This window comes from Monodon monoceros, unplaced genomic scaffold (assembly GCF_005190385.1).
Source record: "Monodon monoceros isolate NGI ecotype Baffin Bay Population unplaced genomic scaffold, NGI_Narwhal_1 Super_Scaffold_9, whole genome shotgun sequence".
NCBI lineage: Eukaryota > Metazoa > Chordata > Mammalia > Artiodactyla > Monodontidae > Monodon > Monodon monoceros.
In genome coordinates, this window is record NW_021703786.1 from 31,092,423 (window position 1) to 31,153,370 (window position 60,948).

General features: G+C 57.8%; 3 protein-coding genes across 4 annotated transcripts; 1 reads left to right on the forward strand and 2 right to left on the reverse strand.

The window, feature by feature from the left end:
* Positions 1 to 15,130: 15,130 nt before the first annotated feature.
* GPR142 (G protein-coupled receptor 142) lies at positions 15,131 to 20,901 on the reverse strand. The gene is given in 4 exon segments (XM_029212165.1): positions 15,131 to 19,171; positions 19,804 to 19,962; positions 20,807 to 20,858; positions 20,860 to 20,901. Coding segments are annotated over 4 exon segments (1,125 nt in total). The 3' UTR covers positions 15,131 to 18,299.
* Positions 20,902 to 24,117: 3,216 nt separating this feature from the next.
* Positions 24,118 to 30,488, forward strand: BTBD17 (BTB domain containing 17). Of its 2 annotated transcripts, XM_029212164.1 has the most exons (4): positions 24,118 to 24,454; positions 25,165 to 25,740; positions 27,351 to 27,627; positions 28,901 to 30,488. In XM_029212164.1, the coding sequence occupies exons 2-4, from the start codon at positions 25,656 to 25,658 to the stop codon at positions 29,973 to 29,975; spliced, it is 1,437 nt and encodes a 478-aa protein (XP_029067997.1). In that variant the 5' UTR covers positions 24,118 to 24,454; positions 25,165 to 25,655; the 3' UTR covers positions 29,976 to 30,488. The 2 variants fall into 2 exon arrangements, with proteins under 2 accessions (XP_029067997.1, XP_029067996.1); XM_029212163.1 differs by having other exon boundaries at positions 25,165 to 27,627.
* A 67-nt stretch (positions 30,489 to 30,555) lies between these two features.
* Positions 30,556 to 56,143, reverse strand: KIF19 (kinesin family member 19). The gene is made up of 20 exons (XM_029212162.1): positions 56,035 to 56,143; positions 54,224 to 54,304; positions 43,744 to 43,854; positions 43,023 to 43,110; positions 42,586 to 42,722; positions 41,393 to 41,518; positions 40,854 to 41,048; positions 39,325 to 39,471; positions 37,873 to 37,995; positions 36,468 to 36,633; positions 35,620 to 35,794; positions 35,316 to 35,514; positions 34,454 to 34,724; positions 34,235 to 34,356; positions 33,632 to 33,765; positions 33,272 to 33,377; positions 33,011 to 33,107; positions 31,969 to 32,366; positions 31,597 to 31,756; positions 30,556 to 31,364 (listed from the first exon to the last, which is right to left on the reverse strand). The coding sequence occupies exons 1-20, from the start codon at positions 56,071 to 56,073 to the stop codon at positions 31,234 to 31,236; spliced, it is 3,006 nt and encodes a 1,001-aa protein (XP_029067995.1). The 5' UTR covers positions 56,074 to 56,143; the 3' UTR covers positions 30,556 to 31,233.
* Positions 56,144 to 60,948: the final 4,805 nt, after the last annotated feature.

A 60,948-nucleotide genomic window follows, 5' to 3' on the forward strand; every position in this document is an offset into this window, starting at 1 on the left:
AGCCCCAGTCCTATTGGACCTGTTCTAGGCTGCGTGGCTGTTCACAGTCAAGCCTGTCCTCTCTACTGGGGCTGGGGATCCAGAACTGTACTCAAGGTATGGACAGTGGGTGGCGCCCTCTTGCATCTCGGTCCCCACTGCAGTCCCTCCCAGGGCTCCTCGCGCTGCTGCTGCTTCAGGCAGAGGATGGGCTCTTTATACCCGAGACCACGGCTGGTGCGGGAGCGGGCATCCCCAGGCAGAGGGCAGGGTGGGGCTGCCTTTCTGCGGAGAGCTTCTCGGAGTCTTCTCAATGCCACATCACGAAGCAGAGTTTTCAAGAGCTGCGGCTACAGAGGCTCTCCTCCCCCACGCCTCTGCCTCCCCGGGGGGAAAAGTAAAAAAAGTTGAGGCTGTCCCTGAGGCTACCAAGAAATGCTCAATTGCTTTCTGAGAGAGTAGTCACCTCATGGAGGGAGGGCCTCCATCACCCTGGTCCACCTCTTCTCCAAGCGCTGGCACCTTTTCCTTAGAGAGCTGGGTCTGAACATGTCTGCTCCCCTGGCTGCGTCCCAAAGTACCAGGGGCCCGGGTGCTGAATAGTAGCTCGCTTCTCCAAATATATTGCTACACCACCTTTGCTGGAAAAGGAACCCTATGTTTTGGGGGAATAAATGTGCATTTTTCTGTGAGCCAGGCACTCGCTGACAGCAGATGGATGGTGGCCCAGGCCAGGTGAGTCAGCCAGACTTTGGAGCAGACAGTGTGAACCAGGACAGGCATGGGAGCCAGCCAAAGGCAGTGAAATACAGGGATATTTGGAGGTTTTCATCCTAGGAGTTTAGTCAGCACCTTGTGCACTTTGTTTCAGATCGCGGGCCTAGTAGAGGGGTGTGTATCGTAAAAGGTAGGCTAAAAAGCAGTAATAAATAGACCCCTAAATGTATAATGGTCTAAATATCTTAGAATTTTATTTCTTACTCATATATCTCATATAACATACTGAGGCAGGCATTCTTTTTTTTTAAAAAAATTATTTATTTATTTTGGCTGTGTTGGGTCTTTGTTGCTGCACGCGGGCTTTCTCTAGTTGTGGAGAGTGGGGCCTACTCTTTGTTGCGGCACGCAGGCTTCAGTAGTTCTGGCGCATGGGCTTAGTTGCTCCGTGGCATGTGGGATCTTCCCGGACCAGGGCTGGAGCCCATGTCCCCTGCATTGGCAGGCGGATTCTCAACCACTGCGCCACCAGGCAAGTCTGAGGCAGGCATTATTTATTGGCCAGTGGCTTTCCTCCATATGGTGATCCAGGGACTCAGGCTCTCTCCATCTCGGGGCTCTGCCATTCTCCAGGGTCTCATTGTCATCTACATCCAGCTGGCAGAAGAGGAAGGGGTGTGCGGAGGAGGCACACCTTCTTCTTACCCGGCTTCTTATGGGGTTGGCATATATTTCTTCTGCTCACATTCTATTGGTGGGAACCAGTCACATGACCACACCTAGTTGCAAGGGCAGCTGGGAAATGTAGTCTCAGCTCCTCAGCGAAAACTCTATACTATGGAAGGGGAGCAGAGATTTGGATGGACAGCTAACCATCTTTGCCACGGGATGAATCAAGTCATTTAGGTCATGGGACCAAGAGAGAGACAACAATTCATTCTGAGTTTTAAGGGACTCTCTGGAAGAATAGTCTGGGTCCTGACAGGGAGTCCTAGATAACTTGCTGGAAGGGATTTTGCTTTTGTTAAAGACTGAGAGACCCAACAGTTTCAGAAATGGGCAGAAATATAGGAAAAGCTAGCAGAGAAGCAAACGTATAAGAAACATGGATAATTAGGCCTAAGAAGCTGTGCCCTTCACCTGTAATTGGTCTGTTGATAAATAGTTTGTTCCCAAACTTCCTAGCCCAGTGATTGGAGCTTGGCCCTCTGGCAGAGGCTACATGGACAGAGATTTCGATGCCTCTGTGTGGAGGAGGGGCACAGCCGGAGTGCAGGAAGAGGCTGCAACCCCAAGGTTGTGGGTGAAATCAGAATCATGCCTTTTCCTTCTCACTTGGGTCAACATGCATGACCTGGAACCTTCACTGTGTAGGCACTTATATTGCCAAGTAACAAGTCACCACAAGCTTAAAGGCTTAACAAGCCCCATTTATTAGCTCCAAGTTTTGTAGGTCAGAGGTCTGGGGTGGGCTTGACTGGGTCTCTGCTTAAGACTTAAGGCCAAAATCAAGGAGTTGTCCAGGCTGAGCTCTTACTGGAGGTTCTGGGAAAGAATTCGCTCCCAAGTTTATTTAGGTCATTGGCAGGACCAGTTCCCTGTGGTTGTAGGACTGAGGTCCCTGTGCTTTTGCTGGCTGAGACAGAGTCTCAGTTCCTAGAGTTGGCTCTCAAGTCCTTTCCTTGCAGTCCTCCATCTTCAAAGCCACTGACTGTGCATCAAATCCTTCTTTTGCTTAGAATCTCTGACTCTCCCTTTGCCATCAGACAAACTTTACTTTTTTTTTTTTTTGGCCGCACTTCGCGGCATGAGGAACTTCCCTGACTAGGGATTGAACCTGCGCCCCCTGCAATGGAAGAGTAGAGTCTTAACCACTGGACCACCAGGGAAGTCCCAAAACTCTCTGCTTTTAAAAGGCTCTTTCCCTGGTGGCGCAGTGGTTAAGAATCCACCTGCCAATGCAGGGGACACAGGTTCGATCCCTGGTCCGGAAAGATCTCACATGCCACAGAACAACTAAGCCCGTGCGCCACAACTACTGAGCCTGCACTCTAGAGCCCCCGAGCCACAACTACTGAAGCCCACTCGCCTAGAGCCCGTGCTGCGCAACAAGAGAAGCCACCACAATGAGAAGCCCGCACACCGAAGAGTAGCCTCCACTCCCCGCAACTAGAGAAAGCCCGTGCGCAGCAACGAAGACCCAACACAGGCAAAAAAAAAAAAAAAAAAAATATATATATATATATATATATATATGTATGAATGTATAAAGGGCGCTTTCAATTTAGGGCAGACCTACCCGGGTAACCACTCTATTTGAAGGTCAACTGATTAGTGATCTTAATTCCACTGAAAATCTCTTTTGCCATTTAATGAAAAACAATCTCAAGGGCAACACCCAGGGGAAATCTTAGAATTCTGCCTTCCACAATGCCTGTTGCTTTGGGTCTGGGATCCAGAGTGGTGTCCTTTGGAGCTAAAGAGACTCTCGACTCCTGGCCAAAGAGCTGCCCCACTTGGTTCCACCCAGCCATGGTCGGGCGACCAACGTGCCTGGCCCCAGCTCTTTCCAGATACACTCTGGAATCTAGGAATAGAGAGGAAAGGCACTCCTCTCCCTCTGCTGCAAATTCCTTTCTCTGAAAGCCTCATGGAGATGGGACCGCCCCCCCACCCCCGCAAGCAGAAGCTCAACATTGCACATAGCTCTCTGCCCCCCAAGAGAAAGCTGGGACCTGTCTGTAGGCTCCAGGCTTCCCTGAAGTTCTGCCCTTAACTTGCTCCCATTTCTAGCTCCTTTCAATGCCTGTTCCTTGTAGCAAGGCCAGGTGAGTTGCCTCTCCCTGCCCCCAGCATCTGGGGCCTGCTCCCCTTTAGCTATTCAGGAATGTAGGTGCCCGCAGCAAAAAACCACTAGAAATGTTTTCTTAGCTGCAGGCCTCCCCGCTGGGGCCCCTCGTTGCAGAAGGATGCTTTGTGCAGATTTCTCCTCCTTCGCCCAGGAGCTGGCATCTCAGACCCACCTCAGATTTGACCTTGCTCTCTACTCCTGTTGGTGAGTTTCAGGGCCTGGAGGACTCAAAGGGGCCCCTGTCCAGGTAGTCAAACAATGTAATCCAGAGCTCCCATCAAAAGCCATCTGTTGGGCCTGCAGCCCTTCCTTTCCTCTGGGACCCCATGGAGGGCAGCCAGCGACAGACAGGCAGCAAGGGATGGGGGTGGTTGAGGCCCAGGTGGCCGCCCAGTTCCCTGGGGCCCAGACATTCTCTGCAGCGTCACTGGGCAGAGGAACACAGCAAAGGCGCTCAGGCTGGTGTGCACGCAGGTGCCGCCTGCACTGCCCGGAATTCCAAAACGAAAAGGAAACTCTCCAATGGGCTGGACTTCCCGTTATCATTTGTGCACTTGGTACGAATTTAACGGATAGTAACATCCATGTGTCAGGCACTGAGGAGGTGTGGTTGGGAGGGAGTATGCGGGGAGAGATGGGCTGAGAGGCTGGGTGCCAGGCCCCGGAAAGGGCAGGACTTCCCCCGAGGCAACAGGAAGCCAGCAGAGGGCTTTGCGCAGTGACTCTATGCAGGGTCAGGACTGCATCGAGAAAGATGACTCTGGTGGGACTTCCCTGGCGTCCAGTGGTTAGGACTCCACGCGTCCACAGCAGGAGGCACGGGTTCGATCCCTGGTCAGGGAACTGAGATCCCACAAACTGTGCAGCGTGGCCAAAAAATTAAAAAAAATAAAATAAAATAAACAGGTGACTCTGGCTGCAGAGAGAGGAGGGGACACACCTGGAGGTGAGAGGCCAGGGGACCCACTGCTGGAAGCCTGGAGAGGTGACAGAGGCCTGTGGACCACGGCTCCCTTCTCTCCATCAGCACCAATCATCCACAACTGAGTCTGTAATGAAAGCTGCGTGCCCTTTGCCAAATCTGATTTGGCACCAAGCAGCAGCTCCTCTGCCCAAGGAGAGGTTTGTCTCCCAAGTCCAGTTTCTTTGGGCATCTTCTCATCCTGTCTCCTCTTAGCCTCTCTGGCTGCTAAACGGGTTACAACTTCCTTTTCTCCCAGAACCCCACCCTCTGCGTCCTCAGCTTGTTCTCTGTGTCTCTCCTCCATCTGCCCAGCCTACATGACACTTTTGCTCTTTCTTTTTCAAAAAGAAAAATTTCTTATTGAAGTATAGTTGATTTACAATGTTGTGTTAATTTCTGCTGTACAGCAAAGTGACTCAGTTATACGTATACGTACATTCGTTTTTTTTTTTTTTTTTTTTGCGGTACGCGGGCCTCTCACTGTTGTGGCCTCTCCCGTTGCGGAGCACAGGCTCCGGACGCGCAGGCCCAGCGGCCATGGCTCACGGGCCCAGCCGCTCCGCGGCATGCGGGATCCTCCCAGGCCGGGGCATGAACCCGCGTCCCCTGCATCGGCAGGCGGACTCTCAACCACTGCGCCACCAGGGAAGCCCATGTACATTCGTTTTTATATTCTTTTCCGTTATGGTTTATGCCAGGATGTTGAATATACTTCCCTGCGCTATACAGTAGGACCTTATTGTTTATCCATTCTATATGTAATCGTTTGCATCTACTAACCCCAACCTCCCAATCCTTCCCTCCCTCCCCCTTGGCAACCACAAGTCTGTTCTCTATGTCTGTTTCATAGATACTTTCATTTGTGTCACGTTTTAGATTCCACATATAAGTGATATCATATGGTATTGGTTTTTCTCTTTCTGACTTACTTCACCTAGTATGATAATCTCTAGTTGCATGGTTTTTTCTTTCCTTAGCTTTTCAGGGACCAAGCCCTCTGTGGGATGCCTTTCTGGAGACAAGAAAGAAGAGAGAAAGCTGAAGGTGGCAGAGCCACTGAGATGTCTAAAGGCAGCTGCTTGACGGGCCCCGCCCACTCCCTTTCTCCTGCAGTGAGTTGTGTCCACCTGGAAGTCAGAAGGGCCATGAGTGAGTGTCGCGAGGGGTCAGTCACCTCCCCAGCCTGGGCTCAGACTCCCAATGCACAACCTTGTGTGCAGTGAGCCAGGTGCCTGGAGGCTCCCCAGGCTGTGGGATTCAGAAGTCTTTATCAGGGGACTTCCCTGACAGTCCAGTGGTGAAGGCTCCACACAGGGTAAGCGGGTTCTATCCCTGGTCAGGGAACTAAGATCCCCCATGCCGAAAGGCGTGGCCAAAAAAAAAAAGTCTTTGTCAGTTGTGACCACACCCCTCCTCCTGCAGGGCCCGGGGAGAAAGCAGAACCAAGCCCTGGGAAAGATCAACGGCCACACATTGTTTTGCTTCGTAGGTGTTGCCCTTCTACCCTGAGGTTGTAGAGTAACTGAGGCTGTGGAGGGCGGGGCGGGGGGGGGGGGGGGCGGGGGTGAGGGGATGAGGGGCCCTGAGGGAATCACTCGGGCCTGCGGATACCACACCCACATCCGGAAATGATTTCATCTGCTTGTCTCTTTCCCTGGGACCAAGGAGCCACCTACACCCACCTGACCCGCGTAACCCAGGGGAGCTGGCCTTAATCCTGGCCTCAAAGGAACGTGGATCATAATTGGTAAGGTTAGATTACTCAGGCCAACGCGCCTCCCTTCACAGATACAGAAACTAGGGCTGGTGGAGTCTCAGGGCAAGTACAGAACCCGCTGGCAGCCAGGTCACCTGACCCACCCCCCCACCCCCATCACCTGACCCATCAGGCCACCCGCCCTCAGGCCGCTGCCCTTGCCCCACGGTATGGTTCTCTCCACACCGGGAATCTCTCTGACTGTGTAACATGATATAATTATGGAATAACTCTTGAGGACAGAGACGGAGATCACGAGGCCACCTAAGAATTCTGCCTCCAGCGGGGCCCCAGGCTCCCATCCCCAGCACCTGGCCATGCCCCCAGGCCAGCTCCTGGGAGGAAGTGTCCTTCTCAGCTCTTAGCTGTCCCTTTCACTCAGCGAGGTTGGACCAGATCCCCCAGTACGCTGATTATAACAGGGGGGTGGACAGGCCCGTGGACAGACAGCTCTTGTCTCCCAGAGGCCGGTTCCCTCCCAGTCCGACTGGCCCAGACTCACAAGTCTCAGCCTGTGGTTTCAGCTTCCAAGCAGGCAGTGCAGAGATGCTTGCGGGATGCCAGAGGGGACGATGACCAAGAGCTCGGCAGTTCTAACTGCAGGTGCCTCTTCAGCCAGGATCCCCTACTCTTTACTATTTAATTCTATTATTTTATTTATTTTTCTGGCCATGCCACATGGCTTGCGGAATCTCAGTTCCCCAACCAGGGACTGAACCCGGGCCGTGAGAGTTAAAGCCTGGAATCCTAACCACTGGACCGCCAGGGAACTCCCCGCCCCCCGACTCTCTGTTTGCATTTCTACTTGGTTGCCTCAAACGTTAGTATGAGTTCCTTTAATAAATATTTATTGAGAGCGTGCTCAAAGTACTGGCATAGGAGCTGGAGGCTAGGGGGCAGGACCCTTGCCTTCAGAAGACTGAAGGGGAAAAAACAGCAGCACAAAACCAGTGGGCTCCAGTCCAAGTTCTGAAACCTACTGGCTCTGGGACTTTGGCGGGTCACTTAGCCTTTTCGATTCCTAGTTTGTTTGCCTGAAAAACCAGAGTAATATTCACGGGTTGTTGTCGAGAGACTGACTATACAGATGGATAATGGCCAGAGCATCTATAAAAATAGAACTCTGACCCGCAATCTACAGCAACCAAGCCAGGAAGCCGGCCTGCTTGCTGCAAGTCAGACTTGCAGGAAATCAGACCACCATCTTGAACAACCGGTCCAGGAAGCCGAACAATAACCCCTGTAGCAATCGCCCCAAATGGCCAGAACTGATTAATGATTGACAGCTTCCCTGACTCTCATCCCTGCTTCCAACTTAGGACCAACCAGAGAAAACCAGGTATGCACCTCTAACCAGTCACATAGGACACCCCATTTCTATTCTTCTTCTTCTTTTCGCCCGGCCCTGCAGCTTGCAGGATCTTAGTTCCCCGACCAGGGATTGAACCTGAGCCCCAGCAGTGAAAGCACCGAGTCCTAACCACTGGACCTCCAGGGAGGTCCCAAGGACACCCCACTTCTAATGAGCCCCCCTAAGCTTCCCTGTGCCCATGGCCTCCAATCAGGGCACCCCTGACACCTTCCCTTTGCCCCACTAGGACACCTTTCCCCTCCCTGTCTCGCGATGGTGGCCGACTTCTTGTGTAGCACACTGGATAAATAGTCTCTGCTTGCTCTCATTTGAGTGGCCTTCGTTTTTTCCCACATTGGGGTCAAAGGAGCTAGGGAATGTGGCTGAGTTGGGGAATTCTGGGCTTCTGAAGAGCCCAGAATTCTAGGCACGTAAGGTAGGAAGATTCAAGGTGGAGAGGGTCATGGCTAGGAGAGGTGCTCAGAGAAGGGAAGAGGCTCCAGCCTCTTGATCGCAGCGGCTGGCCCTGCTCCAGGCCACCGTTCAGAGTTCTGAAGGGGGCGGTGTTTGGGTCAGCCTCCCCCAGGCCTGTGGCTCCTTACGTGTAGCCATCACATGAGCCCTATAAGGACAGGCCCCAGCGCCCCCAGCACTAGAAATGCCAGCTGTGGCAAAGTGAGCAAGGGGAGGTGAGTGGGGGGAGGCCAGGCCGCCAGGGCTGCCGGGGGGGTGGATCTCTGCTCACCCCCAAGCATCCCTTCCCTTCAGACCACCTCTAGGTACCTGTCCAGAGTCTGGAGGGACACCTCTGAATGCCTGGACTCAGGGCTAAGCCCTGACAGGTACGGGCTGATCAGTGCAGAGGGGAGAGAGCTGAACCCCCCAACTTATGTAGCGGTGGAAACCCAGGGTGTAATATAGGGACCGTCTTATGGGGGATTATGTCACAACACAGGCAAAGTATCCTCTTTGTCTCCACGTCCAGCCTCTTCCACAACCTTCCTTCTCCCCAGAAGTGTTGCAGGGGCCACAGAGCGGGTGAGCTTTCCCTCCCCCTGTCCCCGGGTCTCCTCCAAACTCAGCATATCCTGCAGGAGCATCTGGGCCTCTGTCCTGGACTCACACTAGCCTGGACCATCGCAGTAGTCTCCTAAGGGGCATCCAGCATCCTAACTCATCGATCCCTTGTCTAGAATGCCGTCGGTGGGATCTTTCTAGAACTTGATCCTAAGAACCTTCAGGAGCTCAGCCTGCATAGAAAGAGCAGCCTCCATGCCGGCACCAACCCACCTTTCCAGCTTCATCTCTCACTGCCGGCAGCCCCCTCCCCGACCCACCAGTCTCCGGCTGCACCAAACTATTAATACCCCCTGTTCTTACCTGACTCCAAGAGTGAGAGTAAAGAGAGGTGTGCTCGTGTGTGTCTGGCCGTGCAGACTATGCGCTGTACCTCCCTCTGGACCTGGGCTCCATGCTAACTCAAGCGTCTCCCTGAGCCTTGCACAATGGTTAGATATACAGAATGCAGAGGTAAAGGGGCCTTGATCCGAGTCCTGCCTCCCCCACTAACCAGGTATGTTCTTTAGGCCAATTGCTTTAACTCTTTGACCCTCAGTATGTCCATCTAGAAAATGGATGCAATAATTCCTGCCTCTGAAACAGGAGGGAAGGGGGCAGGGTATAACCTTTGAAAGAATGACATAGTCTGAGGACACGACATAAAACTGATTAGAACCAAATGGGTCCAAGATGGCAGAGGAGTCGGCTTCCACTAGACCCTGAGCCTCAGTATACGCTCATTGTAACACATCAGCTACATGACACACCCGTAGGTGCCATGACAGTTCCAAGGCCTACCATCAATGTCAAAAAGTGAGTGGTGGCCCAATTCCTGGAAATCCCACCCCTTCCCCAAAATAGCTGGAATACTTCTCCCACTCATTAGCCTATGAAATTACCCAGCCCTATAAAAACTGACAACCCCATACCCTGGGGCCGCTCTCGCCTTCTGAGATGGCCCATACTCTGTCTGTGGAGTGTGTTTCTTTCTAAATAAATCAACTTCTTCCCTATCACTTTGTCTCTCACTGAATTCTTTCTGTGGTGAGACATCAAGAACCGGAGCTTCATTAAATCCTGAGACCAGGTGTGTGATCTCAGTGAAAAGAACATGGGCTCAAGTCCTAATCCGAGTTACACGGTTTCACCTCCTGCCCGTTATTGTAGTAGTCTATGAGATGGTGCAAATAAAATGTTAAGTCTAGGGCTTCCCTGGTGGCGCAGTGGTTGAGAGTCCGCCTGCCGATGCAGGGGACACGAGTTTGTGCCCCGGTCCGGGAAGATCCCACATGCCGTGGAGCGGCTGGGCCCGTGAGCCATGGCCGCTGAGCCTGCGCGTCCGGAGCCTGTGCTCCGCAACGGGAGAGGCCACAACAGTGAGAGGCTTGCGTACCGCAAAAAAAAAAGAAAAAGAAAAAGTTAAGCCTAGTGCCTGGTCCATGGAAAGTGCTCAGAAGATGCTACCTTTTCTGTGAGTTGCCTCCCATCCAGCAGACTCTTCTACGCTGAACTAAGGTTCATGGAGGACTCAGGAGTTTGCCAATGGACTTGACCGTTGGTCCCATCTGGTCCAACCTCCACATTTTACAGACAAAGTAACTGAGACCCCCGGGGCTGGAAATGACATTCCCAAAGTCACACCGTGCATTGGTGTCAGAGAAGGGCCTGGAACCCAGGTCCTCCGGTGCCAGCCCTGTGGCTTCCCCACCGTGTCTCACCGCAACACTTGTGTGCTCTTTGCATCAAACAGCAGACCAGCTCACTTGCATCCATCTCCCTACTTTTACAGTCTCCCCCCAGAAAGAATTATCAGGTCAAACTGCGTCCTCATAGTTTGTAGAGAGGGCACTCTGGGGAAGGGGTTTGGGTCAGTTACCTCCATGAGGGTTCGTGACACAGAAAGTTCTAGAAGGGTGGTGATCCCTGGTCAGGGGAATCCAAACAGACTAAGACCTGTAACCACTGGCATGTCTTGATGGCAGGCGACCCCTGGATCTTTTCTGGAAGGGCCCATTTCTCTGCTGGCTGAGGGGGCCCCACCCAGAGATGCGCGTACTCCAGGCCTCAGTGGGTGTCAGTGGGTCAGGGAACTGAGTTCTGGGACAAGTGGGAGGCTCTCTGGGATCTGGCTGGACTGCTCCATTGACCCGGGGAAGAAAGGAGGGCCCCTGGTGACAAGCCCTGGGGATGAGAGGTAAAGATCTGCAGAATTCTCCCTGGGTCTCTGGGAAGGGTGCAGACACTCCAATTAAAAAAAAACAAACATGCAAACAAAATATAGTTCCCAAGAACAGAACGTCCCAGAGGTTCTTGGAGGAATTGGATTACTTGCTTCACCGTTTCCACCCTCTCAAAGTCAAAATACTCTGCAATCAGCCCACCTCCAGTTATTTCTCAACATCACGCTCTCAAGGGCAGGGTCCTTGGAAGTGCTCTCCGTGGAGAACTTAGAAAAACTCTTCTGCTCTAGTCGGGTGGGTGCCTGGACCAGAAGGGGCACCCTGCCAGAGACTCTCAGTTCCCACGGCCCCCTGGCTGGGGCCAGCACGGGGGCTCAGTAGGTGGAAGGAACTCTCCCAGCGTGCCCTGCCCCAGTGCCCGCCACAGTGAGCCCTCTGATCCCAGCCCTCTTTCCACAATCCTCCCGTGTCCCTGGGAGACCTGGTCACTCAGTCCTTCTCCCTGGAAAAAGAGCAACGTCCTGCCCTCTCCTACTGGGGCCTCGAAGTCCTCTCTGAGACCACAGCCTTCCATTTAAGGCCAACTCACACATCCCTGCCCCCCTCCATTGCCCCTCCCCCTCCCCCCAGGAGTGGTGTGGCAGATCAGGGGCTACAGTGCCAGGGCATCTGGGCATTCCTCTCCCTGGGCCTTGCCCTGTCTGCTAAATATACATCCAGGAGGAGCCCGGGAAGCAAACGGCCACAGACCTCGTTAACTCTTTCACCTCCGGCAGCTGTGGAGGGGGCGGAGGACTGGCAGTCCGGTGGGAGGGGTGCCCAAGGCCAGACTGGGGCGGGGGGGGGGGGGGGGGGAGAGGACCCAGCCCCTCACACCCAGTCATGGGGATGGGGACCTGGGCTCAGAGGTCAGCTGTGTCCTCACCGCCCCCTCCCCACTCCTGCCCAGAGGAGGAAACGAGGTCAAGGAGGGCAGCCCTGAGGCTGAGTCAGGCCCTCAGCCACTTTCTCCAGGAGGACCTGAAGGATGGCCTGAGCTCTCCTTTCAAGGAGAAGGTGAGGGAGTGCCAGGCGGGCAGGCCCCCTTCTCCCCAGGGTGGGTCCCTTTCCCAGGCCCCTGGAGTAGAGGTGTGAAGGCCTGGGAGTTGGCCTCAGAGGGGAGGTTGCTCTGGATTCGCCCCCCATCTTCCCCTGGTCCTTCCTCTCAGCGTGGCGCCCCTCAGCCCAGGCCTGGCTTCCTGCCCCCAAAGATGCTCCCAGAGCCTCCCCAGGTCCTCCTGGCTAGAGGGCAGGGAGCGTCGTTGGAGCCCCACCCTGGTTCCCTCCTCCCTGGGTCCCAGCTCTGCTCCTGACTCACTGTGGGCTTTGGCAGGCTCCCTCCCTCCTCACCTTCCCAGCCCCTTTCCCTCCATCCTTGTCGTGTGCCGCTGGTGGCAAGACTCAAACTCCCTCAGGGGGCAGGATGCCCAAGTGGTTGCCGTGGACAGGAACCGCTGGTGGAACTTGGGACCCCAGAGGACTGACTGGAGCCCTGGGGCTCTGAACCCAGGAGGGCTGGGCTCCGCACAAAGGGGAAGGCAGGCAGCTGAACCTGAGACCAGGGGGAGGGGCTGGCCGGACCCTGCCCCTGGAGAGGGGAGGGACGAGGGTGATGAAAGGGCCCTTCATAGAGTGCCTCGCGCAGGAAGCCTTTCCAACCACCAGAAGGATCTGAGAAAACTGCAGTGACCTGCCGCCCGCCTCCACCCCCAACCCCAGCTGGAGGAAGCACGTGGCTTCGTGGCTTCAGGGTGGAGGGGTCTGACCAGGGGAACAGCGGAGTCGTCCCACCCAGCTGCTCCCCGCTGGCTGTGGCTCGCGGGGCTGACACAGTTTCTTTGCAATAACTCGGATCTGCCTAGAAATCTGGCTTAAAGCCCCGCCCCCCGGCTCCCAGGCCAGTCTGTCCATCCCTCCAGTCCTGCAGCGCCCTCTGCTGTCTGAGCCCATAGCGACAGGCCAAAGGGGGAAGTTGGGCCGTAAGGCCCTCTGAGGAGCCCAAGCTTCCCCACTGACAAAGGAGCCAGGGCTTTGGGGCTGGGGGAGCCAAGATCCTCAAGACACCCTCATGTCAAAGACTGTCCCATTGTCCCTGCCGGCACATCTATAACCTGGCCGACCAAGGCGCTCAGCGTTTAATTCGGTGGAAAAGTAGGGTCTTGTTCTCTGGGGGAGGGCCCTCCCCTGGGCCAGGTTGCTGAAAACAGCAGATCCTCCAGAAACCTGGCGGTTTGTCCCCTCCCACCCTTCCCCATCCCAGGAGAACGTGGACAGCTGTGACGCGCTTTACCCAACTAGCCCGAAGCGGGCTGGATGGGAATGTAAATGGGGTGGGGTGGGGGTGGCGCTGGGGGAGTAAGATTGCACCTCAGAAGCCCCTGGGAGCACTGGTATCGTGTGGGGAAGCAGAGGAAGTAAGCGCAGATAACAGGGAATCTTTGGCGATGCCCGCAGGTCGTGCAAACTTGAAGCCGGACGCAGAATGGAAAAAACGCTATTGGAGGCGAGATCACTAAAGGGAACCCAGGAAATGTGGCAAACAAGGCATTTATTCTCCTGCCTGAGGACAAATAAGACCGGTAGAGGGAAAAGGGGGCCAGCAACCCAGTCACGATTAAGAAAGTGAAGAAAATTCTTCTGAACGAAAAGATACTCTCAGTGTGGAATTTAAAAGCTCTGTAGCAGACTCCGGGCAAACTTCTTGAAGGAAGACACTTGTCCCCAGATACATCTTCATTACGGTTTAATCAAGATCTTCCAAGAATCCAGGGAGAAAGGAGAGGTCGTGTTGAAAGATACAAGACTGAGGCTGAATCCTTCTACGCCAACCAGAAAGAAAAGTGGAGGGACATTTCCTATAAAGCTAAGAGAAACATTCCTTTCATCAAGAGCTGCACCAAACTAACATTTTTCTTTAAATTAACCACAGTGGGGACTTCCCTGGTGGCCTAGCAGGTAGGATTCAGCGCCTTCACTGTGGAGGCCCAGGTTCAATCCCTGGTCCGGGAACTGAGATCCTGCAAGCTGTGTGACACGGACCAAAAAAAAAAAAAAAAAAGAAAGAAAGAAAAGAGAAGAAAAATAACCTTAGTGTATGGGCCGGATTGTGTCTCCCTAAATTCACAGATTGAAGCCCTAACCCCCCTGTACCACAGAATGTGAATTTCAAGAGATGATTAAGTTAAAATGAGGCTATTAGGGTGGCCACTCATCCAATATGACTGGTGTCCTCAAAAGAAGGAGAGACACCAGGCATGTGCCTGCAAAGAGGAAAGAGCTTTTTAAGACATAGATAGGAGACAGCTACCTGCCAGCCAAGGGAAAAGGTTTCAGAAGACACCAAACCTGCCAACACCTTGCTCTTGGACTTCCAGCGTCCAGAACCTTAAGAAAATGAATTTCTGTTGTTTAAGCCACTCGGTCTATGGCTTTTTTGTTGTTGTTGTTATGGCAGCCCTAGAAAACAAATACACATGGATGTAGAGACCAGAAGACAGCAAAAATCATATATAGACTTGGAAAGATGTGAAAGACACTAGAAAAATCATTGTCTTTAAATATTAACAAAGGGTTAAAAATAGAACATAAGATCAACTGACAAATTGTGTGTGGGGTGGGGGTTGGGGGGGGGACCTGTAAGGAAAAAACTTAGAATTCCAAAAAGGATTTCCGTTAGCCAAGCTATTTCAGCAGATGGGATGGAGGCGAGAAGGGTAACCCACACCCCTGCTGTCTTGTTCTCCAGAAGCCATTGAGAGTTTGACAATAGAAATGCATAAAGGAAACATGAGCCGTTTTGTTTTTTTTTAAGATTTTTAGAAATTTCATGTCATGTCTGAAACATTTATATTAACATATTTCTATAAAAATAACCCAAAGAAAGTTTAGCATTAGTTGTTTTGTTTGTTTGTTTGTTTTTTATACTGCAGGTTCTTATTAGTCATCAAGAGCAGTTTTAAGAATACTTTTCTTTCCCTTTTCAGTGACATGCTTGTCACAGTGATGATCTCGTCCTTTTATTAAAAGTTACGAAAATAGGGCTTCCCTGGTGGCGCAGCGGTTGAGAGTCCGCCTGCCGATGCAGGGGACAAGGGTTCGTGCCCCGGTCCGGGAAGATCCCACGTGCCGCGGAGCGGCTGGGCCCGTGAGCCATGGCCGCTGAGCCTGCGCGTCCGGAGCCTGTGCTCCGCAACGGGAGGGGCCACAACAGTGAGAGGCCCGCGTACCGCAAAAGAAAAAAAAAAAAGTTACGAAAATATTAAAAAGGAACTGCTACCTAATGCATCTTATTAGAGAAATATGATATTGGTTCCTGAATCTGTTAAGTCCAGAACCAAAAAGTTACAAGTGACGCAAGCAGCCCTGAAGCTGCCCTTCCTCTAATCTTCTGCACCTGAGACAACCTGCAAGGTGACGGGTGGACTGAGAAGGAAACAGGGACCCGTAGACGTGAATTTGAGTCTCAGCTTAGGGCCACGTGCATATCACTGAACCTCTCTGTGCCTCCGTTTCCTCTGTCTGTAAAATGGTCGCAATACTCAGGATCCTGGGTTATTTGAAAACACTGATGTCGCTCCAGCCTGTGGGTACAAGTGAGGTCACATTAATAGGGACACCCACATTCCCATGGCTTGAATCCCCCACCAGTGCAAAATGCTACCTGCCTCAGTAGAGCCTCCTCACCTGTTTCTGGAACTACCTGGTTTCCCTGGTGTTTGGGGACAGGTGAGTGAATCTTTCTGTCTCCTTGAAGACAGCCCACCAGCCAGTTGAAAGAGGCTTCCCATCTTCATTTTTTTTTTTTCTTGGCTGTGCTACATAGCACACGGGATCCTAGTTCCCTGACCAGGGATTGAACCCAGGCCCCCCGCAGTGGCAGCACGAAGTCCCAACCACTGGACCACCAGGAAAGTCCCAGGCTTCCAGTCTTGCTCCACCACAGTTGCCTTCCATGCCAAGGGTACCCCCTGGTACTGGGCAGCTCTCCTGCAGGGCCCCACAGGCTTCATATAGAGGGGGAGGGGGGTCTCTCCCTCGAGACATTCCATTTGATTCTGCGTCAAAAGCACCTATCCTCTGTAGGGTGGACCTGGCCCCCGGGGCTGGGCTGGGGAAGGCCTCCTCTCACCTTCTGGTGCCCCTTCTTGGGGTACCTGGACTTGCACCCCCTCCTCCTTAAGCAAGGAATGAAGCTCTGGTGCATCAGCTCTACCCACGGACACGTCTGCGTGCACATAGTGCTACCGAACCAAACTTGATTCCACTTGCCTGCTCACAGTAAAGCCAATCTACTGACGCTGGTTGTGGTGAAGGAAGGTGCAACGTTTATTGCAGGGCACCAAGCGAGGAGTCCAGGCAGCTAGGGCTTAAAAGGCCCGAACTCCTTATCTGGTATGTTAAATTACAAGGAAATACATTTATTGGAAAAAAGAAAACAGTCAAACAAGACAAAATAATAATAGTTTAATTGTTAAGCAAAGTCAAGGACCTTTAGTTCCTCCTCAAGGGCTGTAGATAGTACTCTGTGCCAAGTCCTCTGAGCTGTTTTGCAGATACCGAAACCCCTACCAGGTGGAAGAAATTAGCTGTATGCTGCCCACAAGCATGGAGACTCCAGACCAGTTGGAAACAGAAGGTTGACGATGTTGACTTCTGATTACCTCACTACCCACCAATCAGAAGAGTGTCCACAAGCTGATCACTCACCCTGCATCCCTCTCCCTCACCCTGTCTAAAAACCATTCCCTAAAAGCCATCGGGGAGTTGCAGCCTTCTGAGCATTAGCTGCCTGGACTCCTTGTTTGGCGCCCTGCGATCAATGTTGCCCTTTCCTTCACCACAACCGGGTGCCAGTAGATTGGCTTTACTGTGAGCAGGCAAGCGGACCCAAGTTTGGTTCGGTAACCATGGGGGAATCTGCCATGCCCCAGACCCACTCAGGGCCAGCTGAGACCTTGCTGTGGCAAAAGTGATGGGACTTACAGGTCCTCAATCCTCTCTCTGAACTCTTGGGACCAGAGGTGTCTCAGGATTCAGAATTTTTCAGAATAGAGGAGGGTAATGTGTGGTTTAGATAAAGTAACAGATCTCTATTCTGGCAGGGTGTAGGGCGTTGTCGCAAAATCACACCCGCTGAGGGTCTGCAGCGGAACCTATGCAGTGGGACAGCACCAAGACATATGTGGTCTTGTATCTATTCTGGTGTGTTTGTGGCAAACTCAGGAAAACTGTCTTGGTTTTCAGAGTTTTTGGAGTTTAGAATTGTGGATAAAGGATTGGGGACCTGCCTTTTCCTCCTTCTGGGTGTGGCTGAAAGTCCCTTCCTGGACATTTCTGCTGTGGGGAGAAGTAGAGAGGAAAGGGGGAAAGCCAAGTGCATTTATTTTGCACCGACCGTTTGCCCAGCACAGAACTGGCTCTTTCCCTTCTGTGATCCCATTAAGGGGTTGGGTGCCTGTGGGGGCCCGCCTGGACCTCACATTCAGGGGAAAGGTCAGCTCAGTCTGGTCTAAAAGCAGAAAGCAGACTGCTAATGTGTTTACCCAGTGCCTGGAGCAGGTGGGAGGTTTGTCTGCTAATCTCTCCCAGCTGCCTCTCCCGGCCGTAATGGCTGAAAGGAGGGAGGCTGGGAGGGGCCGAGCAGAGCCCCTCAGAGTCTCAGATCGGCTGAGCCACCTCCCTTCCTCCCCTTGGTGGAGAAAGAGGCTTCTTCTCCAAGAGGAGTGAGCTTAGGGGTGTGGCCGGGAGCCCCCTTCCGCTCTCCTGGCCCTTGAGCTAAGAGGACATTTTCTTTCTTAGTCCTGGTCCTCAGCAACCATGGAAAGTGCAGCCCCAGGGCTGTTCTGGGGCCCTGAACCTGTTCTGGCTCCAGGGCAGGGATTTAATCAGTCCAGGATGCTAGAGACCCCAGAGGTTATGTCGCCCCAGGGCTGGGGCATTGAATCTGCTTCAGACCACTCCCTTTCAAAAAAAAAAAACAGACCACTCCCTTTCTCAGGCAGCCCGTCTCCCATTGTTCAGCCCCCTGCATTTGGTTCCCGCAGCCCAGGAAAGGCCTGGAATCCAGCAGACATCTCCCTTTCTCCCTGGCATTGCCACTAGAAGCCGGAGAAGTAATCAACTCAGGGAATGAGAGGTGGGCTCCAGGAAGGGGTGGCCTGGAAACAACTCATATTCATCCATCCATCCATCCATCTATCCATCTATTCAGTCACTCATTCATTCATTCATTCATTCAACCAACATTAATTTAGCTTCCTGGGAAGCCACCCCTGAAGGAAGGAGCCTCTCCTTTCATCCCCAGATTGCAAAGGAGGGTATTGATAAAGTTTTGTGGAAGCAACCACAAAGACCCCAGTGATCTGGCTGTGAGCCACCCCAAGCTCCCTGCATGGGCTCCTCCTCTACAGTTCTGCCCCTTTGGGGAGTCCTGCAGGCTTCAGCACAGGTTCCGCCACCATGCCCGCTGGCTGTGACCCCAGGGTGCAGGGCAGGTGGGTGTCATGGATGACCTCCTGGACAGTGGCCCGGAAGGTCTTGCTCACAAAGGAGTAGAGCCCAAAGTTGACTGCTGTGTTGAGCATGGCCGCCATGTTGGCCACATCCAAGGCCAGGTGGACCCTCCAGTCCCGGTAGACGGGGGCCACGTACAGGTGGTAGAGCATGACAAAGATGCGGGGTGCCCAAAGGAGGGCAAAGAGCGTGGTGACACCCAGGAGGATGGCGGTGCTCTTGCCCACCCGGGGCCGAGGCCCACTCTGGCCCCTTCTCTGTAGCTGGCAGACAATGGCCGAGTTGGCGACCAGGAAAACGCCACAAGGGATGAAATAGACGATGAGGCAGTGAGCCCACTTGAGGACCTTGTCCAGTGTGCTGGGGGGGTCCTCGTCCCTCCACACATCCATCCACCAGTAGAAGGGGATGCCAGTCAGCAGGGCAGCACCAAGGACAGCAGCGATGGCCCGCCGGGTCCGGCCTGGGGATGAAGTGGCCCGATGGTGCAGGGGGTGGCACAGGGCGCTGTACCGGTCGACCGTGAGCAGGACGGCGATCCAGATTGAGGCGTGGTTGGCAGCAAACTCCAGGATGTTAGCCGCGCGCACCACAGCCTGGGGCACCTTTCGGGCCAGCACTGCTCCCTGTAGGAGGAAGCCCACGAACACGATGACTACCTGGGTGATGACATCCGAGGCCGTGAGCGCCAGAAGGTAGTAGTAGGAGGGCTTCCTGGTCCTGGCTGCGAGGCGGGCCAGGGCCACTGTGGTCAGGAGGTTGACTGATGGCAACCGAGGTCAGGGAGGGGAGAGGTCAGAGGCGTTAGAAGGGCTCCTCGGATTTGCTTTCTCATCGTCCCTCCCCACCTGCTGGTTCTGGCTTCTCTTTTCCTCTTTCCAGACCCTTAAACCTCACTTTGTCTGGAAGGTTAATCAGATCAGCCCTGCCTTGTCCAGTCATGCGCTGTAGGCCACTGCCTTATACACTAGCTTCCCTGGCAACGGGCACAGGGATGGGCAGTTCCCTAATTCCACCCGTCCTTTCCTGCATCCACACCCCACCCGACCCCCAGCTCTGCTCTCTGAACGCAGTGGATGGTACAGGAAGCTTTTGATGGAGCTGGGGGCGGTCGGGCACAAACTTAGTCATCCTAGGAGGTGCCCATTCCTGGGGGTAGAAGGGGGCTGTCTGCTATGGTGAAAACTTGGGTTTAGCTATAGAGCACCCCAACTCCTGGCCCCTCACTTTTACTCCCCATTATGCTTGGCTTTCCAGTGACCCAGATCACCCCACAAAGGCAAGGAGAGCCCTGGGGTCTATGATCCTGGGGTCAGCCCAGAGGATTGGCACCCATTGAAGGAGGACTCCAACTTCTGGGAAACCCCAGGACCCCAGACCCAGCTCCCCACTCACCAGGCAGCCCCAGGCCCAGCAGGACGCTGTAGTAGATGACAGGGATGACCCCGGCCACACACGGGGACCTCTCTGGGATCTCCGGCCAATGGCCTTCAAACTCCTGGCTCAGCCCACTGCCATTGGGTGTGACTGTTGGCGTCACCTGTAGCTGGCCAGCTAGGAAGCGCAGAGGGTGGGTTAGAGCATTTGGTTCCTTTCCAGCCGGGCCTGGCAGCAGCCCTACCCTGCCCCTGACCCTGAGGGCTTTACTCACCCCCACTCTGTGCAGACCCTGTGGTCAGGCCCAGCCAAACGGTAATGCTTCCTGCCAAGCACACTCCACCCCAGCCCACCCCCGCAGTGGCCCGGCTCCCCCGTTGGCGGGAAGAAGCACTTGTTGGTGTTTCTTGCTGACACGGAGATTATTTCTCGATCATATTTGCTCCTGGTGGATCTTCAGCCTGCAAAGCAGGGCCCTAAACGGGCTGCTAGTCACGGTCAGGAGGGGGTTTGGGGGTGGGGCGATTGTGAAATACCGGGGCCCTGGGCCTTGCTCCAGGCGGCCTGAGCCAGAGGGTCTGCACCGACGCTTGGGCAGCTGTGTTTTTAAAGCATCCCGGGTGATCCTGACCCACAGTAACTCACGGCTCTGCCAAACAGCCACCCCCCTCTTTAAGGAGAGACGTTACTAAGTTCCGCTCCTTTCTACGCTCGAGAGCACCCTCTCCTAGTGCTATTGGAGCTGGAATGGCCCCGGTTTTCAGACTGGGAAACTGAGTCCAGAGGGGGTAAGGTGACCTGCCTGCTGTCACACGCAGCTGGCAGGTGGCCAGTCTGGGATAAGGACCAACCTCATGCTCTGGTCCCTGCCTCTCTTAGTCCACACTTTAGGAGTTTAGGTTCCACCTTCCAGCTTTTGATGTTTCCATATCCGCTTCAAGCTCCCCTCTCCCGGACTCTAGATTCCTCACTGGCCCTGCCACCTTACTCTCCCTGCCCACCCTGGCCCTAGACACTTTACCTGTCTCTTGTCCTGCAAGCCTCATGCTCCTGGGTCCTGAGTCCTGGGTCACCCCGTGGCTTTTTCTGGTGGCCCCAGCAGCTCCCTCTCATCATGCCAGCTCTCCGAGCGGTTGTTTGCCCCAGGATTATTCCAGCCGTGCTGAGCCTGACGGTCGGTGCAGGGAGGTGGGGTGGAGGGGGGTGGGAGGAGGGGGAAGGGGAGGGCGGGGCAGAGGCTGAGGGGAAGGTCTGTAAAGTAGTCGCTGCCAGGAGCAAACCAGGATGGGGAGGGTGCACAGGCAGGGGAGGGGCGAGGCTGGGAGGCAGACCTTGGGGCGGGGGGTAGCATCAGGGCTCTGGTTGGGCTGCCTCGTGCTCCAGGGCACTCTGGGAACGGGCCTGGCCTCGGTCTGGCAGTCAAACCCTGGGCGTGAGGCGTTTGGGGAAAGGCAGACAGATTCCAGGAGCTGACTCAGACGGGGCTGTGGGGAGGGAACCAGTGCTGGGGAGGGAGAATTGAGGCTGCCCTGGGCAGGACCCAGATCTGGAGTGAAGCCTCACGGGCCAGGTTTGAAGGAGTCAGTGCCGCGGTGGCTGTGGGTGGTGGGACGAGAAGGAGACTCTACCCAGGCGGACTGTTGGCCTGGAAGGATGGCAGGAAGCCATGCCCAGTGCTGGCCGTGACGGCCAGGCCAGCGGAAGCCTGACCAGGCTGCCAGCAGCGCTGGGAAACCCAGACCCAGCGGCTCCTTGCAAGCCGTTGTTTTCCTGGCCCTGGTGAAATGGACTTTCCTTTAAGGAAAATTAGTCACCGGCCGATCAACACCATCCGGCGTGGCTTGCGCCCTGGAGAGGCTGGAACCTGCACCCAGCCGGCTCCCCAGCCCCATGCGGGGAAGAGCGACCGGTGCAGCCCACAGAGGGCACCCGGGACGACGTGTGGAGGGGCTCGAGGAGAGCTGAGGCCCAGCCAGCACTCGCTTCCCACGCTCACCCTCTGGGAACGTCCCAGAGCTGGTTTCCCTACGTTAGATCCCAATTCCAGGGCTGGAGCTACCTGGATGCCCACCCCCAGCCTCACCTCCACGCGCAGCCCTGGAACTCACAGAGGCCTTGCTGACCCCTGCTGGCTGGGGCCTGACCCTGAAGTCCTCCGAGAGTCCTCTGGCTTTGGCCAGGTCCCCTGGGTGGCACAGTGGGACCAGAGTAGGCACTACCCACTCAGGTCCCCAGGCAGAGTGTCCAGGACTCCAGACCCAGAGGGTGCAAGTAGCACAGATAATTCCTCAGGCCACCACCTCCCTGCACCAGGACGCTGTGGATGAGCAGGGGGCCGTTTACAGCCGGGTGTGAGGGTCTCTGCTGACACTTCCTGAGGACCTACCCTGTCCTACACGTGTCACCCTCCCGGCAGCCCCTCAAGCTAACCCAGGTTACCTCCGTTTCACACAAGAGGGGACCGAGGCTCAGAGAAGGCCGGCAACTACGCTAAACCCACAGAGCTAGCAAGTGGAGGCTGGAAATTGAACGTGGGTTTGTCCCTCCCCCAGAGCTGTTCGCTGGTCACTCGCTCCCACCATCTGCTCCCCGGAAGAGCAGGGGCTGAGGCTGCACGAGGCCACTGTGAGCTCGGGCTTTACGGGGAGAGGAAGTGGGCCAGGCGGACAAAACTCAGATGCGGAAGGCCCTCCAGTCGGGGGACAGCAGGATGGAGGCAGGAAGGCAGGTGTGCCACCGCGGGACAGCCCGGCTTCAGGGGAAGCTTTCAATATCATGTCAGTTACTTCAGGGCGCAATTCCTTCCTGTGTAGCATCGCTGTGCCCCCCTGAATCCACGTGGCCTGGAACCTAAGCTCAGGATTCCCTCTTCCCCAATCTAAGCGTTTGGGGGCTCCCTAGCTCAGGAAGGGAGACGTCACAGGTGCATGGGAGGCTGCAGCTGGGGTGGGGCTGGGGCTGGGAGCCCACCCCTCCGCCGTCCTGTGTCTGATCACTCACGCCACAGATCCAGAAACTCTACATCTGCCCCAAGCTTGCTTCTCCAGCACTAGAGATTCCTTGCCCCACGGGGATCATCTACGGCTACTGAAACATTGGCTACTGAACATTCGTTCAGGTTTTTCCATAAGCTGTTACCCAAAGGGCCGAATGAACTTTTTCGCCAACACAGTAGCTTCCCAAAGACAGTATGGGGCTGTGGAAAGAAAAGTCAAGCAGCAACGCAGCACTTGAATCCTGGCTCTGCCCATTCTGAGCCGTGAAACCTCAGACAAGTCCCTTGAGTTATAGATACCCTTGCCTCGTGTGGGAAGCGACACTGCTCTCTGTTCTAGCTCAGAGTTGCTCTCAAGGAATTATGGAGCTTCCAGGTCGACAGGGCAAAATGAAACAGATTGTCTCAGATCTTCCATCTCCAAGATTGGGCAGGGCGAACGCCCTCCTTCTTCTCTCCAGCTCCAAGACTCTCACGCACACCACACACACACACGCATGCAGGGAATTCCCTGGCAGTCCAGTGGTTAGGACGCCGCGCTTCCACTGTAGGGGGCACGGGTTCGATCCCTGGTCAGGGAAATAAGATCATGCATGCTGTGCGGTGTGGCCCAAACAAAACACATGCATGCACACCTACACACCACACACACACACACACACGTGTGCACACATACATAGCACGCGCGCGCGCGCGCACACACACACACACACACACACACACTCCAGAAAACCTCAGACTAAGAAAATGAGAATGGAGAGTGCGTATTCCTGGAGAGCCAGTTTCTAAATCAGTAGAGGGGTTTCAGGGATAACAGAAGTTAGAGCTAGTAAGAGATGGAGCCTCTCAGAGATGGGGAGTCAGAGGTGACCCTCCTGAGTCTTCTTGGTAACCTGGGACCTCCCCGATCCCTGCACACTTGAAATGCCATCCATGTAATTCTAGCAGGTAGACCTTAGCTTGGGGGTGTACATGACAATCGCCGAGATGCTGAGAAGACACAGGTGCCCTGGCTCCTAGGTGGAGTGGGGGAGATTCCAGTGCAGGCAGCCACACCTCTAGGGGCTGATGCAGCGCGAAGTTAAGACCATTTTCTGAGTAGTGGGTTCTCTTAGCCTCATCTTTTTATCATCAACATTCCTGTCGGAAAGCATTGCACATGGAAGCCGGGATGCCCTCAGAGGCCACGACCTCCATCACACTGAGGCTCTGTTTTTCTGAGCTGGGCCAGGGAGGTGGTGCAGCCCACGGGAAGGGCAGGCGGGCAGCCAGTGGGCAAGGCATGGTGGATCTGGACGAGGGGAACCAGGCGTGAAGGTCAGGACAGCCGGGAGGGGTTTCCGCTGGGCTGGACAGCTACATGTTTGCCAACCCGGACGAGGCAGGTGCCAGACCCACTTCCCGCTCTCTCTGTGGCTCCAGAGAGGGGGGTGGAGCTGTTGGGTCTCTCTGTGCCAGCCCGGGGCAGAAATCAATGCGTGGAGCTGGTCCCTGGCATCCAGAGAGCAAAGGAGGGTGGGCTCCCACCCATCCCCAGTTAAAGACCCAGCCTCAGGAGAAACTCTGAGCTGGATCTCTCAGGAGCACACCCCCCCTCCACCATTTCAATTCATCAACTTGGAAGGACTCCCTCCCATGGAGATCGGGGCCAGGCCCTACTTGCTTCTGGAAAAGGTGAGGCCTCCCCAGCACCTGCCCACCCATAACACACACCCCTTGGGCTCTAGACGCCACCCTCCTCTCTCTGTTCCTTTGTCCTTAGAAGAGCTCTCCTCTGTACTAACCCAGCTGAAACGGCCACCCAGCTCTCTGCCTGTTTCTCCAACTGTCAGGGTGGGGTACTGGGTCTGCTGTGTGTCTCCTTGGAACTCTGAGATGGGAAAAATTACACTAGGAGGTTGGACAGAAGCTGGTAAAAGAAGCCTTCCAACAAGGTGAACCAAGAGACCTGAGACCTCTTGGGAAGGTGAATTAAAGGAAGGAAGTGACCAGGCATCTCTAGTCCCCATGCCTGGATTTGGGCTGCTTGGGCGGGGGGTGGGATGCCTGCCGAGGACCAGCCTCCAGCGAGGCGGCCAGCTCTGTTCTGGGCAGGGGTCTTCCGTGCAGGGGTGCACAGGCTCGGGTGCAGCTCCTCTATGCCCAGCCCTGCCATATTAGCTCACCTTGACCCTGGGTGAGGGGTGTGATGGTCACAGCCCCCACCTCCCTAAAGACTCATCACCCTCCCAGGAACATTCTTCAAAGAAAACACGAAAATGCTACCAGTTACCCCGTGGGCCCCTATTTGAGACCCTTGCCCTCCTTTCTGGAGAGCCAGCCCACCCCAAAATGGGAGAGGGGGAGGGGTGGGAGCCTGAGCTGCCGCCGTGTTTCTCTTCCAGGCCCTTCCTTTGCAGCCGGCTCACCACGGCTCCCCAGCCGTGACGCTGGCAAGCTCGTGCTCTGTGCCAGGGTGGAGGCTGAGCCTGGGATCCGGGGAGGGGGCCGGCGACCCTCTGCGCTGGTGGCGGCCACTGGTTCTGGAGCCCCCTGCCTGCCCTTTGGAGAGCCTTAAACTTCCCAGAAGAGGAACGACCCGCTGTGCCAGGTGGTAGGAGCTATGGGGGAGGGTGCCGGATCCGTCCCCCTCAGGGGCCCACCGGCAGTACAATAGCCCCTGGGGCTGCTGCTCTCTGGCTTAACTCGTTGCCTGGGCAACAGCTGGGGCCCGTTTCCACCAATCCACGGCAGAGGCTGGGTGGTGGGCGGGAAGCCAGCCGGGGAAGGGAGGGCACCAGCCCCTTGGGCGGGACCCTATATAAGGAGGAGGAATGTGAGTGGAGAGGTCTGGGCTTCGCTCTCCCTCCAGTGGGCTTGGGGGCAGGGCACAAAGATGCTTAGGCTGGGCTACACCAAACCTGGGTCCTGGGCCAGCTTCTGGGCCATCCTGACCCTAGTGGGCCTGGTCACTCGTGCAGGTGAGTGGGCAGGGGGCAGGGAGAAGGGGCAGAACCTTCCGGCTTTAGCCACACACGGCCAGGAGGGGGCGGTGTCCAGCCGGCCAGGACGGGCGCAGAGTGGATTTGATCACACAGCTCCGTGGAGGAGGGCAGCCTGCCTCCGAGGGGACGAGGGCTGGGCAGGCGGGCAGGCAGGAGTCTCAGCGACAAGAAGACCCTTCCACTGTCCATTGTCCCAGGCAGCTGGGCCCAGCTAGAGGCGAGTGGGGTGCCATCAGCATTCAGGGCCTTCAATGTGACAGCTTGGAGAGGCGGGGCTGGGAGATAACCTCCGGCTCCTCTCTCACCCTTTCTTCCTCCCTCTCTCTCCCTCTTGCTTTACACAAAGATGCTCTGCTCTCCTGTGAGTGCCCTCTCCAAGAGCGCACATGGGCCTCGGGACAAGTGTGTGTGTGTGTGAGTGCGTGTGAGTGCGAGTACGTGTGTGTGTGTGTGTGCGTGCGTGCGCGCGCTGGGGGGTAGGTGTGCCCATCCGCTGCTGTCAGCTCCTCACACTGGGCTCCGCTTGGAGAAGCTGCTGGCAGTGTTTTCTGTCACTGAGTTTTCTGTCACCGAGGGCATGTCCCCAGCTGACCCTCACGGTATCCCTGGAAACATGCGAGAAGGGCCCAGCGCGCCCAGCCTGCAAGGCGGGAACACCAGCCTCAAGGCACAGGTACCCCGAGAGTCCTGTCCAGGACAAGCTGGCCCTCTGTGCTTTCTCTGGTCTCCCGCAGGCCAGTGGAGACGGGACCCAGGAGGGCTGCTGGGCCTGGAAGCAGCTTCCCCTCCAGGCTGCAGCCTCCTCTCACAGCCAGGCCCTCCCCTCCCACTCAGCGCTGGGGCGGATCCTCGGCCCCCCCCACCCCCCAGGTTGCCAAGCCCATCCTCTTCCAGGGCCTCTGGCAGGCTCCTTCTCAATGCTTCCTCAGGGAGCCTGTCTCTGATTCCTGCACCTAAAGGAGCTGCCACCCCACTGCTATCACCTCCCTTATTTACCACAATCTAAAGCTAGAGTGCTTACCTGTGTATGGATTGCCTGTCTAAGGAGCTCGTGCTTTGATGAGTGTAAGAAGCTGGCTTGTTTTGTCCACTGCGCTATTCTGAGCTCCCAGGAGCGTGTCTGGCTTGTAGTAAGTGCTCGGTTTGTTAGTGACTGCACTCCTTTGGACAACTCTTCCGAGGGGTGAGGTGCACAGTTCTTCAGGAGGTGAGACGGGGGGGAACCAAGAGGTTCCTCGACCCCCGCCTAGGGGTCTGGCATCATGGAGACCAGCTCTGGACACTTTGTCCCACGCTGGGTCACGAACTCTCCCCGCCAGGAATCTGCCCACCTTCCAAGAGCATCCTCTCAGGGTCTGCTCAGGGTCAGGTTTACAAGCTTCCCCACCCAGGATGTGCTTGTGTGCACACACGTGCATCCACGCACTTCATGGGCACAAACAGGTGAGCACACAGCCTCCCCAGGCTCATCCACTCTCTGCCCACATCCAACCACATGCATCTCCAGCTGGTCCCTCTGCAGCCCCAGCATGCTGCCCGGGGCCTGGGTGCCTTCTCAGGCTGTGCCGTGTTCCTTCCTGCTGCAGCCCAGAAAACCGATGTCGGCGGGGAGTCAACGGGCACCTCCATCAACCACTCCCAGACGCTGCTCCAACGCCTGCAGGAGCTGCTGCGGCAGGGCAATGCCAGCGACGTGGTGCTGCGGGTCCAGGCTGCGGGCACCGACGAGGTCCGAGTCTTCCACGCCCACCGCCTGCTGCTGGGACTGCACAGTGAGCTGTTCCGGGAGCTGTTGAGTAACCAGAGCGAGGTGGTGCTGCAGGAGCCCCGGGACGGTGCTGCTGTCTTTGACAAGTTCATCAGGTGGGGAAGGATCAGGGGGAAGACTCCAGGACTTTCCAAGCCCGTGGCTTCTCCACTCACAGGGTGATGGAAGCCCTGGATCCTAGCAGACATCATGCCCATTCCCTGGATGTCATTAGGATGACCCTGCAACCGCCTCCTTCTTCCCTCCTTCCACTGCACTCCTGCAAAATGCAGCGTGACTCCCCTGCCCTTGCCTGGAGGCTCTGTGTGGTTTGATGTCACTTACCAGTTACCCTCAGAGCTGTTTCCAAATCTGGCCCTGAGAGCTTTTAAAAACTGTAGATTCCCGGGCCCCACCCTGGATCCTGGGCTTCCCGTCTAGGGTTGGGCCAAGCAGTCGTTTCTTTCCTTTCTTAAAAAAATATTTATTTATTTATTTGGCTGTGCCGGGTCTTAGTTGTGGCACGTGGGATCTTTAGCTGCGGCATGCGGGATCCAGCTCCCTGACCAGGGATCGAACCCACCCCCCGCGTTGGGAGCGCAGAGTCTTAGCCACTGGACCACCAGAGAAGTCCCCCAAGCAGTCGTTTCTTATTTTAATGTCTCCGGGTGGCTTTGGTGTCTGGCCCCGTTTTGAACCAGAGGGCTAGGGAGCTAAAAACGTTAGCCATCTCTCTGCCCCATCTCCTGCCTCCTGCTAGTGGGGCACCATTCACACTCTAGCCTGAGAAAGTGACCCTGATTTGACGGCTTAGATAAGATGGCTGCAGAATTCGGGTCATTGTTTCCAACTTCCGGGCAACGGGAAGAGGGATAACACAGAAGGGCCAAAGGGTCTCCCCGCCACCCCAGTCAGTTCTATTTAACCAGCATTCCCCCAGTCCCACTCTGTGTCTCTGCGGAAACCTCATTGGCTAGAATTCAGTCACATGACCGCGCTCATTCTAAGGGAGCCTGGGAAACACCTTTTAGTCCCAGAGGCAAACAGCGAAGCGAAATGTCTTGCCCGCTCTCATAGCGAGCAGCTGGCGGCATGTGAGTCCAGACAGTAAACCCCGCAATGGCAGGAGCTACATCTGTCTTGTTCTAGCACAGAGCTCGGCACCTAGTAGGTGCTCAATACATGCGTGCTATTTCCATGTCCCCACGAGAAACGGAAAGAAGAGGCCGTGAGGTCGGATGGGCCTGGGAGGGCCCTTCTGTTGGCGCCCTTGCCCATGATGGTCTCTGACCAAGGCCGGGGCCCTCTGGACCCAGAAAGCGGCTCTGGGTGGGGTCGGGGTGGGCCCGCCCGCCCTGACCGCGCCCCATCTCTGCGCCTCTCCGGCAGGTACCTCTACTGCGGCGAACTGATCGTGCTGCTGGCGCAGGCCATCCCCCTGCACAGGCTGGCCACCAAGTACGGCGTGTCCTCCCTGCAGCGGGGCGTGGCCGACTACATGCGCGCGCACCTGGCGGGCGGCGCGGGCCCGGCGGTGGGCTGGTACCACTACGCGGTGAGCACCGGGGACGAGGCCCTGCGTCAGAGCTGCCTGCAGTTCCTGGCCTGGAACCTGTCGGCCGTGGCGGGGAGCGCCGAGTGGGGCGCCGTGAGCCCCGAGCTGCTGGCGCAGCTGCTGCCGCGCTCGGACCTGGTGCTGCAGGACGAGCTGGAGCTGTTCCACGCGCTGGAGGCGTGGCTGGGCCGCGCGCGGCCGCCCCCCGCCGTGGCCGAGCGGGCGCTGCGCTCCATCCGCTACCCCATGATCCCGCCGGCGCAGCTGTTCCAGCTGCAGGCGCGCTCGGCAGCCCTGGCGCGCCACGGCCCGGCGGTGGCCGACCTCCTGCTGCAGGCCTACCAGTTCCACGCCGCCTCGCCGCTGCACTATGCCAAGTTCTTCGACGTCAACGGCAGCTCCTTCCTGCCCCGCAACTACCTCGCGCCCGCGTGGGGCGCCCCGTGGGTCATCAACAACCCGGCCCGCGACGATCGCAGCACCAGCTTCCAGACGCAGCTGGGCCCCAGCGGCCACGACTCGGGCCGCCGGGTCACGTGGAACGTGCTCTTCTCGCCGCGCTGGCTGCCCGTCAGCCTGCGGCCCGTCTACGCGGATGCCGCGGGCACCGCGCTGCCCCTCGCGCGCCCCGAGGACGGCCGGCCGCGGCTCGTGGTCACGCCGGCCAGCAGCGGCGGCGACGCGGCGGGCGTGAGCTTCCAGAAGACCGTGCTGGTGGGGACGCGCCAGCACGGCCGCCTGCTGGTCCGCCACGCCTACAGCTTTCACCAGAGCAGCGAGGAGGCCGGCGACTTCCTGGCGCACGCCGACCTGCAGCGGCGCAACTCCGAGTACCTGGTGGAGAACGCCCTGCACCTGCACCTCATCGTGAAGCCCGTCTACCACCCCCTCATCCGGACCCCCAAGTAGCCAAGCGGGGCCCGGGGCGGGAAGCTCGGCGTCCCTGAGGCCTCTGGATCGGGAAATACAGGCCCGGCAGAGATGGGCCAGAGGGACCAGGAGTGGCATGGCCAGTGGAGGTGCCCACCCTGGCCCCCTGGGTGGAATCCACCTGAGGGGTGGTAGACCACATGCCTGGTTTCAGGAGCTGATTTCACACTGACCTGAAGGTAACGCTCTTGGTAGAATAAACCGGTGCTCAGAGAGGCGAGGGGGTGCTTAACCCACCCAGTTCGCGGGTAAAAACCATCCAAGGGGGGCTGCACAGGTCAGGGGCTCCCCATCTTTCTTTAGCTTTTCCCTGAGGGCCGCACCTCCACAGGGAACAGGGCACGTAAAAGCATCCAACTGGTCAAGGCACTAGGTACCCCTGTGGGAGCTTTCTCACCCTGAAGCTGGGGGGCTTAGCTGAGCAACTTCTGAGTCCCGACTTGCAGGGGGTAACCACTTCATTTGGCTTGTGGACCACCCCAAGTCTCTGGCCTCTCCTGGGAGGGGGTCTGGGGAGGGGGGAAGGCTGGTGGGAGGGGATGTGAATGGGCCTTATAGCTCTGCCCTTCCTGGGGAAAGACCTCAGGGTCTAGAGGAAAACTGCTTTCCCCCAGGTGTTTGTAGGTTGGTGCTGTACAACCAGCCAGAGGGCAGTAGAGGGTGGTGGTGGTGGTGGGAGGGGAGTTGGGTTGAATCTTAATCAGTCATGGCCACCCCACATTTCAGGCAAGGTCTAGTTTCCAACACAACCATCAAGACTCAAACGGGATTTTATTGTTAAAAAGGGGGCTTGGTGGGGGCGGAAGCCACTGCTAAGTAACAAAACCAGATTCCCTCCCCGACCCCAAGCACAGCATGGGAATGTTCCTGCCCCAGATGTGGGCCCAGGAGCCCTGTCCCATCAACAGTTCCCTCCCCCCCATTTCTGAGGCCAAGTCGGGCCACAGGTCTCAGAACGGGGTTTTGGCAGCAGGGTTTTCTGTCCAGGGCTGGGAGGCCAGGGAGCCCTGCCATCCCGGCCGTGCCTCCTGGGCTCACCTCCCTTTCCCAGTGGCACCGCAAGCACGGAAGTGTTGGGCAGGCACCCTCACCGTTCCTGGGTCTCAGGAGCCCCCGCCTTCTGAGATCCTGAGCTCCTGCTCGCAGGGCACCCCCGTCTGCCCAGCCTCCATCTCCCATTTCCTGCTACACCCCATTCAGTCTTGGGGGCAGGAGGGCCGGTTCCAGGCAGGGTCCCTCAGTTATGTTGGAAGCGTCCATCTTTGCCATGGGTGCTTGTGCCATGGGGCAGGCGGGGCCCCCGGGTAGCCCGTTGGGAAACACCAGCTGGGTTGGAGGGGACAGCGAGGGGTGAGGAGTCCCCAGGGCCTGCAACAGGGGAAGGGCCACGAGCAGTGCTTTAGGAATGCCTCTCCATCCCCTCTGATCACCCAGTGGCTTTGAACTCCCTAGGGGCACAACCCCAAGGTGCCAGCCCCACAAATATTCTTCAAGAACCCTGTTTCCAGCAAGGGGCAGCCATAGGGCAGGGAGCTCAACATGCTTCCTCCCTGGGCTGACCAAGCGCTCCCCTCCCATTCCCTCCTTTGCTGGTACTGACCTGTGTTCTGGCTTGGAGGGAGTTTGACCTTGGCCATAGGCAGGGTGACCTTTCCCAGATGCCGGGTACCAGAGGCTGGGTGCCCGCACACTCGCACCCTGTGGTCCGAGATGCTCTGCGCGGGATGGGGCCCCAGGAGGTGTGTCTTGGGGCGGGAGAGCTGTGTTGGTTGAAGAGCAGTGAGGTGAGGTGGGAGCCGCATGCGGATCTGATACACGGGTCTGCCCTGGCAGCTATGCCAGCTTGGGGGGATACGGCATGGAGGGTGGTGCACAGCTAGGGGTACCCTGGGGCCGCTGGAGCAATCCAGCCCTCAGAGCCCCACCAACAAGGCAGGGGCCCAGACCCCCCAATCCTTGTCCCTGGACTCACCCCTTGCCCTGTGACCTCAAAGGACTGCGACCTCCGCTTCCTCCTCTTTGCTTCCAGCAACTCCTCCGGTTTCTTGCCCAGGCTTTTCTTCTGGCCACGCAGCCAGGGCCCGGGGCCATCGCCACGATGCTCGACGGCCCGGGGTGGGGCCTCACCCGTGCTGCTGGACAGGTTGTCCTCACTGGCAGCGTGCTGCAGCATGGGGCTGGGTGGCCGCTTGCAGGCCAGCAGGCCGGGTGGCCGCGCATCGTCAGCCTCGCTCAGCGAGTGCAGGGACAGGCTGCTGCGCTCCATGCTGGGTGCCAGCAGGTGGCGCCCCTCGGCGCCCAGGGCCCGAGAGCGTCGCCGGGCAGCCTTCACCGAGATGCACTTGGTGTCCGTCAGGATCTCCTTCCTCTCTGCGGCGGGACAAAGGAGCACCCAACCGGGGATCAAGGCCACATATTCCTCCCCCTCCTGCACCTCCAACACCCCTTCTTTGCCAAAGCATCCCCCCTTGCTTGCTGTTTAAGAAACCGTGGGCAAGTTTCTGAGCCTTACTTTCATCTGTAAACTGGGGATGGTAAAACTAACCCCACTGGCTTGTGAGGATTTTTTTTTTTTTTTTTTGGCCAAGCCTTAGTTCCCCGACCAGGGATCGAACCCATGCCCCCTGCAGTGGAAGCGCAGAGTCTTAACCACTAGACCGCCAGGGAAGTCCCAGGTTATGAGGAGTAACTGAGATAACGGGCATAGCCTATGGCCAGGGCGTAGGGGTTCGGTCTATATTTGCTCTTACAATTATTTCTGAGTGGGAAGGTGGGGCGTGATCCTAAGCGCCATGTGTTCCCCATTCCGGTTTCTGATTGTGCCCCCAGCTTTGTGTGGACAGAGCAGCTCGTTAATCCTCTCTGGGCACTGGTGCCTCTCTTTCTAGAACGGTCAGCACCCGACGCATGGGTGTACTTAGAAGTGCAGAGGGAAGGAAGGGGCTCTGGGCTGGGTGATCTGAGCAGTTTGGACGATGCCAGGCTCAGGCTGACAGGGTGGGCAGGGGGCACACCTTTGCAGGACAAAGGGATCTCTGACAGGTTCTCACTGCTGTCAGGGGAGGAGTTGATCCGGCCGCTCAGGCTGCCCAGGCTGTCCTGAGTGGGGGCCTGTGAGACGAATTGGTTGGGAAGAGAAGCCACTGGACACAGCAGGGACCCTATGTCCCCAGGGGGCTGTTTTGGAAAGGCTCCATCCCAACCACTGGGTGTCCACCCTGGCGCTCCCACCTGCAGTAGAGGAGCCCATAGGGCCAGCGGTGCTCAGTGCTCACCTCCTGCGTCACCAGGCTGCCAATCTGGATGGGGGGTGGGGTGGGCACAGAGGAGCTCTTCACCTGCCAGGCCCCGGAACTGGCCTTGGACACGTGGTTGGCTTCACTGAGGTTGGTAGAGGAGGATGGGCATCTGTTGACCAGGCTGGTCCCACTGCGGTCCCACCCCCACCCTAGGGGGGAGCTGTTGTGTAAAGGGAGAGAGGACCCAAAAGTCCTGGCTCCAGACCTGTGTCACCTCCCCCCTTTCGTTCCTGCTCCATCCCCCCCAGGAAGCCCTAACCTGGGCTGGCATCTCTGGGACACAGCCCGTGGTGGCTCAGGCAGGAAGGACTGGCAGAAAGTGGCCCCTGGCCTCACCTCTCTGTGCTGATCGGAGGCAGGAAGCTGTCCTGCAGGAGCTGGGCTTCGGAGCTCAGCGTCTTCACGCTCTCTGGGTCAGACTCTGGGGTCAGCAAGGTTCCTGCTCTGCTAATTTTGGGCAAGGAGCTGTCCTGGGGAGGTGGGGAAGGGGCCGTCAGAAGACTTGGTCCTGGGCCGGGTAACAGCACAGGGTGACAAAGGCACACAGGGTGTCTGGGGCGGTAATAGGGGCTGGGAGCCCCAGAGGGCAGTGGGCTTGTTCTCGGTCCCCAGGGACAAGCTGTGGTAGGCTAGGCATCCCCCGTGGCACTGCCTGGTGGCCTGGTCTCCTGGGAGGGCGTCTGGGGCCATTTGTCGTATCTCAGATAGCCAAACCTGACCTTCAGACCCTGGGTGGGGACAAGTGCCAGAGAAGAATACGCCGAGAAAGGAAGCTTACTCAGGCTTGGCAAGCCTTTGGGTGGGATAAGAAGGAAGGAGTCAGCGCCCTGGGGACCAGCCAGCCTGGTCCCACCGCCATGCCAACGACCTGCACGCACTGCCCTGGCCATCGGCCCCTCCCTTAGCGCGTGTGCGCGTGCTCAGGCCCGAGGCGCCCACCTGCAGGGCCCCAGAGGCCACGCGGTCCATGATGGCCGCCCGCTCCAGGCTGCCCTCGTCCTGCGCTCGCACGTACACGTCGTACAGCTCCTGCAGGCGCTGCGGGACGGCCAAGCTGTAGTCTGCCGGGGGAGGGGCAGGGCTCAGCGCGTGCCCTCGGGCCCTCCGCGGGTCGATGGGGCCCGTGGGCGGCTCGGACGCGCGGGGCGCGGGCCCTACCGTCGATGATCTGCCGCTGGCCCTGGATGATCTCGTCGCAGAGGTTGCGGTGCTGCTCCAGGCGGCGCAGGGCCTCGCGGCGGTGACGGAGCGCGCCGTCGCGGAGCAGCGCGTGCGACTGCATCTCCGTGTTCTCCACCTCGAGCTCGTGCACGCGGCACAGCAGGCTGAGCACCTCGCGCTGCTCCTCGGAGCCGATGCGCCGCGGCAGCGTCTCCTCTAGGCGCCGGCCGCGCGCGCGCAGCTCTCGGCATCGCTGCTCCAGCGTCAGCTGGGGACCAAGCGGGGTGAGCGCCAGGCGGGCTCTCGCCCACCGCTGAGCCTGTCCCCGCGCCTCCAGTCCCCGGACTCTGGGCTCCCGGCTGAAGCCCCGTTCCGAGGCCCACCCTCGAAGCTGCCTCTCGGGCCTTGCAACCAGGGGCTGCCCCTGAGGGGCCCGTCTCTGCCTACCTTCTTGCCGTCCTGACCACAACCCATCCCTGGAACCAGCTCCGTGGATCTGCTGAGCCCCAGCCCAGCTGATGCCCTCAGGGCTCACGGTACCCTGAAACCCCCTGGCCAGGATATGCTCCAGAACAGAGGGCAGAGATCTGGAAAATCCTAATTATGATATTGGCTACCATTTTTTGAGTCCTTGGTATGTGGAAGGCATTTGTTTAATCTTCCCAACAGCCCTACTCGGGCTGACTGCTCCCATTTTGCAGATAAGTAAGAGAGGCACAAAGAGGTGAAGGAGTTCAGTGAGGTCACAGGGCATTTGTGGCCTGAGCTCCCAGCTCTCACTCCTCGCACAGGCCTCCCCCAGCCCCTTCCTGCTGGGGCCTCTCAAACCCACTCTCCCAGACCCCCAAGCCCCAGGCACCTTCTGCTTTCGCAGCTTCTTCTGCTCCCCCGTCAGGGCAGCGATGCTCTCCCGGGCGCAGGCCACCTCGGGGGGCTCCAGGATGTCTGGCTGGTCATCGCCTGTGTCCGAGTCCTTCTCACTGTCGTCCTTGGTGTAGGACTCCTTGCGTTGCTCCTCCCTCCACTTGAGCGCCCTGCGTGACTTCTCGTGCTCCCAGCTGCCGCAGCCCCACCCCCGAGGGAGACCCGGGATTCAGGCCACGGTGGGAGGCACGGCATGCATCTCCAGCTCCCAGCCCCTGTCCCAGGCGGGGGGTGCTTACCCTGCAATGGTGAGCAGGTGGCGGGAGGTGTCGATCTGCACCTCCATGGCGTGGTTCTCCAGCTCCAGCAGGTGTCTCCGCACGTCCATCTGCTCCTGGAAGGCGCTGATGAGCTGCTCCCGCAGCTGTCCCATCTCAGCCTGCTCACCCTTCTCGCTGTGCAGCTGGACCTTGGCTGGCCGTTGAACGGCAGGTGGGGGAGGTCAGTGGAGGAGGAAGGGTCAGGCCAAGAATGTCTGGGCTACCTGGGGCCCTCCCCTCTCTTTCTTCCCAAATGACTTCCTGTGCAAGCACCTCCTCCAGAAAGACCTCCTAGATTACCACAGCCCTCCCACGTCCCACTTCCGCATTGAGTCTTCAGGCTATGACCCAAAGGTGATTCCCAGCTTCTCTGTATGAACTGGGCTTCCGCCGGCCTTTAGAGCACCTTTCCGTCAACTAATAAAAGGTGCCCTTTAGACACTTTACTGCCATCTGTTGGAAAATCATCATAGCAAATACAGAAAGTGTATGAGCACCGTATCCCTTCTGGTGATGCCAGGCACAGTCTCGGAGCCCTGCACTGCAGCCCCGAGAGTGACGCCCCACACAGCTAAATGCCCACGTGCCACTCACTCGTGTGATACCACCTAACCCTCAGGTCGAGTCTCTGAAGCAGAGATCGTGATTCCATTTGACAATTGAAGGACTGAAGGCTCAGAGTGGTTGATGACTAGCCCAAGGCTACCCAGCCAGAAAGAATCTGAGTCTAGCTTTGAACCCGGCCCCGCCTGACCCATGAGCAATTTGAGACGGCCTGGACGGGCTTCGGGAGACGGGCTCCCACTAACACAGACCCACACACACACCTTGGATGTGACAGATGTCGCCCCGCTCCAGCCGGCCGTGGGCCTGGCCCCGCCCACCCTGCTTGTCGATCTTGCACTTGAGCCTCTGGATCTCGCCCCGCAGGTCGGCGATGATGCCGGTGTGCTGCGTGATGTGGTAGGAGACGTTGAGCAGGTTCTGCTTCACCTGTGGGGATGGGAGGGGAGCAGGTACGGTCACCTGGACGCCGGGGCCTGCCTGCGGGTTCCTCTTTTCTCTTTCTTACCCCTAATCTTTCTGACAGTAATGGCCTCCTTACCTCTGACCCTACAACCTCTCAACACTGCGTGCCTCCGCCAGAGGCATACTCCTAAAACGCTGCCTTCCCTGGTCAACCTTCAGTGGCTCCCTACTGCTTGGGGGAATGCCCTAATTACCCCACCACTCTGTCTAGATTTTCTTTTGACTCACTGCTCCATCAGGAACATTCTGCTCCAGCCGAGGAACCATCCTACTTGCCCCACTCCCACCACCGACACCATCTCCTTCCTGCCTCTGGAACCTCTACCCTTACTGCTGCCTCTCTTCCTAAATTTCCTCCCCATCCTGTTTCCCTCTCACGGTCTCCAAAGAGCTACAGGGGATCCCACCAGCACCCCCATCCCCGATCGCTGGCATCACTTCCTGCTGTTAATAATATTCTGAACTATCAATTCAGGGTATTATTATTACCTGTCTCCTCCCATCATTCAGTTCCTTGAGGGTTGGGATAAATCGTAAAGTGCCTGGAACAATGGCTGGCGAATCGTAGTGTCAGGAGAGTGTTCACGAAATTCTGTCTTAGAATTCCCACCCCTCTACCCACACGGGTGGAAACAAACATCCTAACAGAATAGTGGGGATTCTAACACGTTCACCGGAGAGGGTGAGAACGTGGGCTTGGAAACCAGGCAGACACAGCTCTAGTCTCAGCGTCATCACTGCCCTGGGACTCGGAGGTCACTTAACTTCCTTCAGCCTCATTTTCCTCAGCTGTGAAACGGGGACAGAAATAACGCCTGCCTCATTTGAGGATCAGATGAGATGATTTGATAAAGGGCCCAACGTAAGTGCGTAGTAACGGTCACCTCTGTCTATTAGGATTAGGGGCTTTGGAAAGGTAAACATCTGACTATCTAAAGATGAAAAGGGGAAGATGGAAGGGGAAGACGGGGCTCGGGGCTCACAGACCTTGCACGAGAAGAAGGGGACTCTCAAGGGCTGTGGGCTTCCCGGCAGGCAGCAGGGAAGGGCACAGGAGTGACACTGGACTGGGGAGTGGGGCCAGTGCAATGGTGGCTGGTTCCAGAGAATGTGCGGTGCAGTGGCAGGGACTGGAATCAGTCCAGGGGCTCGAATCTTGGCCCAGGAAGGCGGGCCCTGGGGGACAGACCAGGGGTCCCTCACCCTGGTCTTGATGTTCTTGGCCCGGCCAGCGTAGGTCAGGGTGTTCCGGGATTCCTCAAAGGCACTGCTCGCTGGGCTGATGTGGGCGATCATCACCGTGCGGCTGTTCCCCCCCAGGGAATCCTGGATGGGGCCGAGGGCGGGCTGTGGTCAGCAGGACCCTGCCTTCCTGCACGCTGCTCCTGCCAGGCTGTTCGTGATGCCCTTGTGGGGTGTGTGTGTGTGTGTTTCCCTCTATCTCACACTCACACACACACACACGCGCACACTCTCACAGCCGCTGGTGCCAAGCATCACAGGACTCTCCCCTCCTCCTCTGCTGTCCCCCCTTCTTCCCTCTTCCAGCTTCTTCGCCAAAGTTCGTATCCAGGTCAGGGTCTCCCGGCTTCCCTTCTCCCCTCATACGTGAGAACGAGGAAAGGCAGCGGCCCTGATTGGCTGGGAACCAGAGGGGGGAAGAGCCCCGTGGGGCCCTGGGCCCCTCCCCCATCCCCTCTGGCTTCCCAGGTCCCCCTTTATCCGACTGCTGGTGGCGCTGTTGTCTTGGCTGGCGTGAGGGGGGTGATGGGGGCCTCTGTATGAAGGTTGAATTTGGCCTGTGGCCACCGCCTCCCTTGCCCTGGGCTTGCTATGCCCTCCTGGACAGATAGAGAGTACACAGCGGGGCTGCGGGCTTGGGGGGAGGCAAAGCCCTTGGCTGCGGCAGTTACCAGCTGGGCGACTCCAAGCAAGCTCCATGACCTCTCTAATCCTCCGCTTCCTTGGGTTTCGAGGGTGGCAGAAATGAACTGTCCTGCCTCCCAGGCTGTAAGTGCAGTGATGCTGGCAGGCCGATTAAGCCACCTGCAGCTCTGCTATCGGCCCAGACAGACCTCTGCTGGGACCCTACGTCCGGCACTTACTAGTGTGAGGCCTTGGGAAGGTTACTCGGCCTCCTAGTGCCTCGGTTTCCTCATGTGCAAATGGAAATGGTAATCCCCTAACTCAGACTCGCTGACAAGATGCAAGGGACCGAGAAGGGGGTGCTGAGGTACCGAACACAGAGCCCAGCCAGGAGCGGGGCCTCCCCTACAGCAGCCTCTGGGAGCCCTGATGCTGACCGACCACCTGAACCCCCAAATCCAGACGACCCCCAGTTCCCCTAGGCCCACAGCCCTGGGGCGGGGGGTCAGATGCAGCCCTTTTCCCTCCCTGCTGCCCAGTCTTTGGTGAGAGTCACCGGATAACATACAAGACACCCAGTGAAATCTGAATTTTGGATAAATAACAAGTGGGTTTTTGGTTTTTGTTTTTTAGTATAGTATGTCCCAAAGATGGCATGGGACATACTTGTACCCAAACAGATTTTGTTTATTTGAAATTCACATGCAGCTGGGCGTCCTGTATTTTTCCTTGAGACGCTGGCGGCCCCACCTTGGGTGCCCAGGCACTGGGCCCGGCGGCAGGTCATACCTTCAGGAGCCGGGTGAGCTTGCTGTCACGATAGTTGACGTACTTGTTGCTGCTCTTGTCACTCAGCGCGTTGATGCAGTTGCCCAGGGCCAGCAGCGAGCGATTGATGTGGGCCCCCTCTTTCATGCGCTGCCCACGGTTCTGTGTCTGGGGGGCGAGCAGTGGGTGTGACTCCCTGCCCCGGGCCATCCTGAGTTGTAAACCCCTCCCTCTCCCCCAGGGCCCCTGCAAGGGAGAGATGCTGAGGGCCTGGTCCCACCTTCTGTCTGGCGGGGGGCGGGGGGGGTCACGGAGGGCTTTCGAGAATGTCAGAGAACCGGAAGGCCTCTGAACAAGAGTGGGGGACAAGAGGCTTCTGAGGGCTGAGACCCTGGCACTTCGTCTGCCCCGGGGGGCTAGCCCCGCGGCACAGCTAAGGCAGCGCCGAGAATGCGATGGAGGTGGGTCGTGGCTTCCCAGGCAGCTCAGCTGAGAGCCGGCCCGGCCACGGGCATGGCAACAGGCGTGGCCACGGGCACATGGCTCTAGAGGGTGCGCCAGGCTTCAGGGAGGGAAGGGGGGGGGAGTGAGTGTGTGTGAATTGCGTGTGTAGATGTGACAGCACGTGTGTGTGTGTGAGGAAGTCTGTGAGTGAGGAAATGGGTTCAGGTGTATGTAAGTGGGTGTGAGAGCAGGACGGTGTCAGTCCCAGGAGGCTCTGCCTACAGCCGCCCTCGGGAGACGTCTTTGCCCAGCCTGGTGAAGCTGGGACCCACTCACTCCAGAGGCCGCGGGGCACACCCTCTCCCCCCGCGGGGAGCTGGCTGCTCCCCTGTACTCCTCCTCCAGGAAGCCCTCAGGCCTTTACTGGAAGAGAGGGGTGTGTTTCTCCAACCCCACCCTGTTTAAACCAACCCCACACGTTCAAACCAACCCCACACGTTCAAACACAAGCCCTGTTACATCTCCCTGGTGCTGTCCTGTCCCTTGCATTTGCTTCAGTGCTAACGGTGACATCACGCAGCCCCGGCACTCACGTGACCCTGAAACCTCCAAGTTTGCCCGCAGGAGGGGCCCGGGCCCAGGCGCAGGGCCAGGCGGACTGGGCTTAGTGATGGGGGACAAATGCTGAGAAATGGGTGATGGACCTTTTTCTCTCCCTGATGTGGTTGGCAAGGGCCCCCTCCCGGGCTCTGCCCAGGGTGCCCCCAGTCGGGGGACGTTGTTTCCCCCCTGCCCCAGCTCCTCATTGGGCCCCTTCATTCTCTTGCCTGTTCCCCGCTCCTCCGGGGCAGCCACTGTCTCCTTCCCTGGAGAAATCCCCACGCTCCCAGGCCCCTTCCCACAAACAGCCCTTGTGTGCTTCCCCAGGGTACCCCCCATCCTTCTTGCTCATCGGAGACATTCCTCAGTCCCTTCCCCTCGGGATCCCCCTCATCCCCGCCCTCCCTGGGACAGTCCCCACCCTCACCCCTTGGGAAGCTGGGCGGCCAGCATCCCTGCCCTGCCCCCCAGGCTTTCTCCCCAGCCCCACGGGGAGCTAGCCTCACCTGGGAGGCCCGCTCAGAGCCAGCCAGGTCGATCATGAACAGGCGGCCCTGCCGCACCTCCTGCAGGACGTTCTTGACCCGGCTGAGCTGGCGCACGGCCACCTGGAGCACGGCGTGGGAGCGGGAGGACGTCTGGTTGGCGGCCGTGGGCTCCTGGGTCCTCTGCCGGTTCCCCTTCAACAGTAGCTGCATGATCTGGGTGGGTGGGGACGGGGGAGGAAGGCCACTCCTGGGGACCCGTGAGGATGCTCCCACGTCCTGCAGCTGAGAGGTTGGGAAGGGGCCCAGGCAGGGGTGGGTCGGCCCCCTGGGTGCTGCGGGGCCTGGGAGGTCAGGGCCTGTCTGTAAACTGGGAGGCTGGTTGCCTGGTCAGCCCCCAGGGTCTGCGTGGCTGGGGGCGTGTCATCCAGGATTCTCTGTGTCTGCCCCAGCCCCAGCCCAGCTGAGCGGGCAGCTGCTCCCTGGCTGCAGGGCCCAGCCCCCTCCCACCCATCCCCACCCTCCCCGGGAGGTTAGTGTCCCTCCCTACTGTGACTCGCCTCTTTGGCATTGACGGTGGAGACCTCGGTGATCCCGGCCACCTGGATCACCCCTCTGGAGTCCTCCCTCAGCTCCAGGTACCCCAGGGCAGGGTTCAGCAGGTCCCGGATCATCTCATTGTAGATCTGATGGGCCAGGTTGGGAGGGGCAGGGGACAGATGTTAACGGGAGACCAAGGGCAGGAGGTTCAGGCTATGGCCAGGTTCTCTGTCCCTCCCGAGAGCTCCAGGCCCCTCTCAGGGAAACCCTGGTTAAGGAGGACGACCCCTTCCTTCCTATGGGGTGGGCATAGGGGGCTTCAGCACCCGGAGGGAAACATGGGGCCGCCAGAGGCAAGGGTGCAGAGGCATCAGAACCACACGGAACAGGCTGGCCAGGCCCGGGACGGGGGATGGGGCCTGACCCACGGCCGAGCCCTGTTTGTTGCTAGGCAACCCATACTCGACCTTCCCCTGCTCCCACCTCGCAGGCCCCCAGAGTGCATCTTGCTGGCTGCGTCAACGCCACGCTGGCTGGGGCAGCTGCTGGCAGCAATGTCTCACTGCCCTTCCTGAGCTGTCACCCGGGAGATTATCAGCTCCCGGAGGGAGCCGGAGAGGCCAGGAGCCAGATGGCGTCTAGCCTGCTGGCTCTCCTGCCTCTTCTGGCCTCTGTGTGTCCCCCCCCACCGCCTGGCCACCCCCGCTGACCCCTCATTGCCTGGTGGTAGCACTCATACAGGTGGGCATCAGAGGCTGTGGCGAGAGAGCGAAGGCTGGCAGGTCCCAGCCTGTCCGTGTACGTGCAGTTCCCACCTGTACCTATAGACACTGAGTGCCTGCACGTAGCCCGGCAGGGCAGAGACAGGGTTGGCTTTCAGGAGTGTGCCCAGGAGGATGGCGTCTGGGAGGATGGCTGAGGTCTGTGCTCAGCGACAAGGCTACTTTGGAGTGTGGCACAACGGGCACGGCTCGGCTTTAAAGCCCTGGGGTCCTGAGTTTGAATCCCTGCTCCCTCACTTACTGTGTGACCTCGATCTAGTTGCCTAACCTCTCTGAGCCTCAGTTTTTATAAAGTGAGGCCAACCATACGCACATGGGAGAGCAGCAGCGATGAGCACCCCAGGAAACTGCCCCGTGACAGGGAGGTGAGCCAGCCCGGTCCTATGGGCCTCTTGTCCAAGCCCACGGGACAGGGTGGAGGGAGGACCCACCTCCAGGTAGGACATGGACACCTCATATTCCATGTCGTTGCTGGTCTCCTCAATGGCACAGAAGAGGTCATTGAGGGTCCGAACGTAGATGCCGGGCTCGTGGTCTGTGCCCAGCATGGTGTAGGTTTTCCCGCAGCCTGGGGCAGAGCAGGGCGGCGGGTGAGCAGGGGCTCCTGGCAAACCTGGGTCTGTCCTCAAGGCTGGACCCTCCCAGATGGCCAGGGAGGAGGGGGGAAGGGGAGAAGATGGCATCCTTGGCTGGGGATGGGGCTCTGGGTCCAAAGGGCCCTGGGGGAGGGTGGTTTTAATCAGCCACGTCCTCGGACCCTGCTCCGGTTGGGGCCAGGCTAGCTCGGCGGTGGAGGGCAAGGGGGCTTGATTCTCAGAGGGGACAACCAGGGCATACAGTCCTCTCCGTGGGCTCTGCTCCCCCTCACCTGTGGGACCATAGGCAAACACAGTGGCATTGTAGCCTGAGATGACGCCTTCAATGAGGCTCTTGGTGGTGGCCTGATACACCATCTCCTGCAGGAAAGAGGAGACCCGTCAGGGGCCTGGGCACAGGCAGGGCAGAGTACACAGGCCCACGGGCACATCCTGGCTCCCAACAGAAGCAGCTTCTGTCCCTGGAGCCCTCGGCCCCAGAGAAGTGGGGGTGGGAAGTGGGGAATGGATGTCTCTGCTTTCACCCCATGGGGGGATGCCAGCCTGAAAGAGAGCTCAGGACACCTGAGACGCCTCCCCCCACAGCCGGCTCCCAGCCCCCAGCCCTGAGGACGCACGCATCACATCTGCCGCTGGGAGCATCCCGCAGATGGGCAAGACGGGGGTCCCTGGGAGGGTGTCAGCTTCCCGTAGCTCCCCTCCCAGCACCAGATGGGCTTCAAGCACTCTCCTCCAGCTCCCATAGGGGCCACCTGTGGGGTGTGCTGTGTGGGTCCCCGTGTAGGGTGGCCTCTGTGTGCTGACCGGGGCGTGTCCACACAGGAGGCTCTGAATGCACCACGCAGGCACACGCACACTTGCACGTGTGGGGAGACAGCAAGTGATGGAAGGAAGGCTGAGGGTCGTGGCAGGGTCCCTCAAGGACTCCCTCCTGAGGGGGTCAAAGGGCAGAGGGAGGATCTTGTGTGTCCCTGGGCCCAGGCCCCCCCTCACCTGGGTGGCAGTGAAGTCAAAGGCCACGTCGAATAGGTAGGACTTCTCCCGGGAGCGATGCGCCCGCAGGATGTCGTCGGGGTCTTCCATTGGGTCCATAAGAACCACCATCTGCAAAGGTACCCGAGGGGAGGCTGGTGGTCGCCCGGGAGCCCCAGGCCCATACCAATGTCAACACTGACCACTGACCTCACCCCTCCTCACTCAAGACATGGGAAGGAGTGGGGACGATGCTCTGTGTCCAGGAACGCCGGGGCCAAGAGGTAAACTGAGTCCTGACAAAGGACAAGGCACTGAGGGGGATGGGCTGTCCTAGAGCCACCCAAGGTCGCAGACACAGTGATGCAGCTCCTTTCCTGGGTCAGCAGGGGAGCCAGGGCCAGTGGCAGCCCAAAGAGGACTTGAGAGCAGACAAGGCATGAGGGGCAGCCCTTGGAGGGGCAGAGGGAGCTGACTGACAGAGGAGGCTGACTTGGGAGCCCGGCCCGGCTCCATGGACCTGGGAGATCCACATGGGTCCCTGTCGGTGCACCCCCGTCCAGCACCAGGATTCAGGAGGCCCAGTGCCGGGAGGACCACAGCCTTGGAACTCCCACCAGACTCCTCCCAATAGGTACACAGCTGTGCTCACTGCGTCTAAACTGGCCTAAGACCCCTGGGGTCCCAGCAGGGCCCCCTTCTGGGATTCTCAATGGAGGAGGGAAGAAGGAAGAGGTAAGACAGCTCCCTAGGAGGCCCGACCCAGGACCCTCACCCAGACGTCTTACCCAATCAGATGGGATTCCAGGTAAGCCAGTTAGAGGGGATGCTCCAGACAGGCTGGGCTGGGGCTTTGTGCAGGGAAAGAATGAGGCTACTGACTGAGGCCCCCTCACAGCCTGCCAGAGGCTGGGTGGCCATGGTGAGCTGAGTGCAGGGTGTCGGGGCCTGCGGCTGTACCTGGGGTGCCCACCTGTCCCCAGCCACCACCTCAGGGCTTCAGCCCCAGTGCCCTGTAAGCTTGTCCCAGGATCCAGTTCCAGGCTCGGGCCCTAACGCCAGCAGCAGGAGCCCTGATCAAGTTTCAGACCCAAATGAAGATACACCCGCCCACAAGTCCCCAGGTGTGGGTCCCAGTGGAACGCAATGGAACTTGACCAGATGTACAGCTCTCACCCTTAGTGCCAGAACTCCTGTGCATACCGGCAGCGCCAGCGGCCTGAGGGCCACCCTCTAGGGACCTTTGATGCAGGAGTGGGTGAGCTGTGTGCACTGATGCCCATCACCCACTGATCACCTTCAAGTGACCTCTGGGCACTGCCAAGTTCATGGCACCGTTGGCATTTGGTTCTTTTGACATCCAGGCTCCTGAATCAGGACATTGTCAGCACGACTGCTATGATCCCCTCTTAAAGAGGGCGTTGGGGCTTCCCTGGTGGCGCAGTGGTTGAGAGTCCGCCTGCCGATGCGGGGGACGTGGGTTCGTGCCCCGGTCCAGGAGGGTCCCACATGCCATGGGGCGGCTGGGCCCGTGAGCCATGGCCGCCGAGCCTGCGCGTCCGGAGCCTGTGCTCTGCAATGGGAGAGGTCACAGCAGTGAGAGGCCCACGCAAAAAAAAAAAGAGAGAGGGCTTTGTCTGGGTCTCCATCTGTCTGGGCCCCAGCCTGCGCCCCACCCTTCAAAGCATCACCCCCATCCTGGTCCACTCTGGCATACAATGGAGCCCTTGTGCCCCTCAGCCAGGTGAACTGGAGCTGAGCCGCGGAGGGCTGGGGTGGGGTGGGGCGCTGTGGGCTGCACAGGGAGTTCAGGCCGGGTGACCACGACTGCTGGGCACCTTCTATGGACCAGGCATTAAGCGGGGCCCCCGAGGAGAGAGAGAAAATGAAATGTGGTTTCCTGCCTCTGACATCACAGTGGAGTGGGGAACAGATCATTGTAATAACAAGCGCTGGGCTCCAGGAGGCAATCAGAGCATAGAGGAGGGGCATGTGATCCGTGATGCAGGTTTTCCACTGCAGGAGGGCTTGCTGGAAGAGGTGGCGCCAGCACTGAGTCTTTTTTTTTTTTTTAAGCTTATTTACTTATTTTATTTTTGGCCGCGTTGGGTCTTCATTGCTGCACGTGGGCTTTCTCTATTTGTGGCGAGCGGGGGCTACTCTTCGTTGCGGTGCGCGGGCTTCTCATTGCGGTGGCTTCTCCTGTTGCAGAGCATGGGCTCTAGGTGCGCGGGCTTCAGTAGTTGTGGCACACAGGCTTCAGTGGTTGTGGCTCGCGGGCTCCACAGCACAGGCTCAGTAGTTGTGGCTTAGTTGCTCCGCAGCATGTGGGATCTTCCCAGACCAGGGCTCGAACCCGTATCCCCTGCACTGGCAGGTAGATTCTTAACCACTGCGCCACCAGGGAAGTCCCCAGCACTGAGTCTTAAAGGATGAGTAAGAGTTGGCTGAGGAATGTGAGGTGAGGAAAGCAGACGAGGGAAAAGCATTAGCAAGGCCACGAGGTGAGAGGCAGGCTGTGGGCAGACGGCCTCAGCTCCGAATCACTGGCGATTCTTATGAGAAAGGCAGGGATTTTTCCTCCCGTCCCGTCTGCCAGGAATCTCGACAGCACAGACCCAAGATGGCCACAGAAGGAGACGTTGGGGCTCCTCTATGAGCACATGCTGCCCCCGCTCTGGGAGGCTCCTGTCCGTCCTAAATGTCACCCAGGCTGGCACCCAGCATGTGCCCAAGGAATGTTTTCTCAATAAGGCTGCACGGAGGGAGCTTTGAAGGTGCCATATGCAGTGCTACGTGCTTTGCACACATTTTCTCATTTTCCCCAACAGCTTAGAGTAGGCACTCATATCATCTCAGCATTATCATGAGGAATCAGACTGGTACCCAAAAGCTGCACTGCCAAGTACAGAGCTGGTTGGATTCAGAGCTGCTGGGTTCCAGAACCCAGGCCCCTAACCACCAGACCTCCCGCCCCTGCCTCTGGACCAACAGCTGCCTTCCTGGGGCCTGTCCTGGTTGAACTGTGTCCTCTCCAAATTCAAATATTAAAGTCCAATCCCGCAGTCCCTCAGAATGTGACCTTATTTAAAAAGAGGGTTGTTGTAGCTATAATCGGTTAAGTTAGGGTGCGGTCCCTTTATAAGGACTGGTGGTGTCCTTATAAAAAGGGGAAATTTGGACACAGACACGCGTGGCGGGAAGATGACGGGAAGAGACACAGGGAGAAGATGGCCATCTGCACGCCGAGGACAGAGGCCCGGAACAAATTCTCCTTTGCAGCCTCAGAAGGAGCCAGCCCTTCAGACTCCTGGCCACAGAACTGTGAATGAACATATTTCTGTTGTTTAAGCCCCCCAGTGTGTGGTACTTGGTTCCAGCAGCCTTACAAATTGATACACTACTGGAGGCAGGCTCCTGCCTCAGCTCTGAGGGGGTGGGCTAGTCTGGGAGCTCTCTTTCACAATTCCCTGCATCTTATATTTTTTAAAATTAATTAATTTTATTTTTTTTTGGCTGCGTTGGGTCTTTGTTGCTGCGCGCGGGCTTTCTCTAGTTGCGGCGAGTGGGGGCTACTCTCGTTGCGGTGGCTTCTCTTGTTGCGGAGCACGGGCTCTAGGCGCACGGGCTTCAGCAGTTGTGGCTCGCGGGCTCAGTAGTTGTGGCGCGCAGGCTTAGTTGCTCCGTGGCATGTGGGATCTTCCCGGATCAGGGCTCAAAGCCGTGTCCCCTGCCTTGGCAGGCGGATTCCTAACCACTGTGCCACCAGGGAAGCCCCTCTGCATCTTAAATGTTCATGCCTGTGGCATGCTGGGCACCTGACTCTGGGAGGTCTCAAGGGCCACGCTGACCACACAGGATGCACAGGGCCCTCCCGATGCTGGCGGGATGGTGGAAGGCAGGGCCGGGAGTGGGGAAGGTGGGTGGCACACGGCAGGGCTCTGTCCCCACTGGTCCAGGCCTGCTAGCTCAGCAAAGGCCCCCGGGCTTGACCTCTCCCTGCCCCCACTGACTCCACCTCCAGACGTGTTTTTCATTCAGTGCTGACTGTGACCTTTCCACGGTTCTAGCTTTGGGCCTGGAAACCCAAGACCCGCAAGGGAAGTAGGGGGCCTCAGGCTTGGGGGAGGGTGTCATCCATAGCCTGTGTCCCCATTAGGGACCAGGCTCCTCGCCCGCATCTCCTAGGTGAGAAATACCGTGAACAAAGTGTGTCGGGAGTTCTTCCGCTGCACACCGCTAGCTGCTGGTCTTTGATCGGCTTTGCAGTTTTAACCGCTTCTTTCTGGCCTCCAAATGGCTAAACTGAGACCAGGGTTTCACAGTCTTGGCACTATTGACACTTTGGGCTGGATCATTGTTATCAGGAATTGTCCGGTGTGTTGTAGGATGTTTAGCAGCAGCCCTGGCCTCTACCCACTAGAGGCCACGGCACAGCCTCCTCCCAGTTGTGACATTGCCGAATGTCCCCTGGGGAGCAAAATCGCCCCCAGTTGAAAACCTCTGACCTAGACTATTCCTCCTCAAGCCTCCAAACTGGCAGCGAAGATCTCCGGGGAAGGGGATGTGCAAGTTGGGTTCAGGTTCCATACTGCTGTGTGACCTCGGGAAAACTGCACCACCTCTCTGGGCCTCAAGTGCTTCCCAGTTGGAAGTCTGGGAGGACCAACAAGGCCGTAGCCTTGAGAGAAGAAATCATGCCAGCACTCCTCACCTACTCAGGAAGCCCCAGCAGAGAACGGGCATCTGGGGAGGCCCCAGCCTAGGAGACATCATTTCCGTCCTGGGAGCTGAGTCCATAGCTCCTGTATTCTCAGGGTGTAAACAGGACACAGCGAAACAAAAGCCTGATTCTAGGTGGCTATCACACCTGTAAGGCTGTTTCTAGATTTTTGTTTTTTCTTTAAGAAGGAAAATTCATGGCTGGTCATAGTTCTAGTTGTAAAAGTACCATCTTGTGGGTACTCAAGAAAGGAGATTTTGATCTCAGGAAGGGTGTCCCTGGGCCCTGACAGCCTTCAGGCTAGATGGAAAAGACCAGAGCGCTGAGCTCATAAAGCCACCAAGGCCCAGCTGGCTGCTCAGGACAGAGCCACACCTGGCTGATGTCCTGGACAGGTCTCCACCTGCCTACAGGACTCTGAGGACCCTGAGGCCTCGGGTGAGAGGACGTGTGACCAAGATCGTCTAGGGCTGCATCTCTCATGGGCCTACAGTGTCGCCCTGGGAACTTGTAAAATACAGATTCCCAGGCACTACCCAGATTCACTGAATGAAAATCTCTGGGGAACTGGGCCCACAGATCTGCCTTTTTAACCTGCACTCTTGCCTTGTACCCATTCAGGCACTCAGTAGAAGAATCCTTGCATCCTGGCAGCATTATTCATAACAGCCAAAAGGCAGGAAGCAACCCAAATGCCCATCAACTGATGAATGGGTCACCTAAATGCAGAGTAACCATAGCCTGGGATAGTATCCAGCCACAAAAAGGAATAAAGTTTGAACCCAGGCTGCAAGGTGGATGCAGCCTTTTCTTTTTTTTACTTTTTGGCTACACCCCGTGGCTTGGGGGATCTCAGTGCCCCAACCAGGGATCAAAGCCCCACCCCCTGCACTGGAAGCATGGAGTCCTAACCACTGGACCGCCAGGGAAGGTCTTACAACGTGGATGAACCTCGAAAGCATTATGCTCAGTGATACAAGCCAGACACGAAGGACCACATATTGTATGATTCCATTTCTACAAACTGTCCAGAACGGGTGAATCTATAGAGACGGAAAGTGGTTTCCTGGGGCCGGGAGGGGGCTGGGGAGATGGGCGGGGTGGTGGCTAAGGGTGGAGAGAAAGACTTCTTGAATCCTCTCCCAGTCACCCTCCTTTGGGGCTACAGAACCAAGAAGCATCCAGATGGTGGGTGTGCACGGGGGGCTCCACCCCCGGGCAGGTGAGTGGGGCTGAAAGCGCCCGGGCTGCTCCCACAACACTCACAGTCTCTGACTCTCGGCATCTGTCACCTTATACTTTATTCACCTTTCACAATAGCCTGCACTTGCGTGGCACAGCTCTCCCTTACAGGATTGCCTCTAATCCTCTCTCAACAGCTCTTGGGCTGGGCCGAGCAAGTTCTTTCTTTCTTTTTTAATTAATTATTTTTGGCTGCGTTGGGTCCTCGTTGCTGCGCGCAGGCTTTCTCTAGTTGCGGTGAGCGGGGGCTACTCTTTGTTGCAGTGCGCAGGCTTCTTATTGCGGTGGCTTCTCTTGTTGCGGAGCACAGGCTCTAGGCGCGTGGGCTTCAGTAGTTGTGGCTCGCAGGCTCAGTAGCTGTGGCTCGCGGGCTCAGTAGTTGTGGCTCACAGGCTTAGTTGCTCCGCAGCATGTGGGATCTTCCCGGACCAGAGCTCGAACCCGTGTCCCCTGCATTGGCAGGCAGATTCTTAACCACCGTGTCACCAGGGAAGTCCAACAGTGGAGCAGGTTCTTAACATACTGTCTTCTGATGAGGAAACGGAGACCAGGATCCGGAAGCCCCTTGGTGGCTCCTCCGATAGGACCCCAGGGGCACGGGGTGGGGGTGACAGTTGGGCTTTGAACAGGTAAAGGCTAACTGCGGGATTATGCATATGGTCAGGTGACTTAAATCCTGTCAACAAGCATGGTCTGGAGGGCTGGGGGGAGGATCCGCAGGCTGCGGGCTCTGGGGGGGGGGGGGGGGGAAGGGAGCCGTCTATTCCGGAACTTCTGGGCCCCAGCGACCTCTCAGGCTGTCCCTGTGGCCATCAGTGGCATCCCTGAGGGGTCTGGCGTCAGGGTCTATTCCCGGCCCAGATGCTAGGAGACCGAGCTCCTACCTGACCCTTCCGTGAACACAAAGGTGTGGCCGTGACAGATTGGGGACAACCAGACAGGGAGCCCTGAAGCCAGAAGGGGGCGGGCAGGAGGTGGACCAGGGTTTCACTTACCTCTGAGGCCTGAAACCATCCCGTGTGTCAGCCCTGGAGATAAACTAACCTCTATTAAACGCTGACTGTGCGCCAGCTGCTGTAAGCACTGGGCATGCGTTAGCCCGTGAAGACTTCTAAGATGGCGCTGTGACAATGATCCCGAATCAGATGGGGCGATGGGGGTGGGTAAGACCACAGGCACCCGGACCACCTCGTGACAAATCCAAACCCTAACTCCGGCTTCCCCAGAATCCGGGCACGCCGGCCTCTTGTCCCCAGAGGACACTCTGCCAAGTGAGTGTCCACCTCTGCCAAGCTAGGGGAACAGTGTCTCCCTCATCTGCAGGAGAATGACGCCTAGCTCTAGGCAAGGCAGTCCTAGGACCCCGCACGGTGGCCCAAGCCAGTGGCTGGCTGAGGCCTCGGTCCACCTCTGCCCGCTCAGAACCCACCGACTGGTGGGCTTTGGCAGCATCGCCTCCCTGCTGACCACCAGGGGCCGGGCTTCAGTAGTGACCTCTGGGCTGCTGTGCTCGGCGGCTCCTGACCCGCTAGCCCGGGACAGCAGGAGCAGGGGTGAAGTAAGCCCTGCATCACAGAGGAGGCAGAGCCCAGAACCCCAGGCCAGCAGAGGCTGGGTTGGGGAGCCCTTCTGCGGGGCTGGGCCGTGACAGAGGGGCCACAGCCAAGGGAGCAAGGGAAGCAGCGGGTCAAGGGCAGATCCACTTCCCAAGCACACGGCTCTTTAGCGGAGGCCGGGTCTGTGTAGGATGCTTGGGCCCAGCTGCACCTTTGCTGAGAAAAGACTCGAAGGCCCTGTTGTCCTGGGGATGCTCGCAAACTCACCCTGCCAGCCCACCGGGCTCCAGACCTCAGGGAGAAGGACCAGAGCAGCTGGCCCATCAGTGAGGCTGGCCAAGCCTGCAGCCCCCAGCCTCCCTCAGGGCCAGCTGCGCAAGCCTGGATGGCCTGGGCCACAGAGAAGCCATGGGGGTCACCGGAGAAGGATGGAGGTCAGGGGGCAGGGCCTAGCCAGAGGGCGAGGCTATCCATTTTACTTTGTGGACTTCACCTTACTGGTCAGAGGGACGGAGCACCTGAGCGGCGGCTTGTTTTTCGGAGGTTCCCAGCCTGCCATTTGCTGTGGCTTCTCCCAAACTGCAGTCCAGGCAAATGTATCTTTGGGGTTTTTGTTTGTTTGTTTTCTTCGGCCCCATCGTGCAGAATCCCACGCGGGATCTTAGTTCCACGACCAGGGATCGAACCTGGGCCCCCTGCCGTGGAAGTGCAGAGTCTTAACCACTGGACCAAGGAAGTCCCAGGCAAGTGCATCTTTGAATCCAGCAGGGAGAGAAGATGCTGGGGGCCAGAAGCTTAGCATTCTCCCTGCAGGGCCTGGAGTCTGTGTTGAGAGCCCTGAGCCCACACTGCTCAGACCACTCTTTCCACGTCTAAGCTGACAAAGGAGCAGCTCCGTTGGGACTGCCCAGCCCTTGGGACCTTCTCGGAGGCGCAGCTCGGCCTCCCTCTCCACTGGCAGGGACAGAAAGGAGCCAGTGTTTGCTGTGCGTGGGCACACAATGGGTTGTGCCCGGGACCAGGGCATTTCTCTCAGCATCAGTTAATATCTATCAGCCCCCACGCCGGCTGGGAGCCAGGAGCAGCCCAGAGAGAGGGCATCATTGTTCCACCTCTGAGGACCTGATATCCCTGGGGCCAAGCTGGACAAACAGGGAGTGGCCTTGCCTGGAAGGAGGTTTCTCCTCTCGGGTTCTCTGGCTGTTCATGGCTGGCCCCTCTCATCAGCCAATCCAGCAGCCCTGGGCCCTCTCAGTCACTTGTATATGATAACTCACAGCTATTAAATGCCTACTGGGTACCATGCCCTGGGGAAGCGCCGTGCATATATTTGCGGCTGAGGACCCTCCAGAGGAGGCATTATGGTGACTGTCGCCACTTACAGAGGAGGCAGCTGAGGCTTCTGGAAGCAACCTGACCCAGGCCACACAGCCGGTAAATGATGGAACCTACACTCCACAGCTGTTGCGGGCATTCATGCTACCCCCACCAGGCCTTTAGATGGGTTCTTCCCAGCCCCCCGCTGCCTTCCTTCAGGCCTTTGAGGAAGGCTACCCTTTTCCAACAGGGCACGGAGGAAGAGAAATCAGGAGGCTGGTGCCACCCAGCTCTGTTGTGGCCACAGCTCACTGGGGCTGAAGGAAGAGGCTGGGTGGGGTGAGCACTTGCCCCCAGGGACCCCGAGGCAGGCAGGCATCGCAGGCTTTGTCTACCTATGGTCTTCTTACCATGGCCCTTGGGCTTCCTGAGTCCAGCCCGCCAGGCTCAAGGCCAGCAGGTGCCCACTTTACGCCTCTCTCTGCAATGCACTGCCCCGCCCTGACTCCTCTGACCTCCTAGCACATCCAGCCACCTGGATGGATGAGCCTGGCCACTCAGGAGAAGCTAGCAGCGGCCACAGAGCAGAGGCAAGGGGTTGCTCTCGGGGTCCCCAGAGGCCATATCACCATGATGCTTCTACCCAGGCAGCAAGCCTGCCCCCACCACTGTGCCCATCCCCACCCCAAACCTGAGTCAACTGCCTACCCCAAAAACCATCCTGGCCATGGTCTACAGAGTGTGCGGCCTGGCTCCTGCCCACGCCGCCAACCTCATCTCACTCCTCTCGCCCCTTCTCTCTCTGGCTTGAACCACACTGGCCTTTTCGCCATTACCCAAGTGTATCACAATCCCTCTCACCACAGGGCCTTTGCACATGCAAGTCCCTCTAGTTGAAATTTCTCCCTTCAGCACACTCCTAATGACCTCTTCTTCATCCCTCCTGTTTCAGCTCAAGCACCCTTTCTCAAGGAAGCCCTCCCTGACCTCTGGGTCTAGGTCAAGTTCCCTCTTATTCTCATATCTCCACACATTTCTTTGCAGCCCTTGTTGGCCACAAACTCATACGTTCATGATTCAATTCTTTCATTTAAGTCTCATCTCCCTGCGCTGGCAACGGAGGGAGGACAGGGTCTCTTCTGTTCACCGTGGTTTCCCGGCTCCTAGCACTGTCCCCAGCGTGTGTTGTGGGCACTTGATAAATATTTCTTGTCTCCTGTGTAGATGGAGGTGGGGCTTGCCCTGCCCACCTGATCATGTTGACAGGAGAACCAAGAGAGCAAATAGACATCCAAAGACTTTGCAAAACATGAACAGTCTGGAGGTGAGCATTAGCTCTAGACCCTATGAACACATGCTCTACGGGTAGCAGACCCACTAAGGTGGGGAAGTCAAGTCATGGGTACACGGAAGGTGTGTGAATTTTTTCAGGGCTGGAGGGAGGGGCTCAAGCTCCCCCTCCCCCTCAGACCAGGGAAGCTTTTAGCTCTCCTTGGATCAATCTAGGGAGGCTTCCTGGAAGAAGGACTATGGTTTCCTTGATGATGTAGTCAATAGTACAGCCAAGAGTTCAGAGGGTAGAGGAAGGGCCCTTCCTGCCCCTACCAGGTGTGAGCAGACCTCTGCCCTGCCCTACAGCTCCCAGCCACACAGCCCCATGTACCTGCTCGTCTACTTTATGGGCGATGAGAGTGGCTCCTTCTTCCAGCTCTGCCACGCTGATGGGCCGGACCCGGAGCGCCACCTGGGAGGGAAGGCCAGACCCCTGGGATTTGATGGAGAGGGTTGTGCCGGGCCGCAGAGGGAAGGATGAGAGGACCCCAGGAATCCTCCCCTGGACCAGCCCCATGGGTTCCTCTCTGTTCAGCCATCCGAGCCTGGTTCATCTTAAGGAAAACTCAGTGGTTCAAGGCTACCCTCTAGGTCGAGGGTACCAGGTCCACAGACTGTGGGCTCTGTCTGAGTCTATGAACTTCCCAGGAGCCTGTGCCCTAGGGAGAGCCCCAGCGGAGAGAGCTGTCTGCTCCGCCAGGCTGCATCAGTCACACCCCAAATTAAGCACCTGCATCTCCCCTGGGCTTTGAACTTGGAGCCCTTGGCAGTGGAGCAGCCTGTCTGTGCGTCTGTGGACAATGTGGGTGGGAGGTGGGACGGGGGCCCAGGGGACATCCCCTCCTCATGCTGACAACCAGTGACTGCATTCCCACCTGAGGACAGTGCCATCGGAGGCTCCCACCTCCCTCTATCTTCCCGCCAGAGAGAGATGGTGGGTCTTCATCCTGGGCCTGGGTCTCCCCCCAGACGGGGCGCTGCTGCTTCTACTGATCAAGGGGAAATAGCTGCTCTTGTGGGGCACCAAGGGGGGCGCGTGGGTATAACTAACGGGCCCTCATGCCCGGTAAGAACCCTTCACTCTCAGAGGCACTTCACTGCCTGTCAGGCCGCGCACACCGGCCTCCTCAGCCAAACTCCACGGGTGGCAGGGAAGGCCCCTCCAACCCTGCCCCAGGGGCGCGCACCACACAAGCCAAGGCAAGCCATTTTCCAAGAGACAATTCTAAACTACCAGAGAGGATGTTCCAGAGCCTCCCCGGGCTTGCTTGGGGGCCTGGGGCTGAAGTTCGTCTTCGGAGCAGCAAGCTCGCCCTACAGAGGCGGGAATCTCTGGGGGCTGTATTATCCTCCAGTTACATTACCACCCACCTGCTGGCGATGGCGGCCCTTTCCCGGACCTCAGAAGTTGGGGGGGGGGCTGGGAGAAAGCAGTGGCCTTGGGGTCACTGAGTCTTCCCCCCATCACTCAGTCTGGCCCCACTGATAATCAGAAACCTGTCTTTGTCTCCACCTGTCTCCCGTGCCCCCCACTCACAACCTCTTCCTCTGCCCCAGTCCCCGGGGCTATGAGGGGCCATCTTGGTTGCTTCCAGCACTTCTCGGAAATGTTTAGAGTCCTTACTTGGGCGGCATCTGTGCTGCAACCCAATAACCAGCTACCTTCAACCCTGTACCAGCTCCTCTGGTACCTGGGGGCTCTTGTCTACCTACCTGTGATCCTCAAACCCTTTAAACTCCTGACACCACCGGGCTGGCATGCCCTGGTTCACCAGGAAACTCCCACTTTCCTTCCCCGGGCAGGTAGGTCAAGCCCTCCCTGCCCATGGCTTTTCTGGATCAGAGAGCAGTGTTGTTCCAGAGCCCCATCTGCACAGGTGGGGGGTGGGGGGGCCCTGCTGGGAGGGTGTAAAGGGGGAGTGGGACTGAAGCCAGGCTAACTTTCCAGGCCTTAGCAGGGTGGCCATGATGCCCTCCTTCCTGACATGCACCACTCGGGGCAAGTTGCTCTGGACGCTCCCAGCCCCTGACCCTGAGTGTCCTCTTAGCGGGGGCACCCAGTACGGTACGGAGGCCGCCCGAGGTTGTGGGTTCGGGGGACCAGGGATGGGGTCGAGGAGGGGGAGGTTGACGGGTTCTCACCATGAGTTGCTGGTCCTTGGAGTCCCCGCTGTCCTTCATGCTGGCGGCGGGTGGAAGGGCTCAGGCCGCGACAGCGGTCGTGGCCGAGCCGCAGCCCCACCGCCGCCGGCTCCCTCGCAGCCTCGCCTGCGCTGCTGCTGCCTGACAACCCGAAACCAACGACGCGCCCGCGGCCGAGGCCGCCGACAGGGAGGCGGGGCCGGGGGAGGGCCCCGACGGCACCTCCTGCCTCCCGCGACCCCGCCCCTCCGCGCTGCTGCCGAGGGGTGGCCGCCTCCGCCGGGTAGGCGCCCTAGGCTGCTCCGCTTTCCCGGCGAGTGTCCGCCTATGCGACCCTCCGGCCTTCGGCGCGGCCCAGCGTCCGTCCGTTTGGTAGCTCCCGGCGCCCCCTCCCCGCGCCCCGGGGCTCGCGACCTGGGCTCCTCTTCCACGGCCCTCCAGGGGGCGCCCGTCCGGCCGCGTGGCTCGAGAGACAGACACGCTGCCTCCCGCTGGGGCCGCGAGCATCCTCTGCCGGTCTGTCTGTCTGCCTGTCTGTCTGACTCAGCGTCTCCAGGGCGGCGGCTGTCAGCCTTGTGTTTCCATGGGCGCTGCGTGCATCGTGGCTGTGGGCTCGTGTCGCTGGCGTGGTGTCTCCACCGCGTGTCCAATGACAGGGCGGGCAAAGAGTTGGCCCTTTGTCCCCGCTGCCCACCCGAGTGTGCAGGGGAGCACCTATGTCACTTGGGTTGTGTCACAGAAGAGCCCGCCTCTCAATGTACCTCGCTAGCAAACCAGACCTGATCCGTAAACCCGGAATCTAGGTCAAGATGGTTGGGTCAGTGTGCCTTCCGGCTCCCTGCCTGCTGTAACAGCCACGACAGTGTTCAAGAAAGTACAGGTCAGACGCTGCGGTCTCCATTCTTGGTGAGAACAACAGCAATTACACACTCAGGGAGCACAGTGGAAAGATTCCTGGCCTCAGGGGCCCCAGGAAAACAGGATTCTGGTCCCGGCTCTGAATCCAACTTGCAGAACCACGTGGAGTCAGTGTTTCCTGTACTCTCTGGGCCTTAGTTTCCTGGGTGATGGTGGAGCTCCACCTGCTTCTGATGGAAGAAGCCGTCATCTTTCTTGTCTCCTCCTTCACCCCCTGAAGCTGAGCCAGGCAGCCCCCCTGCAAAGACTGGGCAAGGGGAGTCCAGTGGGGTTCACTTCCCTTTTAAGGAGCTGGGTACAGGAAGAGCCGCTTATCCCCTGTGGCCATCTCAGACGGCCTGGCACACGTCCAGAACATGATGCCAGCCTGTGTCCTGGGACTGGCTTCCCCGGCTGACCCCAAGGAGCTCGTGTTAGGTATAGTTATTAACAAACAGTGGCAGAAAGCCGCCAGTGGCTTTGGATTTGATAAATAGGTAAACCCAGTAAAGCTCGGTGGAAACCAAACACTCCAGCATGGGCTCCCAAGGTTTTGTCCCGTTCTCTGGCCCAGGCTGCTCTGCGCACGAAGGCTGGCCAGTTTGCAAATGGGCGAGCTGCATGGAGAAGCAGGTAAGTTTGAAGATGTGTCATTTGGATCGAAAACACCCTCCAGGGAATTCCCTGGAGGTCCAGTGGTTAGGACTCTGTGCTTTCATTGCCGAGGGCCTGGTTGGATCCCTGGTCGGGGAACTAAGATCCCGCAAGCCTTGTGGTGAGGCAAAAAAAAAAAAAGAAAAGAAAATCCAAAATTTGTTAAGAAAGGAAGGAAAGAAAACACCCTCCAGGCTTGCATTTCAGACCCCCGAGGCTAATCCATTTGGATCAGAACACGAGGCCTCTAATCAATTACACTACAGCTATTTTTCTCTCTCTTTTCTGTTCCTCCTCATGCATAAATCCCACACAGGATGGCCCGTGGTGGTAAAAATAAGAGGACCTTCTAAGCGGGTGGTCCCAGCCCATATTACTTAGATTCTGACTCATCACAAAGTCATCTCTATTCTCAAACGTCCCCCACTTGACTCCAGTGTTTCTGTCAATGACACCCCCGTTCTTAGAGCCCCACACCTCTAAGTCATCTTTGACTTCCTCTCTCTATGTTCCAGTCCTGGCGGTTCTACTTCTGCAAGTGCATCTCCTCTTCGATGTCTCCTGGCCATCCCTGCCCCGGCCCGGCCCCGGGCTCCAGCTTTTACCTCTTCTCACCTGGGCAGCATCATGGCCCCTTGTGCCCCCTGCCTGCGGTCTCCTCCACTTCTGAAAGCTGCAGCTCTGACCTGGACGTAGAAGCCGGTACCTCGCTCACCACTACCTCCTTTTCAGGCCCCCACCCCCCGCAGCCCCCACCAACCCACACACTGGTCTGCATCCACCCGTCCTGACTGCTTGTTTGCTATCAAACACATGCTGGTGCTGGGTCCTACCTTGCTCATGCTGGTCTCTCTGCCTGCTACGCCCTTTCCAACTTCTGTTGAATTTGTTTGTCCTCCATATTAGAGCCCTCCTCTCCTTCTCCACAAATCTCCTTTCTATGCCCTCAAAGAGCCATCAAAGTAGGCTCCATCAGGGCAGGGGCCCGGGCACTTGGTGAGCGTGTAGTACATACCCTCCCCATACTGGAATCCATACACCCTGGGGTCTGATCGCTCAGCCAGTCCTGCTGCTTCTGCCCCTCCTCTGCATCCCCACTGCCACTGCCCGCAGGCTGGGACCTCAGAGTGTCCCATCTGGGTGGCCGCAGCAACCTGCCTGCTCTACCTCCAGCTTTGCTCTCTTCCCGTGCACTCCCACCGTCATTGTTCTAAGAGACAGATCGGTGTTATCAGCTCACTTGAGATCCTGCCATGGCTCCCTGTTGCCTTCCACACGGACTCGGCCCGTTAGCCTGGAGTCCCGGCCTGTCCCCTCCTCCTGCCCCTGCTCTGGCCGTGCTCGACCACGGGGAGTATCCTGGATGTGCCGCGCTCTTCAATCACCCCTGGGCTTTGTTCCTGCCTTTCTGTCCTGGCTGTCCCTCTTCCATGTATTTTTCTGGCTAACTCCGCCTTCAAAAGTCATCTCACGTGGCCCCTCCCCCTTTTCTGGCTTTTCTGAGCTCATTGAGATCTTCAGTCATTCACTTGAAGTTTCCAGTGGGCAGAAGCTCCCTCACCGCATAAAAGGCCGTCGCCGCCCTCCTGAGTATTGATGCTGGTAATGACTATTATTTGCATGGAGCGACGGTATTTTCTTTCTTTCTTTCTTTTTTCTTTTTTTAGCTTGCAGATCTCAGTTCCCCGACCGGGGATCAAACCCGTGCCCTTGGCAGTGAAAGAGCGGAGTCCTAACCACTGGGCTGCCAGGGAATTCGCACGATGGTATTTTCAATCAGAGGTATGTGACGTTCTCCACTGTCCTCCAAACCCACCCCCGTTGGAACCTGCTGGTTTCAATGAGCCCTGAGCACTTTCTAAAGCCCTGTCACCCTCGAGGGCCCAAGGGATCAAAGTCCCCCCTGCCTGTGAGCTGGACGAGGGTACTTATAGCTTGGGAGGGGACATGAAGGAGAGTCATTGGGAAACAAAGCACCAATTGAGGATTTGTCTCTTAGGAAGAAGCCCCAGCATCCCCTTCCAGGTTTGGGGTTCAGCTGCTGAAGGGATCCCGACAAACCATTTCCACACATCATCCTAGTAGGTTCTCTTATTAACCTAGAACTTGTTGCCCATGGTGAAGGCTGCCACCAGAGTCTTCTAAATGGGAGAGGTAATAGACACTAATGGAGCATTCACATTGAACCCAGCTGTGGTGGTATGTGGACGTGTTATTTCATTGACTCCCCCAGATAACCAGGTAGGCAACAGAGATACAGAGAGGTAAGTAAGTCTATAGCCGTCGCCTCGCTCCAAGCTGCCATCATCTCTCACCCAACACCTTGATATCCTCCAACCAGGGTCCAGGCCACCTCCCTCCCGGCATCATCCGTGAGCAGCCCAGTGATTTTGTAAAAATACAAATCTGATCACACCACTCCCCCGCTTCTCAGTGATACTAGGAGAAAGGTCAGAATCCTTCCCGGGACCGTCAGGGTCCTGGCCGCCCGCGCGTCCTCCAGGCTCTCTCCCCGTCTCTTCAGCCCTTGCTCACCGCACTTCCGCAACAGCGACTTCTGCCTGCTGGCCAGACAGCAGCTCCAGCAACTTCTCTCCTCGGACCGACTGCCCCCTCCATCGTATACCTCCACCATCACGCGTGTGTGTCTACGGGCACACAGATGCACCCACACCTGCGCACACACTGTCTGGCCGCCTCACACTCGTCCTGGGTCTTGGCTTCACTGTCACTTTCTCACGGAGGCCTTGCTGACAGTGCCTTGCCCCCCCACACCAGAATCTAGGTTAGTTCCTCCTATTATCCCTCTCATAGGGCCCTGTCACTTTGCACAACTGTCATTCTACATTTATCTGTGTATTTGTCAGGGCTCCATTTCTCCCACTGCTGTACCAGCTCCGGGAGAGCAGGGTCTGCATCTGGCTTATTTGCTTTTGCTGCCCTGTGGTCGGGGCCGGGCACGATGCGGAGCAAAGTCGGCGTCACCCAGACAGCAAGCACCTCAGCTGGAGGCAGGCTCCAAAGCCCAGACGTCTCGCCTGCCTCTGAGCCCCGTATAGCACTGCTCCTGTCCGCCATTCTCATTCCTATCCTGAGGGTATAACCACCAGGCCCTTAGCACCCCGGTGCTGGGCCTCTGGGCCTCTGGTTCTGGGAGACAGAGAAGAGCCGAAAGGGGGTGCTGATCTGACCCTGCTGGGTTACCAGCAGCCACCTTCGCCTCCCCCGGGGGGCAGTGCCATCCCAGGGGCCTCTGGACCCCAGGGAGCACTTTCTTTTGTTTCTAATGAAGGGCAAAGGGGATTCCTTCTTCAGAGTCCTGCCCTGGGGCCCACGGTATCCGGTTGCCGCACAGAAGGGAAC

Bases quoted from the DNA above. Each gene is read 5' to 3' on its own strand.
- BTBD17 (XM_029212163.1), top strand. From the start codon at position 27,260: ATGCATCTCCAGCTGGTCCCTCTGCAGCCCCAGCATGCTGCCCGGGGC. The intron at 27,628-28,900 runs GTGGGGAAGGAT...CCTCTCCGGCAG, and splicing joins GTCTTTGACAAGTTCATCAG to GTACCTCTACTGCGGCGAAC.
- KIF19 (XM_029212162.1), bottom strand. From the start codon at position 56,073: ATGAAGGACAGCGGGGACTCCAAGGACCAGCAACTCATG. The intron at 41,049-41,392 runs GCGAGTCACAGT...CCACCCACCCAG, and splicing joins CCACCGTCAATGCCAAAGAG to ATCATGCAGCTACTGTTGAA. The intron at 37,996-39,324 runs GTATGACCTGCC...GGCCCCATCCAG, and splicing joins AGCTCACCCGGCTCCTGAAG to GATTCCCTGGGGGGGAACAG.